Source organism: Rattus norvegicus, chromosome 3 (genome assembly GCF_036323735.1).
Source record: "Rattus norvegicus strain BN/NHsdMcwi chromosome 3, GRCr8, whole genome shotgun sequence".
Classification (NCBI taxonomy): domain Eukaryota; kingdom Metazoa; phylum Chordata; class Mammalia; order Rodentia; family Muridae; genus Rattus; species Rattus norvegicus.
The window spans coordinates 85,717,734-85,777,973 of record NC_086021.1 but is presented as its reverse complement, the minus strand read 5'-3'; the positions used below and the strand labels follow the sequence as shown (position 1 = coordinate 85,777,973).

General features: G+C 42.6%; 1 protein-coding gene across 2 annotated transcripts; it reads left to right on the top strand.

Moving 5' to 3' along the window:
* Window positions 1-5,805: 5,805 nt before the first annotated feature.
* Window positions 5,806-38,812, top strand: Frzb (frizzled-related protein). Of its 2 annotated transcripts, NM_001100527.1 has the most exons (7): window positions 5,878-5,996; window positions 6,606-7,346; window positions 15,035-15,082; window positions 28,267-28,332; window positions 33,093-33,297; window positions 33,686-33,749; window positions 37,316-38,812. In NM_001100527.1, the coding sequence occupies exons 2-7, from the start codon at window positions 6,869-6,871 to the stop codon at window positions 37,424-37,426; spliced, it is 972 nt and encodes a 323-aa protein (NP_001093997.1). In that variant the 5' UTR covers window positions 5,878-5,996; window positions 6,606-6,868; the 3' UTR covers window positions 37,427-38,812. The 2 variants fall into 2 exon arrangements, with proteins under 2 accessions (XP_063139351.1, NP_001093997.1); XM_063283281.1 differs by having other exon boundaries at window positions 5,806-7,346.
* The last annotated feature ends 21,428 nt before the right edge of the window (window positions 38,813-60,240 follow it).

Below are 60,240 nucleotides of genomic sequence, written 5' to 3'. Positions count from 1 at the left end.
ACCAGGAACTCAAGTCTTAGGAACCTGGAGGTGGGAGCTGATGCAGAGTCAGTGGAGGAGTGCTTCTCATTGGCTTGCTCCCCATGACTTACTCAGTCTACTTTCTTATAGCACCCAGGACCACCAACCCAGGGGTGGACAGCATTACACACAGGGAGCTGGGTCCTTTCACATCAATCTTCAATCAAACAAATGTTCCACAGGTTTGCCCACAGGCAACTCAATTGAGTTTCTCTCTTTCAAAATGAGTATGGCTGGGACAAGCTGACATGAAACTAGTCCTCACAATGCTTTCACCTCACTTTCCATTTGAACACTCTTGACTGGGTTACCCCAGCTCTAATGAAATCTCGCTGTAACATAAAGAATAGCTTAGTTAATCTTCCCTCAGCAAAGCTACAGGGTTGGCTGTTATCAGCTTGTCTATGTTGTAGAGAAAACCTATTAGAATTTAGGCTTTATGATGATCTGGACCCTGATTTGCTTTTTGAATTATTGATCACAACCTGACAGAGCCTAGTACTTAGAAAGTTGGTACTGAGGACTCAGTGGGGAAGAAATGAATAGATTCTTTTTCTTGGGGCAACAACATTTTTTTTCTTTTTTTAGGAGCAGGGGACCGAACCCAGGGCCTTGTGCTTGCTAGACAAGCGCTCTACCGCTGAGCTAAATCCCCAACCCCAACAAAATTATTTTCATACCTTCTTTGGAGAGTTTATTTTACCTTGTCTCTTAAAGAACTTTTATTGTTTACTCCATGTCTTGTCAACTTTGACCGTATTAGAGACAGCATGGCAGATCTGAATAGCTATGTGCTTCTCTGTGTTGATTATCATCATCATCCCACAGACACTATGATAAATGATCTCTAATGGATGCTCCCCTCCAAGGCCTTCTCAGGAGCCAATACATATTTTTTATTTAAAGCATATTACATTTTCATATGCAAATTCAGAGTTTTTACTTTTAAAGGTGGGAACAATGGGAAATCCAACAAGAGGAATGATACTCTTGCCGAATATTTAATTAATACTATAATATTAAATTGGTAGTTATTAGTGAAATGTTTTGACGCGTGAAGCTTTGTCAGGTGAAATAAAGACCTTATAGAAATGTTAGGCTGTTGAGAAGGCTCAGCGGGCAAGGATACCAACTGCTAAGCCTGACAATCAGAGTTCAAGCCCCAGGACCACCTGATAGAAAGAGAGAACCCGTTCCCACAAATTGTCCTCTGACTTCCTCACACCCATGAGGATACACACACACAGTAAATAAATATAATTTTAAAACATTAAAAAAATTTTTATGTATCTGAGTACACTGTAGCTGTCTTCAGACACACCAGAAGAGGGCATCAGATCCCATTACAGATGGTTGTGAGCCACCATGTGGTTATTGGGAACTGAACTCAGGACCTCTGGAAAAGCAGCCAGTGCTCTTAACCACTGAGCCATCTCTCCAGCCCCTAGAATCCCTTGTCAGCTGGAGTGCCTGGAACTGTGGCATGAGCTCCTCTGGAGTCATGGGATTTAGGAACTTATTTTGTGGCATAATTTCCTTGTTCACACCCAGATGGTAATTGCGGTGCTGCATAATAGGATTCCGGCCTTTGACAGGGCCTGGCGTAAAGCAGAGTAAGCCACACAGAAATAGTTGGTTACGTGTTATTTTGTAGGTAAGCAAATTCAAAACATATCTTTCTGGTGTTGACTGAAGTCCAACTCCGAATCAGTAAATCAGTGAGTAACCAACCACACAAGGAAAGGAGGAATAATTTTAATATGGAGAAGTGGGTATGTAACAGACATGTTAGCATGGAGGTGTTAACGCCTTTCTGTCCTGAGTTGTAAGATTGGCGGTTTCTTGTGACGGAAGGGTGGAAGGGATGTCTGAAGGAGTGCTATCCAGAGCCAGAGTCACGGTCATGATGGGAAGAGTAGTGGCACTGACGACCACCTTAAGGATCGGGGGCTCAACGAAAGGATTGCTGGGGGAAAGGACACAGATTGGGGAGATGACAGATGGGTGGGGCTTAGCAGGGACCGCCCATCAGGATTCCCAGAAGGTGGAGCTATCTGGCCAGAGAGACCAAGATGCTGAGGCACTAAACCTGCTCCCAGGAAAGGTTCTGTTTGCATAGGGAGGATCCTTATTAAGACGTGGGCCATTGGTGGCATTGGCTAATCTACCTTGAGGTTTCTCACTTTGACCTCAGAAACCATTCGTTAGCCATTTCGGACACTATGTTTAGCGTTTCCTCTTCAAAACTGAGGGCTTGTATATTTTTTCTAGGGATTTATAAATATTTCTTTTCTAGATTAAAAATATTCTGTTGGGCTTAGTATTGAGGTTAAGCACCGAAAAGGCACATTCGTGCTCTCGTGTCCACAGATATGGTTCACTTTCAGGGTCATAAACACAATGGGGCTGAGGGCCAGCTGGGTCATTTCTCCTTAGTGATGGCGTTGTGGATTTCCAGGTAGATAGAGATGGTTTTATGGCTGTGTTCTAATTTGACTGTAGTCACAGTTTAATTGTTTACAGTATAACTCAGCCCCAGAGCCCAGCTAGAATGAGCTGTAGGCTACTGACTTTCTCCTCTGTCACTGTAAGATGTGTTAAAAAAATATAATAAATCTCTTAAAGAGATAGTGGGAAGGAAGAGGTAGCAAAGTGTGTGGGTCTCTGTAGAACAGGCCAGATATTGTCTGTGATCTTATTTTGTCAAAGGGTTGCAGATTATTACAGTGCATACCCATAATTCCAGCTCTCAAGCTGAGGCCCAGGGATCAGGTGTTCAAGTGTAACCTCAGCTACACGGTGGGTTCTGGCTTATCCTGGGCTACATCATACACACACACACACACACACACACACACACTCTCTCTCTCTCTCTCTCTCTCTCTCTCTCTCTCTCTCTTTCTCTTACACACACACAGACACACACACACAGAGACTCTCACATACACACACACACTGTCACATATACACACACAGAGAGACTTTCACACATACATGTACACACAGAGAGACTCTCACACACACACATACACAACACAGACTCTCTCTCTCACACACACACACAGACTCTCACACATACGTATACAGACTTTCACACTCACAGACTCACACACACAGAGTCTCTCTCTTACACACACACACACACACACACACACACTAGCAGCAGCCAAAAAATCAAAGGAAGGAAGGAAGGAAAGAATAAGAGAAATGATAGAGGATGGTTCAGGTCCCAGCTGACACTGGGCAGAGGGAGACAGCATTGTGTCTTGGGTGTGTCCTTTGGAAGGGTTTGGAAGTTTGGATAATGTTAAGACATTTTACAGTGTTGCTTTATTTGATTTCAGATACATTTAATGGTCCTCGGTGCAAAGCTGGGAGACCTGAGTTGGATCCCCAGGTTCCATATGTGACTAGCGACTTCTGTTAGTCCTCTGACCCCCACTTGCATGTTATGGCATGGTTGAGCACACATACAAAATTAAAAAATAAAAATATTTCACAAGTTGGGAGGAAATGTCCATAGCAAGCATCTGTCTTGTTTGAGTCCTGATACAGTTTTAAATTTAAATGTGTGTGTGTGTGTGTGTGTGTGTGTGTATGCAGGGTCCTCAGAGTTCAGAAGAATAACCAGATCCCTTGGAGTTAAAAGCTCTTGAGATGGGTTCTATGAATCAAACTCTGGCCCTTTGGAAGAGCAGCAAGTGATCTTAATTGCTGAGCTGTGGGTGGATGAGAGTTATAGAAATATTACTGTCAGTTAAACAACATTTAAATAACACTATAAAAAATAGAATGCAAGCAAAACAGATTAAGTACACCCTGATTTGTCTGAAATACCAACCAGGTTTCAGTTGTCTTGAATTTTTCCAAATTTGGGATTTGTTGAAGGAATTTATTTTGTGTATTACAGCTCACCTGTTAGTAGAAAATGTACATTTTTGAACTTGTGTTTTCTTTGTCATCACAGTCTCCTTTCTTTTTCAGAATCAACTCTCTTCTTGTTTATCTCTATAAAGTATTTGCACTTCCATATTCCACGTGCCGTTCTCCCCACTGCTACTTCAAAAGGAGCAGAAGACACATTGTCTTCTTTTGAAAGTTGTATAAGCCATTTAGGAAAGCAGAAAGAACAAAAATATAAAGAAATATATTGCCAGAGGCCGAAGAATGGTTTGCACAGGTGACAGATGTTTATGAGAAGGTACAGAAACAGACAAGTGAACGCAGCCTCTTCTGGGAGGCAAGGGAATTCATCGCTGGTTTTAGTGGAGACAAATTTGGACTAAAAGAAAGTTGCAAGTCCCAGTTGTGATGGCGCACACATTAGATCCTAGCACTCAGGAGGCAGAAGCAGGCAGATTCCTGTCAGTTTCAGGTTACCTTGGTCTGTATATTGAATTCCAGGACAGCCATGGCTTCATAGTGAGATGCTGTCTCACTATGAAGTACAAAACAAAAACAAACAAAACAACACAGAGAGATAGGGAGGGATGGGAAGGGGGGAGGAGAGAGAGAGAGAGAGAGAGAGAGAGAGAGAGAGAGAGAGAGAGGAGAGATTGTGAAAGGATTTGGTGGGTGAATAGGTCGTCATCTCTGAAGCAAATGAGCTCATTCACACCTTTTGTCCGTGTGACCATCAAACACTCTGCTCCTTTCTTCCTAAAAAAAAAAAAATGTGAGATGAACACAAAATATATTTAACAACCTCTCCTGTTCGTCGTTCACTTTCAAATTGATCACAAATCCCTCTTATTTCTTTTACCTAATAAAGCTTCCAAATATTCTTCTATTGACTGTTTATAAATTTCCCCTTCAATATTTATGTGTGCTTCGCCATCTTTCACTGAATTAATTTATATAACTTTTGGCTTTGTTGTCTTATCTGACACCAAATAATTGTAAATCAGGCATAGTTTATTTATTAATTAAATGGCTCCCTAGCCGCCATCTGTTGTTGATTTCCTATGAAGTAGACACACTTCCTTCCGAAAACATTGAAGTCACAAACCGCTGGTAATGATCATTTTAGAGATAAAAATTCCATAAACTCAAGTCAGCCACTGACATTCCCTAAGTGCCATTGAGCCCGGGCAGAGGATTAAAGCCGTATCCTACTGTGTGCTCTCGGAAGTAGAGACTGACTTTATCTGCCTTATATTGACAGCAGGGGGGTGGGGAGGGCTGGGGAAGGCTGGGTAAATCAGGACCGGTCTAGTGACGTCCGGCTTTGTTGTAGGGTTTGCCTGTGTGCCCCCGCTGTCTTCTGACACTGCAATCCGTCTGCTCAATGATTTTCCTCAGAAGGGGCACAGTGGTTGGGCCTCCGCAGGACTTCCCACGTACAATGCTCTGAAAGCCAGGGGGCGGCCAGGGGTGGAAACAGGAGACTTCTGGAAGGCGTAGCCTGGGAGGGATCTGTTTTCTATTTTCTCCTCTGTATTGAACTCATCTGGATGAGAACCATTTCCTGTTTACTATTATCATTACCTGTGTGGGGTATTTTGCTTGCGCGTTTATTTCCCCTGTTAGATGCAACCGCCCGTGGGAAGAGTTAGATAATAAATGCAAGTTTCGGTGAGAAAACTCTGGGGGTGGGTCGGAATCCAAGTGCTTTAAAGTAGGCTCCACTGTTCGGCTTCAGAAAAAGAAAAACTCAAAAGTTCTAATTCTACAGGGCAGAGAAAAACTCGGAAGGAAGCAGGGAGGGAGGGAGGGAGGGAAGAAGGGAGGGCAGGAAAGAAGGAAAAAAAAAACTCCTTTTCATGTTCCTGTGGGGCTATTTTTTTTCGTGCATTGTTTTTTTCCCCTTTGTGAAGGTCAGTTTCTCCACAGTTATTCCAATTACAGACCCCTGGAGTCATTAACTCTCGCTGGATAGGGCCCTGCCATTGCTCTCAAGAGGCTGTGGTGTCTGCGACGTAGACATTTAAAGTGACTTTGCTCCAGCCTCCCAGCCCGACTTTCTGCAGGCGGAGGTGCGCTCCGGTTTCCTGGGAGGAAATAGCTGCGGGGAGCGAGGGACAGCGTGGGCTCGCAGGGCGGGATCGAGGGGTGTGCATCTCTGTGGTGCGTTGAGATCGCTTCTCCCGTGGGGACCAAGGGTTCGTCTACGGAGCTGGAGCCAGGAGCGGCGTGGGAAAAGTGCGCGACTCCTGTCGGGAGCTGCCTGGGGCTACAGCATCACAGCTAGACAGGGTCTCACACTCGAGTCCTCTGAAAACTCAGCCTTCTCGGAAGGAGGAGCCGGAGGGCAGGGGACCGCGGGGCGGAACTCTTGTCAGCCGAGGTGGGAAGGCGCAGCTGCTAGCCAAGGCTCTGACCTCCTCTGAGCTCCTCCGGTCGCTCGCAGGATCTTCCCGACCCTGCAGGACTTGGCAAACTCCAACCTCCGCTCCCATTAGTTCCCCCACCCCCATCAAATCTCCTCCCTCAGGGTCCCCCATCCATCTCACTCTGCAGAATTTATCGCTGCTTCCAACACCTTTTTGTAACACCCCAGTTAAGTTCCCTTAGCTGAATTTGACTTTTGTTTTTATTTCTCCCTGGCTTCCTCTTCTGCCCCCTCATCTGATTGATGTGCGAAGGCTGATGTCTCTGCCAGAGCGAGAGGAATAAATAGATGCTGCCTCGTCTAGAGGCTTAGACTCTCGGGAAGAGCAGCCAGCGGAGCAAGGCACCGAGCTCCGCCAGGCTCCTGGACCGGACCTGGGAGGACTTGGATCCAAGAGTACTGTGGTTGTCCCGGGGAACGGCTGTTCACCCCTCCGGACCGCAGGAGGAGAATCCAGAACGCGCCTCTCCGGTCCATCGCCCGGCTGCGCCCTGCCCCATCCATCCTGCTGGGACCATGGTCTGCCGCGGCCCGGGACGGATGCTGCTAGGATGGGCCGGGCTGTTGGTCCTGGCTGCTCTCTGCCTGCTCCAGGTACCCGGAGCCCAGGCAGCAGCCTGCGAGCCTGTCCGCATCCCCCTGTGCAAGTCCCTACCCTGGAACATGACCAAGATGCCCAACCACCTGCACCACAGTACCCAGGCTAACGCCATCCTGGCCATCGAACAATTCGAAGGGCTGCTGGGCACCCACTGCAGCCCGGATCTTCTCTTCTTCCTCTGTGCCATGTACGCACCCATTTGCACCATCGACTTCCAGCACGAGCCCATCAAGCCCTGCAAGTCCGTGTGTGAGCGCGCCCGACAGGGCTGCGAGCCCATCCTCATCAAGTACCGCCACTCGTGGCCGGAAAGCTTGGCCTGCGAAGAGCTGCCGGTGTACGACCGCGGCGTGTGCATCTCTCCGGAGGCCATCGTCACCGCGGACGGAGCCGGTGAGTCCCGGACTTTACCCGACCTCTGAGGAGAAGTTAGTCGTTTGCCTTTATCCTCTCGCTCGCTCTTTGCTCTTCTGAGCACGTAACTTTCCTCCTCTGTTGACTTTTATCATTCTTCCAGGCAAACTTAGTGTCTTCCAACAGGTGATCTCATCCACCCATTTGTTCCCTGCTCTTCACGCCAAACCTCCAAAGAGGCTCTCCTTCCCTTCCCACTCTTTGCATGTGGGAATTAGCTGCAGTACACTTAACAACATCTAACTTTCTGCTCTGTTTTTTGGTGGATTCTTTTACAATCTGGACCATAGGGTTGCTATATCTTTAGTTGTTTTCACGGCTTACAATTGTATGGAGGGAGACATTAGGAAAATAAAAACCCTCATTTTCTTCCAGTCACAAAGTGCTAAGATACTTTCAGTAAACATCTGACACAGAGATCTGTTAGTGACCTGTGTTTGCTCAGAGCCCAATCTCGTCAGTTACCATCACCTTTCAACAAAGCCCCCCCTTCCACAAAATAGGTGGTAATTCCAGTCCAGTCAGAAACAGCTATGAAATATTATTTCTATGCCCTGCTAATTAACTTCTGCTGCTCACGTCAGTCAAATAGACAGGGAACTGAAATAGCAGGCCCTTTTCACATGCCCACGTGCCTTCCCGTAATTCTGTATACGGCATATGGGTGAGCGGAGTTATATTTGGCCATGTCATCCTCATAGCCTTATATAAACTTTGCTTTTAATCTCAATCCCACCTATGCTCTCTGTGCATACACGACCCACACATTCCCACTTTTCCCACTGTAAACCTGTATTATAGCTCTATGTTTAATGGGTTTAATCACAATTCATTTTCTCACAGATGTTTGGTCTAATTGTGACATTCATAACTTCCAGAATCCCCCTTCTCCCTACATACACACAACTCAGTCCAGTTCAGTGTGGCATATTTTCAGTACACTCAACATTTCCTGACTAGGTAACCCAAGATTCAGATTGTATCCTTCATGCTCTTAAAGAGAAAGCTTGAACAAACAAAGTAGTGACCCTCCCTCAGTACCTCCCAGGATCAACTGTTCTTAGTGTGTTTCACTTGGTTCTCCCGTCTCTGTTCCTTTCCTTCGGTTTCTCAGCTTGCTCAAGCCAGGCTCGTGTCCTCAGTCCACAGTTAACGAATCAACAGGGCTGACTCATTAACTGAAAAATGACATTCATTAACTAAGAGAGGGTCAAGGGAAAGGCAGGGATAGTTGAAAACCAAGACACACAGACAGATCTCACATCTTTCTCAAGGTCAATAAACTTAGAGTATTACCACGAATATAGGTACTGTCTTCTTAATATCAACAACGAATCAAAAGCTCGTTTATAAGGCAACCTGGAAGAAATGCATTCTGTTTACTGTCTGAGCCCTTGTACTGACTGACTGACATCCCAGTCCCTGCAGACACTGCTGTTTGTTACAGCTCAATGCTGTTGCTGTCCTGGCTTGACAGACACTGTTAAAGTCATCTCTGGCCAAGCATTAGGGGCAATGCACTCCACACTGAAATGCATGCTTCCCTTAGAAGACAAACTCCTAAGCCCAAGCCTAGAGGAGGACCTGGAAGGGGTGAGTTTTGGCAAGGCTAAGAGCTCTTGAAGGCCATAGTGAATTTGGATGGAAAGCAGCTCATTATGAGCCCCTGAGTTACCTGTCCCCTCGGGCCAAAAATGACACAATTGGTCTCCCTGAAGCACTCAAATAGACATGCGTAGAGACAAGTCTCCACTCCCAGGGATATGATTGTTGAGAGTCTCTGCAGTTCTGGAGGATTTGTTTTTCTGACAGCAGCGCTGGAAGCAAAGGGCCTTGGGCAGGAGGTAGTCAGCGTGCTGCCACCTCTTGGTTACCACAGGAAACAGAAACCATGAGCTAAGGATGAGGCTGGTTTAAGAGGTCCCCTGGCTTCCAGTCTGTTGAAAATTACACATTTCCTCTGTTCGGTGAAACTGCCAGACACTGGAATTACTTAATATGGTGACATGGGGCTGGAGAGATGGTTCAGTGGTTAAGAGCATCGACTGCTCTTCTTGGTTTGATTCCTAGTACACACAGGGGAGATTAATAACATCTATGACTCTCTTTCTGGGAGATTTAATGCCCTCTTCTGGCCGCCATGAGTACTGCACACATGTGGTACACAGATACACCCAAAGCAGAACCAGATGCTGTATATCCACTCAAACTCCATGGGCACTGCATACATGTGGTGCACAGACATATAAGCAGGCCAAACACCCATGTTCATACAGGTATCACCATTTTAATTAATTTATCCTTTGGTTTATTTGGATATGATAGTTTACAAAACAGAGTTTGTCTGTTTCCCCTTCAGGTATAAGCAGAATTCCTGTGTCTTAGGACAAGATCCTATCTAACCAGATATGAAAGTGAGATCTCTCTTTAAAGAGTGGTACAACCATTGGGTCCCCAATGGAGGACTTAGAGAATGGACTGAAGGAGCTGAAGGGATTTGCAACCCTATAGGAAGAACAACAATATCAACCAACCAGACCCCCCAGAGCTCCCAGGACTAAACCACCAACCAAGGAGTACACATGGAGGGACCCATGGCTCCAGCTGCATGTGTAGTAGAGGATGGGTCTTGTTGGGCACCAACGAGAGGAGAGACCCTTGGTCCTGCCAAGGCTGGAACCCCAGTGTAGGGGAATGTCAGGATGGGGAGGTGGGAAGGAGTGGGTGGGTGGGTGGGAAAACACCTTCATAGAAGCAGGGGGAGGGAGGATGGGATAGGGGATTTTCGGAGGGGAAACCAGGAAAGGGGATAACATTTGAAATGTAAATAAAGAAAATGTTCAATAAAAGGAAAGAAAAGAAAAAAGAGAATAAAATATTACCATTATTAAAAGAAAATAAACAGGCATACAACATTCAGAGTGAAAAATTGACATCAAACATGTAAGTCAAACACTTCAGTTATTTATATTTTTTTTTTTTAAAAAGAGTGATACAGGAGAAGCCGTGGCAGGACAATGTGGCGGGTGACGTTAAGATTCCATGCTGCACCTTTACAGGTTGTGACGAATGTTCTTAAGGGATGGATGGTACTGGGCTTTGTATGTTTAGGTGGGCAATTATATCTTACCAATTGGGTCAAAGGAAAAAATAAAGAGTGGTACAACCATTCACATTCCTGTAACAAGAGGATTTTAGTTCATTCACACCATTCATGGTTATCTGTTTGCACCTGAGATACTGTGACTCAGCAAATAAGCTTAGCGCATTTAACAGAGCCAAGTCTCAGTGAAACACACTGACACTCCAAACCATTTTTTACTTCCAAAACACTAAAAATGGACATATTCTTGAGAATATGTGGCACGTAGACGATCACTAGTAATTTCATATTGTTTATTTGTGTCTTTTGTGTTTACTGTACAGTGTGGCTTTGAGCACTGCTGTTTGGGAAGAGTTCAGTTTGGCCACTTTGCCAGTTCGTGGAGACTCTTGGGCAGGTCTGTGGTATGAACCAGGTGCTGAGTCTCTACACAAGCCCACGCCGACTCTCGCTACAGAGGAATGGCATAGCCTCTTCAACCCTTACCTGTTAGTAAAGGCACAAGTGTTTGCGTCTTAGGGACACGGTGAAGACGAGACGCTATGTGAGCCGACTGGCTGAGTCGGACCTGAACAAATCCCTGATATAGTTTTTCCTATTTTTATTGCCGCTTTCTCAACTTGACCAACGTTTCCTTTTCGTTTGTGTTTTTGAACTTGCTAAACGCAGCAGACACAGCCTCTTACTCTTACTGCATTATCCCTGGAGAGCAAGATTTACACGTGGATCTAACTGGGGAAGCAAGTTTTACTTTTCAGGAACACAGAAAATTAGTATTCCATTTCATATAAATCAAGCTAGAACTCAGGTTAAGGAGCTTACTCCTATGGGACTAATAGAAAGAAAAGAGTGAGTTCGATGTCTGTTAACTAGAAATAGTTTGTTAGGGGAAGAGACCCGCAAGCCTCTGCCCCTCCCCAAGGACTTATAAGCAGCCAATGGTGGGTGGGCAAAGGTAGGGGTGGAGGGTGGAGGCGGATCTGGAGGTTCCACTCCTTCTTTGTTATCACAGGTTGTGGTTTCAGGCAGGGGAGACACATTTTCTCCAGTAGTGGGGATGCCCCACAGTGCTATAAGTAATCCTAATTAACGTCACTGGTTCATCAAAAAGAAAAAAGAATCAGTATTTTTAAAAAATTTAAAGATATATCGAATGTGTGAGAGAAATGGTAGGGTGTTTCACAGCGGTTTCTAGGACTCCTACAGCTTGCTAGGCCAAGGGCTCCATAATCACCCTGCTATTGCTGGCTTCCCGTTAGGACTAATATCCCCGCCCCCACCAAGTTCTTGTGCAACATATTCTTCGGGCTCTGGTCTGGCAGAGTCCTGCTACCTTTCACATGCAGAAATGGCTGCTTAATCAACTCTCCCTCTCCAAGGACCAGGCTGCCTTTGCTCTAGTGTTAGCCCTGGTTTACAAATATTTGAGGGGTCAAACACTGAGAAGGAAGGATCCGAATGAGAACGTCACATGGAAAGAAGTGAAAATTTGAAGTTAAGACCGAAGAGAAAAACACAGTTCTAAGGATCTTTCATCGTGTCCATACCAAAAAGCAGTCTGCCTGGCTTGGAGAGAGAATCTGTATTATTAATTTTATTTAGAGATAACCCAGCTGTCAGTGCTAGTGAAATCTTAGACTGCCCCTAAACTATTTTTTTAAAGAATTATTTATTTTACGTTTATGAGTAGTGCACCATAGCTGTCTTCAGACACAGCTGCAGAGGGCACCAGATCCCATTACAGATAGTTGTGAGCCACCATGTGGTTGCTGGGAATCGAACTCAGGACCTCTGGAAGAGCAGGCAGTGCTCTTAACCACTAAGCCATCTCTCCAGCCCTAAACTATTATTTGAGTCAGTCACTTTTTGTCTTCTTTTTACCGAACTTTGAAATAATTATTTGAAGAGCAACTTTGACCATGCTCTTTCTGGTCTTTGTCTTTCTGCTGGGTGTTTAAAAGGGCACAAGAGCCTCTGTGTAGACAAGTATTGAATGATGGGGCACTAGCTTCGGCATACAAACTTAAGGACCATCACAGTTTTGGAGCTGCAAGCCCTTAGTCGGTTTTGCCCTTCATTTTGTATGACATTGACATTGGCCAGCATTGGTGTACACCAAGGGGAATGAATGATTGGTACTTGGTAAAAGACGTGCTCAACAGCGACCACACCAGGGAGAGAGGACCTGCAGTCTTAGGACTTTAGTGTTGACAGAATAAAAGCTCAGCACATACCATGCTCTAGGTGTTGCCGCAAAGATGTACACATGCATTCTCATCACAGCTACAAGCTAAGTGTTTTTACTCTCAGCTACAAGAGAGAATGGACAAGCACACAGAGAAGTGACTCGTCAAGTTGACTCAGTGCGTGAGAAGACAAGGGTTCAGACCAGAGTCTGTTCTACACTACCCATCTTCCTTTGCTAAGGAAAGGGATGTTGATCTTTTTGGAGAATCTGTGTCTTTTGTTCGTGAGGTTAAAGTTAAAGGAGTGAAGTATTTGCCTTGTGTTGGCACTTGGCTTAAAAGAATAAAAGGACATCCAGGACAATGGGTCCCAAGTGATAAGGAATGGCTGTTTGGTTGCACTGCTGAGATAGGAGAGAATGTCCATTCCAGATTCATCTAACGAAGGTCCCTCAGCCTCAGTGCGTCCCAGAGCTTCCTATTCTTCGCCTTGTGCTTTTAGCTGTTGCAAGGCTTCAGTCTCACAGTTATCTAGGTTTAGGAGCTGCCTTGATTCTGTCTCTTTTCTCATCCCTGGTGCTCAAGTGCTACTACTCTATTCAGAATCAGATTTCCGTCCTTCTCTGTCTGTCATTCTCTTCTGGTTCACTGCACCCCATGAGGATTACAACAGTGCAGCCATGGCCGGCTCCTTGTCTGCAGTATTCCTCTTTCCTCTTCTGGCCCCACGGTTGTTTAGAAACAGTTGTGTATCTATTGCCAACTTCAGACCCAGTCTCCTCCCCCTCTCTCTGTAGACTCACTCTTTGCTTGTCCCATCTCAATTCCAGTCATGCTGGGGGACATGCGGGCCCCTTTGCAGCGACGTTCTCACACAGGCTCTCCCTGAAGTCTGCTCTGTCACTACAAACTCTCTCGATATGGAGTCTAGCAATCACACAGTGCCTACCATTTGGATCCAGGACAGTTTTGATGGCAGAATTTCAGACTTTGACTGTGTAAAAAAATGATTGGAAACATTTGCATTTCTCTCATGCAATTTTAACAATTGAATCCTTAGTGTTAAAAAAGGTATAGAAACATCCGTGGCGATAAGAGGTTGAAATAAGGAAAACCTTCTCCTTGGCTACCCTGTTTCAAAGGAGTTCTTTTTCCCCCAAGAAGCTTTATTTTTTTCATTTCATATAAACCTTAAATGCCTCATGTTTTAAATGTGGACTAATATAATTTATTAGTCTTGAGGGAGATTATTTAATACAAACCGTGTGCATTTTTTTCTCATCGTTCTTCATGAATGGAAACATTGCATTTTGCTTTAAAACTTGGACACTTTTATTATGAATAAGACTGAATAAGATAAACGTCATCAAGTTAATGGTTCATGTTTTGGTTGAATCACGTGCTGGTAAACTAGTATTTGTTATCTTTCATCTATCTGGAGACCTCGATTTTTTTTATGCTGCTTTTTCGCATGTTAGCTGACGGCCACATATGTAGCTCACAGGTAGAGCCTTGTTTAGCATGTAGGAATCCCTGGGTTCAATCCAGGACACCTCAAACCCTTCCTCATTTATGTTTTATTGGAAGAATGAGGACAGAGAAAGAATGCTGGTTTTGTTAGGTTAAGTAGAGGCATTGGGCTCACTTAGCATTAAGTGTTAATACTTTCATATAAGACCCTTATTTGAAAGTGTGAGTTGAGTATCAGCGAGAATCCGTGGTTAGTAACCATGTCTCTCAGCAGGGGTACGCAGCGCAATTCATTAGAGGCTGCTCTCCTAATTAGAACACAGAAGGCCATTATCATTACCACTTTCTGAGATTACAGCATCGTGAGAGGAACCAATGGTGAATCCCAATTATTGCCACATCTATTAATTGTACTGGCTTGAGAGATCTACAGGCGCTAGGCTTCCTTTGTGCTGAAGTATTTAGTCCTCATTTAACAAAGGGCCTGGAGTTCTTTCTGGATTTCCCATAGACACTGTGCCAGGAGAGTATGACACAAACCATCCATTGACAAGGTATGCTTGGTTCTATCTGTCACAAAGCACACACATTGGGTCGGCGCCTAATGTTTATATGGGTTACAACATTCACTTACAGCATTTATGAAATTCAAGAACACATTATTAAGTGCTAAAGTTTTGCTCACGGGTGAGGACGACTCATGACCAGTAGCTGTCAATCACGGCTGAGAAAGGACCTCCTCCTTATTCAACCCCCAATAGAAGGACTGCCTCACAGCCCTAATAAGGGACCATTTCCTGGAGACAACAGATTCTTGACCAAGTCAGGCTGTTACAGAATTACACCTTATAGGTGACATCCTGAAGTGATCACTGTTCTCATTCTTTCTTTTTTCTGCCGCTTTCCAGATTTTCCTATGGATTCGAGCACTGGACACTGCAGAGGGACAAGCAGTGGTGAGTACATTGTCTGTTCCTGGCTTTAGTTTGTGGTGCAGTCAATTTTTGATACGGTCTTAATACTCAAGTTTTATTTGCAGATACTTGTGTCCTGCTTTAAAAATAAACATAAAAATGAATTCAGTATCTATGCTGACTTAATTTTTTGTGTTAGCATATTAAAGTCGACCTCTTGGTTTATAGTTTGGTTTACAAAAATGCTGATGAACATATAGATTGACATAAACATGTTTTTTCAGGATACAGAATAATTCTGCCGTCTCTTCCATACTTCTTCATGTATAATCTTTTACAATTACAAGTTTCGCCTGCTTTTAAGCACTAGCCGTTCTCTGGCACTATCATGTCCTTTGGGGATTGTCACCTAGATAGAATCCAGGGATGTAGCCTCAGTGGTAAGGTATATAATCTTTTGATCTGCCAATCTGTTTCCATACAACCTGCAACCTGGGGTTTCCAGCTACTCCTGTTTCTTGCAACCCAAACCTTAAGTCATCCTAAAGCAATGCTATAGGAATGGCTATGTCAAGTGAGCCTAAAACTCTGATGAAGGAGACCTCTCCTCTCTGATTAGGGAGCCAGTGGTGCTAAGAGACCAGGGAGATCCTGTTGTTTGGTTCATAACCACCTTCTTCTTGGCACCAGATGCAGTCGTCATCTCTAGAAATGAACTGCAGAGAGGGAGAAATAATGTCCTAGCTTTCTAACAAGGATCAAAGTGGGGTGCTCCAAGGAACTGAATAGTACCCCTGGCTATGTGTTAATTTGATTAAATAGTGTTCCACAGACTGAAGAATTAACTATCGGTTATACATCACCTTGCATGCCTGGATTGGATCTAAACACTGTTGAGAGTACAGAAAAGCCTACAGTTGTGTGTTGGTAGTACAAAACTGAAAAGTCACATATGTGGTTTTGTTTTGCCCTGAGACAAGGTCTCCTTTCCTAGTCCTGCTGTTGTTTATGTTTGAGCATTCCTGAGTAACTGCTTCACGCCTTCTGCTCAGGCTTTGTTCAGTGAGAGAGAAAGAACGGGCCTAATTATCCCATCTACTACACAGTAAACCTTTTAATAAAGTGCAAAAAAGAACAAAACCCATAAACGGGTGCATTTGTTTTTTTTTTTAGCATTGCCTCATAAAGACCACACAGCAGGATTTTTGATGTTAGAGAGTTCTAGAAGCCTCTGCATCACTGCCACTTTTACATTTCTTCACCACATAGCTTCTAGGCAGGGCTCTGCCAATCACAGATTAGTTTGGCCTGGTCTTGAAGTTTGCATGGATGAATCTTCACCTCCTCCCCACCCCCCGTATGCATGGTGGCTTCTTTGCTCTTCTTGATAGACGTGACAGCTTTAGTTCTCATTGATAACGCTGTCCATCATTGCTCAATTCTTCCCGCTCTCACTGGATATTAGGATTGTTTCCTATTCCAGTTACTGTGTCTAAATGCTGCCCAGTTTCTACATAGTTGGTTTTTTTCCTGGTAATTTTCACTGATTTTTGTCACTATGCCTGCCAGGTACTCATAAGAGAAAGGGAAACATATTTATCAATGCATGACTAAGTTAGGAATAAAGATTTTTACTGAACTGACCACATCCATTGAGTATTATAATTAAGTTGGAAAGTGTCTGACCTTAGGTGCTGTCCATCAAAGGCAGCCCATTTACCTTATGTAAAAGTAACTGATTTTAAATTGTTTAGAATTTTTGAGGATTAAAGCTTTATTTAGTATCTAAATGCAAATTATATATAACGCAGTGTGGAGCCAGCAGTCATTGTTCTGATTAGCATTGTATGCTCATTTCAATGGCCATGGCTGACACAAAGGTGCCACCACAACCAACCACATCATGATTTCCCAATGTCTCATATCATCTCACAACCCCTCGCCCTGATCCCAAGACGGGAAAAGATACTGAAGAGTCGCCCACCCAAACCCACACCGGACTCCATGACAAAGCTGGTTCTCATCTTGCTAAAGCAGCTGGGTTGCAGATGCCCCAGAAGGACCCGTGGCCACCCACATCTTGCTTTCCAGAGGGTGCTTATCCCCATGCTTATTTAGAAGACCTTGAATTCTGGTGATACAGTGAGGAATATTTTCTGTCACACAAAAGTAGCCAGACATTCTTGGTGTCTGTGCTACTCTGAGAACCACTCATTCTGTTGTACTTGTGGGAAACAAACTAAAAAGCCCACTTGTTGAGTAATGCAATTGGTCAGTCAGAATTTCTTGTCAGGTGTGTGTGTGTGTGTGTGTGTGTGTGTGTGTGTGTGTGTGTGTGTGTGTTGTCAATTTATCTGAAAGTTATGGTTAGAGTTTCAGTGTGTCAATGAGTAAAGACATCAATAACACAAACAATATACAAAGATGGGTCCATTTGGAGCAGGGTATGGTGATGCACACCTTTAATTTCAGCTGTCTAGAGGCAGAAACAGTGCTCCTGAGGCAGAGCCAAATGAAATCTCTGAGTTCCAGGCCAGCCTGTCTGCAGAGTGGGTTCTAGGAGAGTCAGGACTACACAGAGAAACCCTGTCTCAAAAACAAAAACAAGGGGTTGGGGATTTAACTCAGCGGTAGAGCACTTGCCTAGCAAGCACAAGACCCCAGCTCCGAAAAAAAGAAAAAAGAAAAAGAAAAAAAAAACAAAAAACAAAAACCAAACACTCCCAAACAACAACAACAACAACAACAACAACAACACAAAACTAGCTCCACTTGGGAAACCTCAGAGCGAGTGGAGTGTTCTTGGAATCAGAGTTTTCTGTTCCTTTTCCCAAAAATGTTTTCCTGTTGGCTGGTATAATGGGGACAAGGAAGATAAGAAAATAAGAGAGTTCATGCTGATGGGGGAGGGGGGGCGCACACATTGACACAGTCACATGTTTCAAAAGTAGATGCAGTTTGCTCACACTCAGAATTTTATCCTTTGGAGAAAGGTCGCAGCTGAAAAGGCTCACAATAAAGCAGGAAATGAGGAAGGCCCAAAACCATTATAACCGCCATCCTGACCCCCTTCCAAAATGTCAAGCTGTTTCTGTCTGGAATTTGGGGAAGACATTCTTTCCCTCCAATTAGTTTATTTGTTGCCGTAACACTTAACTTTTCCCCCCTCTTCTGTTTCGGAGATAATGACTCTGAACAGTTTCCAATTTGTGAGTGTGTTTTACTGTGGTAAGTCCGCTATCATAAAAGAAAGAGATGTTCTGTATTTCACAGCATGGGATGTGAGTCCCATCCATCAGGATAGAAAATTAAGAGGGATGTTTAAGGGGCTGGGGATTTAGCTCAGTGGTAGAGCGCTTACCTAGGAAGCGCAAGGCCCTGGGTTCGGTCCCCAGCTCCGAAAAAAAAGAACAAAAAAAAAAAAAAAAAAGAGGGATGTTTAATTCCTTCAAGGAAAGGGTATGGCCTTTGTTCATTTGTTTTTTTAGTTTAATTTTGTTTTTTGAGGTAGGGTCTGTGTGACCCAGGCTGGCCTCGAACTCCCTATGCTTCCGAAGATGAGCATGAGCTTCTGCTCCTGCTGCCTTCGCCTCCCGAGCTCCGGGATGGCAGCTGGCACCTCCACACTTGGGTTTAAGCATTGCTGGAGAGGAAGCCAGGGCTCTGTGTGTGCTCACAAGCACTTTAACAACTACGCTACAGTTCCAGGCCAGTGTGCTGGTCTTTGGAAATAAACCAAAAATAATCCTCTTTTTCCATGTATGATGACAACCAATTTATGAGCATTTACACTAAAAAAACACACATTCCCCCCTACCCCCAGGGAGGCAATAGCTGACAAATTCTGATGTACTGTGTGGACACGACCAAACTTCACTGGTCTTTTTTTTTCCCCAATATGAATATCAGCTTGCACTGGCCTCTGTTCTCCTTTCTACAAACACTTGCTGACTTCAGAGGCTGAACTAACCAGTCACAACTAGGGGAAATTAGCAAGGCTAAATAGTACTTTTTGTGGCTGTACCGTAGTTTATAATCTCAGGCCTTTCCCCCAACCTCCCTGTCACACATGGGAGCTGTCACTTGGAACCAGCTCTTTCTCTCACATTCTCTTCCTTGAACTGTTAGCAAAACTGTCTTAGTGATTCTGGCCCCCAGGCACAGGCACTTCCGAAGGATCTCATGCTTGGGCCCTCTTCTCTCTCTCTCTTCATGACAGTTTCTTCCTGGTGGAATTCATCTGTCTACAGAGGTTCTTAGTCACATCTCTGACTGTGGTTCTGTTCACTATCCCAGGAAGAATGGCATATTTCCGTTTCCTACCCACCTATCATATTTGTGTTTCAAACATAATTGATTCGACAACAACGACCTTTTAATAAAAAACTTCCACCTTGAAGGATGTGGCTTCATCTCCTTCCTAGGCTCCCTGCAGGAGAGTGTCACTGTTGGATTAGTCTATCCATCCCTCCATTCTTCAAAAATGTAATGGAAACTCGTTTCTCCCAGACCCACTGCATATCAGGGGCGTGAGATAAAGTGGCCAGCGGACGGCCATTTCCCTGTTCTTCTCCCTCGAGGCTGGACTTGGCACTGAGCAGACATGACCCTGTCACAGCAGTGGGGCCCATTGTGCCTTTTCGCTCTTTAACTTTAAGGACATTATAAAACAGTTGCATCGACTCATGTTTTAGAGAATCTGAATGATTCTTAGAGCCAAAAAAGCCTTGTGAAGAGCCATTTATTTAAATATTTCCCAAACTCTAGTCTTGAAGAAATAAATGGAATTTCCTCTTACTAGTGACGCAATGTTAGTCCTTGCAGTCTTAAGCAATTTCCTTTTAAGAGCACAAATCATTATGAACTGAGTCCTTTATTGCAAATTCCAGGTTTGTTTTTATAGCTGAGTTTGACCCCGTGCTACTTTTGTTTTTCCAAACTTTTTTGTTACCTAAGTTCAGCAGTCAACTTCGTCATGTTTTCCCTCAGTCAAAATAAAACTTTATGTGTGTGTACGTGTGAGTATGTGTGAGTGTGTGTGTGTGTGTGTGTGAGTGTGTGTGTGTATGACGTTGACTTCATATATATATCCATTTGACTGATGCATATATTTAGGAAATTGATATCATTTTAAATATCCAGTGTCCAATGAGTTGTAGCTAAGGTACTTTATTTTGCGGAAAAATGAAGGGGTTGCCTTTGAATTTTAGGTTAATGGTATTTTCAAAGGTTTAGTTTACTTAGAGTAAAATGAACCGATATCTAGTGTGTGCTGCCTTGAGTTTTGACAATGTCTACACCCATGCAGTCCTCACTGAGCCTGGGACAAAGAACACTATTGTCGTCTTTAGAGACTTCCCATTCTAGACTAGTAGGGTTCTAAGTTTCATTACTATAGGTTAGAGCCATTACATCTTCGGCTCCCTGCACACGGATCAACAGTGCAGCTGTGTCAGATGCCCTTGGCAGCTTTTGCTTACTGTAGTGTTTGTGACATTTGTCAACTCAGTTTCATGCTTTCAGTGTACAGTGCACCTACAAACGGTATGACACCAGCAAAATTAGAAGCTTCTAGCCATTCCACTATTGTGCCCAGCTTAATGGACTTATCGGTTTCTGATTCTTCCGGAACTGTCATTACAACACCCCTCACACTCCCTCCCCCACTTCCTGTTTTACTGAGACCAGACAACTAGGATTCTGATGGCTGCTCTTTAATGTCCTAGGAGCAATAAGACTCCAGAGATTTTTTTTTTTTCCAATCAAGCATCCTTTTGATGAGTAGTAATGTCAGCGTGAGGGAGTATGGTTGCCTGTGAGGGTAGGCTTTCTGCATGTCTTCCTGTCTCCTTGTTTCTAGAAGGTAGTGGGATGAACCTTCTGAAGTGCAAATTATTTCTAGGCCATTCTCTTTAGGAAAGCTGCCCAAACAAATCTGACATCTGCCCCGTCCTTGTGTTCTGTTTGGATGGTTTGTGACTGAGCTGAAGAGCCAACATCTTAACTTCTACCCACGTCCTTAGGGTCCTGTCCCACCGCCACCATTCTCTCTCACAGGCAGGCTAGATTCTGCCACGTAGCCATGGTTCTGACTTGGTAAACTTAATCTCAAGTGTCCCACTCTTTAGCAACTTCCGCTCTTCCTTCTAGACGATGCGTTCTGAAACTGTAGCTGTTGGTTTTTCTTCACCCTTTGTTACTGGCTGCCCATCAATTGCACGTTTTGTCTGTCCAGCCTCTGACTTCTTCATTTAAGTGAGAGTTTGCTGTTTATGAGAGTATTTTCTTGAAAATATCTTCAATTCCTTCTCTCTCTCTCTCTCTCTTTTTGGTGGCAAATTCTTAACACGATTCAAATTTGTGACCCACTTCAGGAAAGAAACTTTATTGAAGAAGCAATTTGTGAGCCCGTTTTATCCTCTACACAGCCTGTCCTTCATTTAAAACATCAGTTCTGTGCCTTTTCCTTGTACCCCACAGCTGTGTCCCTTCTCCTCATGCCCCACAGCTGACAACATCATTCCATCCTTCAAGGAGGGAGTAAAAGCTGTTGAACGGATGGCTCTTCCCCCCCACTCCACCCCCACACACATCCATCATCCAGCGACTGTCAATACCTTCTGTCCTTACCTCTTGTGTGGTGGACAAGTGTCTGGCTTTCAAAGCCCTGTTCTCCATCTTTTTTCCCAGGACCCTGTCATCTCCTTGCCAATTAAATTCAATGGACCTTTTTATTTCTTAACTCACTTCAGCTTTGAGGGTCATTTGACATAAAGATCACCCTCTTTCCCCCTTAGGATTTCCTGTTTTTCCAGCCTTTGTGACTCCATCCCCTCCTGTGTTTCCTCCATCTCTTGATGATGCTTCTCCTCCGTCTCCTATTTCTTTCTCTCTTTTTTCCCTCTTTCTCTCTGTCTCTGTCTCTTCCTTTCCTTCCCCTTCGTTCTTTCTTTCTTCCCTCCCTCCCTCCCTCCAAATTAGCAAGAAGTATTTCGTGACTGGTTGACCGTAACTCACCTTTCTAGATTCATATTTGAAGGCCACTTCCGCAGAGGACTGTAAGAGCCAAAGCCGCTTAGGCCGTATGATGCGATTCTTTTTCATGACACGTGCACAGAGTTGCAGATTGTCTTATGTGTTGTTATTTTGTACCTTCCTCCCTGGCCATGTTGCCCATCAGGTGTCCTATAGTCCAGGGACAGAGCCTAGAATGTGGCGTGCCAAGTAAATATTAGCACCGCAAATTAATGAACACATCGTTGGCTGAAAGGCTTCTAGGTTCCGTTTCTTTTTTCCACTTCATATCTAGGGGGCGTGGCTGTCACAGACAATAGAGGACACTGTCTTTTCTACAGCAGGAAGACACAGGCATGGGCTGGTAGACATTTCCAGATGTCTAGAACTATGTAAGACACTGCCACGAACCCTACTTCGAGGCAGTCGGAAGTATATGAAGGCCTGAATTGAAGGTGTAGGTCTTCAGATTGTATGAATTTATTTTGTGAATCTTTAAAAGTTTGCTGTGGCCTTCTAAGTGTCTTAGAGTATAGGGGAGGGGACACGTGTATTTTGGGTCAGATGCAAGGATATGTACTTCTGGCACAAACTGAAACACACCCTGATCTCATCAAAGTGGTCAGTTATGAGAGGGCAATAGAAATGTAACACACAGAATCAGATTTCCTCCCTTTTCCTTTGGTCATAAGTCCAAAGTATAGACTGGAGAGACTTTCTGAGTAAGATCAGATAAATATCTACTCAAAGATAGAGTCTTCCAAAGTCATAATTGGTTTATGGGCTGTTGACATCCAGTGAAGTTAATTATAGTCTTGCAGCTGTGTGTGAGATCAAAATGAGTTCGAACAAAGGTCAGGACGCATTAGAAAGTTGTATCATACTTAAGCTTGGTCTCAGACAAGGTTGTATTAAACAACAAAAACCCAGTCAGTGACAAATTTTATAATTGTCTCAGTTCTTTGGAACTGTTTAGAGCTCTTTAACCCATATAAAAATAACATTCTGCGTGTTTCCAATAAGTGTGGCTACTGTCGTGATCAAAGTGGCTTATGCTTACCAGAGCCTCACTGTAGAGACAGTAGGCAGTGCAGTAGCTCAAATACTGCCTAGTAACTTGAGGCATCGCTGTGCTGGGGATGGAATTCAGGGCCTTACCTATGCTAGCTCTGTCTGTGAGTTGACTTATCCAGGTCTGTTTCTGAAGGGTGTTGGGCACGTTTGGTTTTCTCGTTTGTATAAGGGTGACACAGTCGTGTTCACACTAGCATAATCAATATTTCTCGCAACTCAGCAGATGAATGAACAACTGAGAGAACACGAAGAGTGGCCTTGGCAGAGCCCTAGTCATGGCCACTCATGAATGAGTGCTGCTCCCCATCTCACACTCTGGGGTATTGTGTTTAATTTTAGACTGTGAAGGGAACAAACTTCTAACATCAAAACTGTCCACATTTGAAGACTGTCTTAAGTTGGGTTCTATGGCTGTGGAGAGACACCATGGCCAAGGCAACTCTTATAAAAGCAAACATTCAATTGGGGCTGGCCTACAGTCTCAGAGGTTTAGTCCTTTATCATCACAGCGGGAAGCATGGCAGCCTGCAGGCTGAGGTGGTGCTGAAGGAGCCAGGAGGAGATTCTGATTCCACATTTCGCTGAGTTTGAGCGTGGGAAACCTCAAAGCTCTGCCTCTACACCGACACACTTCCTCCTACAAGGTCACACCTATTCCAGTAAGGCCACACCTTCTGACAGTGCCACTTCCTATGACCAAGCATTCAAACACATGAGTCTAAGGGGGCAAAACTAATTCAAAGTGCACAAAGACTTTCTCTTCACTTCAGTCTTAAAAATAAAAATCAGCTCCTTTAATGAAAATGTTCCTTAAACTAAACCACCAAGGCAGCCTATAATTCTTTTATAAGATTTTATCCTCAATATATAATGTCTTGATGCAAAGTCCTGGATTATATTTCATCTTGCTATAATACTATATTAGTTTGTCATCTTAGAACCCAAGACTTTGAGTTCTTGTCTCACCAGGAAGCTGGGAGGGGAAGAACACTAACAGTTGCACTAGTAGCAGTGGTTATCCTATGGGCTCGGTAAAAAGTCCAAATATAAAGAAATCAAACTGTTGATAGAAAAAAACCAAAAACAAATGGTCACAGTTTTATTTATGGTGGTGGACACCGAAAGTAGCAATGGATGGTGCATGCAGCTTCTCTTTCTTTGGGTTTTTGTTTTTTTTCCTAGTTCTTAGGCTTTGTGGACATAAGGGTGAATTTGCACAAATGTGTGCATGTGTATGCGTGTGTGTGTGTGTGTGTGTGACCTAGAAGATAGATAATACCTTGAGTTTATTAATGCAAAGTATGAATATGTTTGGATTAAATGATCACATGTAAGTGAAAGGAAATAAGGAAATTATACATTTGTGCTTGGTGGATGTAAAATTCAACTTATACAATATGTTGAACTATTAGATAATCAAATTATATAGGAATTTACTTATAGCAAAAGCTAAGAATTAGGGGAGAAAGGTCTATATTTTTATGCGGTGTGACAAATTCCCATGGTGACGGACCCCTAAGAGTAATGAGTGTGCTGCGGAGGAGAAACTTCTGGCCCCAAGGATGATGAGGCCCAGCTCATTAGATTTTAGGGAATAATCTACATAGAGGCGGTTGTACACATCACTATGTAAATGTCCTCGTGAAATATTCCTAAATTATTTCAAAATGCAATGAAAAAGTATCTCTACCTCTTAAGTGTGATGTAATGTATTTGTTTATGTTTCAGGCAAAGTTACATGGAGAACAATATCACATTAGCTTCAATTCAGTGACATTCGCTATATAGCTTTTGACTAAACTTTTAAAAATTAAAACACAAACAATTTCCAAAGATTAGAGATATATAGCTAATTTATGAACATATTATTATTTTTACTTTATTTTTGAATGCTGGGGACCAAATCCAAGACCGTTGATAGCTTGTTAAGCATTCTAGTACTCAGCTAAAATCTTAGTCTTTGCAGGCATTATGGTGACACATGTGTGCTTCTAAGTAGAGAAACAACAAATGTATATCTTTATGGTGATAATTTGTAAATTCAAGCTGTAGCATTTTTTCTTCAGAAATATTCTAATGTTTATGAAAACTTTATAAAATATTAAAGATTGCAGCATATCAGAAAAAAATCAACAAGCTAACAAGGCAAGAAGTCCTAGGTTATGTTTTCTTTTCTTTAAAAGGGAACACAAACATTTTAGTAATAGGAGCTTTATTTTGAAGTAGTTGTCTTTATAAAATCCGATTGGTCTCTCTGTCTCTGTCTCTCTCTCTCTGTCTCTCTCTCTCTGTCTCTCTCTCTCTGTCTCTCTCTCTGTCTCTGTCTCTGTCTCTCTCTCTCTCTCTTCCTCCCTCTCTTCCTTCCTCCCCCATCTCTCCCTCTCTCTGTGTGTCTATTTCTCTTTCTCTCTGTGTATGTTTCTCTGTGTATGTGTTTGTGTATTTCTCTTTCTCTCTGTTTCTGTATGTATGTTTCTGTGTGTGTGTGTGTGTGTGCGTGTGTGTGTGTGTGTGTGTGATGTGTGTGAGTGAGGTCAGAAGGCAACCCTGGGGGTTGATTTTTTCCTTCCACCTTTTTGTGGGTTCCGGGCATTGAACTCAGCCCCTTTGCTTGCCGAGTCATCTTGTCTACCATGGAGTGGTCCTCTTCAAAGTGTCCACAGCCCCTGGTACTAGCCATTGTTTACTGGACTGAGCTCCTCCAGAAATCTGCTGAAAATCACTTGCAGAACAAAGGAAGGACAAAGCCACATGCAGTGTTGAAACATTGCCATGACCACCACAACAATCACTACTGTGACTGGTGCTAGGAGAGACGCTTACCTCTGTGAAATCTGGCAGGCAGGGTACATCTAGCCTTTGGACTGCTGGTGCTCCTGCATAGGTTTAATTGACGTAAAGTTAATTTTGATTAGAAAATACAAGAGGCAGGCAAGATGGCTTATCAGGCAAAGGCTCCAGCTGCCGGGCCTTTTGCCTTGAGTGTGATCCCAGACCCTACCTGGTAGAAAGAGACTCCTGCAAGTTTTCCTTTGACCTACACTCACAAGCTGTGGTGTGTGTGCACTCCCACAGTATACATAGACACACATACATGCACACAGAACAAAAAACTGTAATTAAAAATTTTTTAAAAATGAAACTGGAGAGATGGTGGCTCCACACTAAGAGCGCTGGCTGTTTCTCCAGAGGTCCCAGGTTTGATCGCCTGCATCTCCACAGCAGCTCACAACCATTAATTTCAGCTCCAGAGGATCCAGTGCCTCCAAAAGCAGACATGGAGGCAAAATACCCATGCATATAAAATAATAAATATGATGGCAAATGGCCAGCACAGAAGTCTGCTCTTTATTGGTCCCCAAACTAACATAACAGTTTTTAAACAGAATGACAAGACATTAGCTTGCTTTCTCCAATTCATGTGCTCTGTGTCGCCATGTGGGAAACCCTTATTATTTAATGTGGGGGAGAGTTCTCAGGGGTATTAACTTGAAGAAACCTTTACTAATCAGATGTCTTTTAAGGAAATTGTGTTATTTCTTTTTATATAGGCTTTGCTGACAATTCGTATGCTTACAATATGTGAGTGCATGTGTGTGGTTGCTTGGTTACGTGTGTGTGTGTGCGTGTGTCTTATTTTCAGAAGTTTGGTTCATTATGGTCATCCAGGAAGCATGGCAGCATACAGGGAGGCATGGTGTTGGAGAAAGAATTGAGAGTTCTACATCTCAATCTGAAAGCAGCCAAGAGGAAACTGAACCACTCTGGGCATAGCTTGAGCATACAAGATCTCAAACTTCGGGCTGGGGATTTAGCTCAGTGGTAGAGCGCTTACCTAGGAAGCGCAAGGCCCTGGGTTCGGTCCCCAGCTCCGAAAAAAAGAACCAAAAAAAAAAAAAAAGATCTCAAACTTCTCCTCCACAGTCTCCACAGTGACGTGCTCCTCTAGCAAGGCCACACCTACTCCAATATGGTCGCACTTACTAATGGTGTTACTCCCTATGACCAAGAATCCAAGGACATGAGTCTTTGGCAGCCATTGCTATTCAAACTACGAGATAAGCATATACATTATAACTGAGGTACATCCCCAACTCCAGCTTCTCAACTAAGTAATTTTGGAAGAATGTCATTTCCATAGAAGGCTTAAAAATATACTCTTGAAGATGTGAACTTATCTACAAATGTAAGATTTTGAGATAATCAGAGATTCTATGACATTCATCTCTACTAGGTAAAAATGTGTTCAGGTCACCACTCACAAATATCTTTTACAATTTAGTTTTACTATTAATATTTAAATTTTAAATTAGCATATAATTACATCGCTTCACCTGTTCCCTCTTCTCCCTCCAACCCCTCTCATATACTTGTATAATCCCCTTATTTCTCAAATTCATGGCCTCTTTTTCTTTAATTGTTGTCATATATATATATATATATATATATATATATATATATATATGTCATCACACACACATGCATGTATTCCTAGATATAGAACTACAACCTGCTCAGTCTGTGTAATATTTCTTATACGCAAATTATTTCAGTGCTTATGACTATTGTAGATATTTTTAATATATGGGATTTACATTTACAAAAGATGTAGTTTGTCTCCAACAAGCACAGAAGCACCATTTCATGTGATGGCAGGTTTTTTACCAGTGGAAGGGGCTCACTGGCTTATGGCACTTCCAGTTTATCTCCTTGAGTGGCTTTCTGATCCAGGAACTAATGTGTGAAGAAATGCCAAAGAATTTATAAAAAGTGGACAGGTCTTCCACAGGGCCACACTAGCTACCGAATTGTCTTGCAGTGAGCCAACATTTTACTTCTGAAAGCACTAAGTACATCTCGTTCAGAAGTCTGGGGTCCTGGTTAGCTCAAGCATGACGATGAGCAGGTAGTGTTCCCTCAGGATTTGGATGGGAGAGACTGGGGACTCTCCTCAGAGTCTACTGGTGTGGAGGAACAGGCTGTGTAGATAGAAGGAACAGCAAGATAGTTCTAGGAGGAAAAGATCAGACACAGAGACACCTCTCACCACCAAGTTCATATGGAGTCTTCCTTAAAGCACATAGGTGAATGAGAGACTGCTAATGTAGAAAAGTCACTTACCATTTCATCTCTTTCAGAACGTTGCAAATGTAAGCCTGTCAGAGCTACACAGAAGACCTATTTCCGGAACAATTACAACTATGGTAAGGATACTGTTACCGTCCACTCATGGGTGTATATTACATGCACACCCTTGCATGCGCAGAAATGGGTAGTTAAAAAGGGAGGCTTAAAAACAAAGGACACTTGCAAGTGTTGTTTCCAGTTTCAGCTAATTAAAATGCATCATGGGGCTGGAGAGATGGCTCAGCCGTTAAAGGCTAGGCTCACAACCAAATATATAAATGCATCATGGTGGCAAAGTTCTTCTCAAATGTGTGATTGTGAGAGCATCGGTTTGTTTGCTTGTTTATTTGTTTGTTTAAACCATAGCATTGAGCACCCAGAGATCAGTTTCAAGGTAGAAGTTCTTGTCTCTGGCTTGGTATCTGGATTCCAGCTGTGCTCCACAAGAATGACCCAAAGGACTGGGAAACAGTACTTAATAGTTGTTGCTGTTCATCTAAGGGAATGCTTTGCTCTTTAACGGGATCCAATGTAACATTTTGACAAGTTAACTGCTAACTGAAGAGCCTCCTCTACAAATAGAGCTGACTGATTTAATGGGAGGGTGCTGTCTTTCCCAGGGACTGTTTCAGAAACTTTCCACGTACTGTCTCATTTCGTTTTCTCAACTGCTCACAACCACTCTTCTCACCCAGGCTTTATGAGTGATGATTATTGAACAAAGCTGTCCCTTCTTTCATTCTGTATAATGTACTCTTGGGTACTGTTATACTTCAGTGAATGTCAATCATTGTTAGGCACATGAGAAGCAGTCACTGGCGTTCCTCTGCTGGTAAGATAGGTCTGCTCAGTGCTTCTGTTTTCCACAGATTTTTTTTTCAAAAAAAATATAATTGTTTTTCAAGTAGAGGCTGAATAGTCCTTATCCAAAATGCTAGGGACCAGAAGTATTTAGGATTAGTAGACTACCATTTTGTATTTTGGAATATTTGTGGATGTGTGGGAATATTCTTGGAAATATTCTTGGGAATGGGACTCAAGTTCAAGCACGAAATTTGTGTATCACTGACAGTTCCTGAAGGTAATTATTGGGGCATCTTTAGTTGAACTGTGACCTGCCAGGTGGAGTCAGGGTGGAATTTTCCGTTTGTAGCACTGTGTTGGATTTGGTAGTAGGAACACTCAGCCTGTGAGTGAGACTGACAAGGTCATGCCATACTCTGATCCTGAGTTAATGACTAAATATGGATTAGAGACTTCTAAAGTTAACTACGCTGTGAAAATGAGAATTTTGTTTTTATGTGCCTTATTTTTAGAAGCTGGAGGGTGTATAACGATTCAACTCAACTTCTAGAGCAGTGGTTCTCAGCCTATGGGTCACCACCCCCTGGGGGTCAAATGATGTTTTCACAGGGGTTGCTTAAGACCACAGGAAAACACAGCTATTTACATTACAATTCATAACAGTAGCAAAATTAGTTATGAAGGAGCAATGAAGATAATTTATATTACAGAGGTCATCACAGCATGAAGAGCTGAATTCAAGGATCCCAATATTAAGAAGGTTGAGAATTACTGTTCTAGAATTTGGGGTCTTAGAAGGAGAGAAGTAACCATGACAGTAATGCTTGCAAACGCAACTTATTAAAGAGCATAAAAGAAGAGTAGGCGAGTCTGAATGCAATTTCTTTCCCAAATTTTTCTTCAGTGGAATACATTTTTATATTTTGCTTATAATTTATTTGTTTTTAGACAGGGACTCTGCACTTGAAAGGCTAGCCTAGAATGGGCTCTATAGCCCAAGTTGCCTCTGAACTTGTAACCTCAGCCTCTCCAGCACCAGAGTTGTGGGCATGAGCTTACCAGATCACCTGACTGCCTATCTTAAGCAGGATCTTAGCCACTCTTGGCAAGTGGGGCACAGACAGACATTTCAAGGAGGGACAGATGTCCCCCAGCTGAAGAGTTTAGTTTATCTAAGAATCAAATGCCTAGCTACTTATCTACTTCCTTATGCAAACTGCCACAACTGCAGGGGGAAGGAGGTCTTTGGTTTCAGTAGGCTAGCCTTTTAAGATTTATAAAGGCTATGGGAACTTTTATATATAGCTATGATAAAAGGTAAAAACATGATTTCATACTGGGGCTTGGCAGTGTTGGTGGACGACTTGCCCGGCATTCACAGAACGCTGGGTTAGATCGTCAGCATCACGAAATATCGTTCTTGTAGTTCAATGTTATCCCTTGCTATGCAGCAAGTTGGAGGACGGCCTAGGATACATGAGAGCCTGTCTTCAAACAAACAGCAGCAAACACACACACACACACACACACACACACACACACACACACACACACACATGCATGCACTGGTGCACACACACTAAAAACACTAGCAATAAAAAATTATTTCAAAGAGATAGAGTTGTGTTCATTTCTCTTTACTTAGTACTTTTAACTTTGCCCAGCTTCCTTGTTAACAAAGTAGCCTGTGGTACTCTTACCATTTAAGGTTAAACTAGTAATCATCACAACATTAAGAAGAACCTTTAGAGAAGGTAGCTGAGTGAGCATTACAACAATCGAGAAAAAGGAGAGCTTTGTCTAGTACTCCATCTGTAGTCCCTCCCAGCACTTGGGAATAAGGCCGAGAGGATCAAGAGTTCAAGGCCAGCTAAGACTGCATTGCAAGTTCAAGGTCCGCCTAGATTTCCCTAATCACTATTGGAAAAAAAAATGAAAAGAAAGAGTAAAAAAAGGAGGTGAGCATCGCTTCTCGGCCTTTTGGCTAAGATCAAGTGTAAAAAGGAGGTGAGGACAAAATATTCTCTTTGTCATAGCCAGACACTACGGCTACCCATGATTTAAAGACTGGTTTTTGGTTCGGACTTACAGATTTTTAGGAGAAAATAGGCCCTCCAATGCTTAACTAGAAGGCAAACTAACGAAAGGAATATTTTTGTTTCAAAATATATTGATTTTCACTGTATGTATTTGCATGTATCTATAAGAAAATGAGGTATAGGCAGGAACAACTGCTAATTCATATGAAACCTCTGCCTCATTCTTGACCAATTCAGTAAAAAAAATGTGAGTTTTAGCAAAATTACTTGAATAATAAAGTAGGTGTTGTGGAGAGGTATTTTTTTTGGAGGAGGTTCATGTGCTAAAAATTCCTAATGAAAATAGTGGATGCACCGGGTAAATAAATCACTCGCTGAGAACATTTGCACAGCTCCCTAATCGCTAATGGCTGATGGATACTGGGAAGCACATTCATTTAAGCCAGGACTCACATAAATATGTCTGCAGACTGGCCTTCGGAACTGGCCAGTCTGGAGGGAAAATGTTATCTCTTGTCAAAATACAGGGCCGTGGGAACAGGGAAGGACAGGGACGCCACTGGCTAGTCAAGCCAGGCAGGGCCACCTGGGCAGTTAGACTTTGCCTGAAATAAACTCTCACGCTTGTGTTGCAACAAGTTCTCTGAAGACTGAAATACTCCTTAATAAAATTGAGGCTTTATCCTAAATTTTACAAATTTTGGTAACAGAATCTCTGTCCTGTAGATTGCTGTGCCCGTAGACCATTAGGTTATGACGATAAAGTTAGGACGATGGTGGAGAATGGATTATCAGCTGGTTTTACGTTTTGGTGGAGGGATTTTATAATCCTGTATAATCCTGAACACCTAAAATACCTGGGGGGGATCTGCAAGTGGGAGTTTGTCCATTCCTGTCTTCAGAGCTTTCCCAAAGTGGACTCTCTTACATACGTTGTGTTTCCTCTGTGGACATTGAATTAATGTGACAGAGCTTCCTGAGCAATTGTTGGCTTTTTATTAACTAACATGTTCTTATCTTTCTTTCTTTAAAAAGTAAAAATTTCCTGTAAAAATGTTTACTTAACAGAAGTAGATATCCACACAATGTGACTCTTCAAAAAGAGGCGCAGGAGAACAGAAGAAATGCACCTTCTAGGTTCTGAGTGCGTTTGTTTGACTTTGCAACGGAGGACAATTTGCCTTTGTGTTGAAAAGTGAAGCTGATGCCCGTAGGGAGAGCTGGGGTCTACTTGCATTGGGAGTGGGAGAGGGGGACTGATGCAGTTGGCATGCTAGAACATTGTCCATGACATAGCAGGGGCACCGGCTAGCAGAGTAGCTGAGCGTAAGGCAGATGGAGGAGACAAGGTCTAATGGACAGCTTTTCTTCAAGAAGAAATCTCAGTATACCGAAAGGAGATACGACCGTAGCACTGGTGTGAAGGAGGGAGGGTGAGATGGGGAGAGGGAGGTGAATGACGGAGTAGATGGTTTGGAAACAAGACTGAGCCGTAGCAGGGAAGAGAGCCCGCCTTGAGAAAACTGATCAGTTGAATAATCAAAAAACAAAGCATCAAGGTGAGTAGGCCTTTCCATGGGGAAGATTGGTTTGAGCTAACACCTACTGGCAGCACTCGGTGCACATGCATAGCCGCACATCCAAAGTGAAGCCTTGTAGGGGAATTATAACAGATTACCCAATCAACCCTGATTACCTAAATGGGTTCGTGGAAATCACACATGTATACACACGTGTGTGTATAATCACCAATGTATGCATACACAGATACATACACAAATTAGCAGGGAATCAGGGCTGAGCATGAAGGCCAGTATAGTGTTTAGTTTCTCTAAAAGAAAATGTCTACCTGGCATTCCCTTTCTAACCATTGAGCATGAAATTGAGAGGAACTGGCTAGGAAAAAAGCCTACTGGCTTTTTGTTTTGTTCTGTTTTGAATGGTGTGCCTACTGTGTGTCATCGTATAAACCAAATTTACTTTCTTTTATCCAGTCATCCGGGCTAAAGTTAAAGAGGTAAAGATGAAATGTCATGACGTGACCGCCATTGTGGAGGTGAAGGAAATTCTAAAGGCATCACTGGTAAACATTCCAAGGGATACCGTCAACCTGTACAGCACCTCTGGCTGCCTCTGCCCTCCCCTCAGTGTTAATGAGGAGTATGTCATCATGGGGTATGAAGATGAAGAGCGCTCCAGGTAACTTTCCCCTGAAGGGGCCTGGGAGTTTGTTTCCCTTCCTAGCTAGTACATTTCTTTTTACACATCTTGCTGGGCTTTTCTTGTCTTAGGCTCTTTCTACTTTCTTGGGAACTATGGCTATATATTTTACTTTTATACGTTGGATAGAAAAAGGATATGAATGCTCATAGACTTATGGGTATAGATTTTTCTAGAAAGAAGGATCATAGATTTATTTATTTCTAAAGGGGTTCATGATTCCTAAATGGTTAAGACTGTTCTCAACCCTCTGGCTTTCCTAGTCTACAATAAACATATTTAGTTTCTCTTGCCACCAATTCTTCGAATTTTTTTCAATTATATTCTCTGTTTTTTCAAAAGCTGTCATTTGATTTTTAAAATGCAGGTTACTCTTGGTAGAAGGCTCTATCGCTGAGAAGTGGAAGGATCGGCTTGGTAAGAAAGTCAAGGTAGGCTTGGATTTTATGTTCAAAGTAGAACTGGGGCTGGGACTGAGCAACCGTGCTGTACGTTCAGAAGAAAAATTCTGTCTGGCCATATAAACCATACAAAACCTTCTCTTACACAAATTAGTTGCCCTTAACTACATGAGAATATCAAGACCTGATATGCATATATATACATATATATACATAAACACACATATATACATGTACATGAATATTCTGAGAACTGAGATTATCTTTATTGTCTATTCATTTATGGAATGAATTTCCTCTACGTGTATCAGAGCTCTAACTACGGTTGCCTTAACTTCTTGGGAAACCTCGTGTAGCTGGCCAACCATGACAGGCCGGCTTCATGCAAGCGTTCGGGTGCCAGCCTCTGACAGCTAATTGCTCTGCCATGGAGGCTATCGCTTCCATCTTCTTGTTCAGTAGAAGTCACCCAGGGCTGCTCTGTCACCAACGTCATAGGCCATTCCAGGCAGAAAGAAGCGAGGCGGTCAACATAGGTTTTCAAGAACTCTGTGAGGAAACTTTATCATGGAACTCTTGATCAGAACAGGGGCACTTCTATCTCCACTTGGGAAACCAGGAAATAGGGGTTTTTACTGCTTCTAAACAAATTGCTCTTCTCTGAGAAGGGGGGAAAAAAACCTAGTGCTGAATAGAAAAATACCTCGGTGTCCAATGTGTAGACACGGACTTCTATGAACGAGATGCTGCCATAGTCATAAGTGCAGAAGAGATCTCACCAAACTGGGTGCTTAAAACAGTGATGTGGGTTTAATATTTTACATTATAATCCTAGACCATATGCATGCATGCATGTATGTATGCATGCATGTATGTATGTATGTATGTATGTATGTATGTATTTGAAGTAGTACATTACTCAGTAGAAAAGGTTTTGCATTTCTTATTATTACACTAGCACATCTTCCTCAAAGAGAAGAATGACTGGGGAAATACAAAGGAGGCAGAAAAATTTCCAAGGGTGTGAACTGGGGATGGGGGTTGGGAGGGAGAACTGTACCAAACATAATACATCCTCTTCTGAGAGCTGAAGGCTCAGGCAGCATTTCCAGGGTAAATTAAACACCCTTAGGCAGTTGATCTTGTTACGTCTGGTACTCAGCGTGGCAGACACATGTGAGTCGAAGTGACCCACAGAAATGTGGAGGGCATGACTTCATAGATAAAAAAACGATCACTCCTGACTTCCTTTGTCTCCAGGGTTTTTAGTCAGGAGTGAGGTGCAGTTCAAATGCTGACTGTGAGTGTTTTTTGTTCACATCTCTGGGCAATTAACCTGGTGTTTAATTATTAGTGGGGAAGTGGATCTTCTTCAGAATAACTGGGACGTCTTTCCAAACTTTCGAGTCTGTTTTCCGCTTCTGAGTGCAGAACAGGGATTTGTCCTAAAGTCCTGTACCAGTCACTGGAAGAGTTTCAGCACCTCTGCTGCTGTGCATAGCAAGCCTCCCTGGTTATGTTTCCACTGGGCTGCACGGCTTGTCCTGTTTTGTAGCATGGTGAATTTACTTCCTTCAGAGAAGTCATAGTTTTTATGAGATCACTGATGTTCTCAGATTGAATTTAAACTCACTAATGAAAAACAATGAACCAATGACTTGAATAATTGTCTCTGTTGTTTTGAGACACTGTCTTGCTATGTAGCTCTGGCTGGACTGATACTTTTTCAATTTAGCACAGGCTGGACTGGTACCTATGATGTAGCATAGGCTGGCCTCAAACTCTCTGTGGTCCTCCTGTACTGGTGTTCTTATTACAGTAATATATCACTGCTCCCAGTTCTCTTCTGAGGTGTCTCTTTTTAAAAAGATTCTTAGATTTTTATTTCCTATGTATGAGTGTTGTCTGTTTGTATGTCTGTGTGTAAGTGCTCGTGCCCAAGAAGCCCAGAAGAGGGTGTGGGATCCCTAGGAACTGGAGTTATAAATATTTGTGAGCTGTCATTTGGGTGCTGGGAGCGTCTATGTTTCACATCAGCCCATTGTGCAAGGTATTTGAATTACATTGGAGAGAGTTAAGAATCAGATTTTTTTAAAAAATAAAAGCAATATTATTGTGCAATAAAGTCAGCTAATACGATGATTAATATGATGATATACTTTAATAGAAAAGCTACTAATAACCACAAACGTGCTGCTCACTTTGTAATCCTTCCATCTCAGAATAATCCCATGATCAGTTATTAATCTCAATACAGAAACAATAAAAACACTGATTACGTTCACAACCTTTGTATGGTTAAGTTGGGGGATAGAATCAGAACGTGAGCCACTTGGCATTAGCTTCTTGCTACTTAAAGTGAGGTCATTGACTCAGCAGCCCCTGGGTCATCTGAGAGCTCCTGAGCTGTGGAAATCATGGACCCCATTCAGAGCTGATTAACAGGAAGCTGTTCTCAGCATGGTCCTCTGATGATTTCTATGTTCACTGAAGTTCGTTGAGTACAGATGCACTTATCACTCCGTACACTTTCACCGTGTAACCTCCATTCAATTGTATTACAAGTATTGACATGCATATGAAATACAAGTTAAATGTGACTTTTCTTACTTTTTTTAAATGCATGCAACAACAACAATCAAAAACCCACAATTGCATGCATTATAAAACCCGTGGCTAGGCAGTATCTCATGGTTTTGGTGTAATTGGCAAATACTAGGAAAATATTTTAGAGACACCATTTTTCCTTTCTGTTTTCACTATTTAAAACAGCTAACTTTGTGTGTGTGTGTGTGTGTGTGTGTGTGTGTGTGTGTGTGTGCGTACATGTTCACACATATGCGCTTGTGCATACTGGCGGATGTGAACGTGGTGGCTAGAAGTCACTGGTAGGTGTTGTGTCTGTGTGTGTGTATGTGTTCACACACATGCACTTGTGCATGCTGGTGGATGTGCATATGGAAGTCACTGTTAAGGGTCTTGCTCAATTGCTCTCTACCTCACCTTTGGAGACAAGGTCTTTCCCTCAAACGGATGCTAGACTCTCTGACTACGGAACTCCAGGGACCAGCCTGTCTTTGCACCCTGGCTTGCTGTCCCCTCGGCACTGACTCTATAGATGGATACCACTCCACTCGGCTTTTACCCAGATGCTGGGTACCAAACACACGTACCAACTCCCAGACCACTCAACTACTTTTTAAAAGGTCATGTTGCTTTAGTCTTAAGAAAATGATGAGAAATAGCCCTTCCCTCAAACTGTCAACATAAATCTTCCACTTGAATATAAATTCAGAAAGTACAGATCCTGTTGACTTTTGTATCATTTACAGACATGGAATTTTAGTTCTACATTTCGGTACGATGGCATCCTTGAATATCTTATAGATGAGACGGTCTCCTTTGTGGTTTTTTAAATCAGAGCGTTGTGTTTACGCAGCATCGCTGTTATCCTTGGATAGAGGTTTTGTACTTTTGGAAAAGTAGCCAAACACTTTAGAGGTCTGACTCTGGACTCTCCCTCCGTTGATAGCATCATAGAAATTAAGCCCCAAATGCTGTGTCCATGTGACTGTTCTCTCTTTTACATTTCACAGCGCTGGGATATGAAACTCCGTCATCTTGGACTGGGTAAAACTGATGCCAGCGATTCCACTCAGAATCAGAAGTCTGGCAGGAACGCTAATCCCCGGCCAGCGCGCAGCTGAATCCTGAAATGTAAAAGGCCACACCCACGGACTCCCTCCTAAGACTGGCGCTGCTGGACTAGCAAAGGAACACCGCACGGTTGCACTCGCGACCTCCTGTTTACCACAGACACCGCGTGCCAACTGATGTTACTTCTGGTTCCTTTTCTCCTGCTTCTTAATAGCCTGGGGTTAGATTCTTCTATATGTTCTATATCCTGTTTCACCAACCATGTGGGAACTGTTCTTTTGCAACCAGAATAATAAATTAAATATGTTGATGCTAAGGTCTCTGTCCTGGAGTCCCGGGTTTTAATTTGGTGTTCTGTACCCCGATTGAGATGCAGTATTTGATGTAAAGAGAGAATTCTGGTAATATCTCAAGAACTAGATATTGCTGTAAAGCAGACTCTGCGGCTATCCTTGAAGCCTTGTGTTTGTATGCCTTTGGGCATTTCCCTCATGCTGTGAAAGTTCTAAATGTTTATAAAGGTAGAATGGCAGATTGAAATCAGACACTGCACAAGCGGAGCGGGGCAACACCGGGAAGCATTTATGAGGAAATGCCACACAGCATGAATTATTTTCAAGATTGGCAGGCAGCAAAATAAATAGTGTTAGGAGCCAAGAAAAGAATATTTTGCCTGGTTAAGGGGCACACTGGAGTCAGTAGCCCTTGAGCCACTGACAACAGTGCTCTTCTGGCAAAGTCTTTTGATTTGTTCATAAATGTATTAACGGACATTAGAGAAAAGCTTATAGCTAGACTTCTGTTGTTATCACTGTAGCTCTGCTTCCTTCTAAATAAAGCTCATTGTTGGACGCCCCACCTCCATTCAGAAATAAATTTGGCTCGCTGTATTGACCAGGAAAAGAAAGCACTGAAGTATGCATGTGTGCACCAGGGTGTTATTTTAAAGAGATGTGTAACTCTATAAAAGACTATAGTTTACAGGACAGTGAAATGTGCACATTTGTTTTCTTTTTTATTCTTCTTTTTGCTTTGGGCTTGTGATTTTGGTTTTTGGTGTGTCTGTATTTTTGGGGGTGGGTGGTTTAAGCCATTGCACATCCAAGTCGAACTAGATGAGTAGACTAGGCTCATGGCCTAGACCTTATGAATTGAATTTGTGCTGTTTAATGCTCCGTCAAAATGTCTAATAAAAGGAATTATGGTTGTCGGGAGAGACAACAACAACAAAAATGTTTTTCTTACTCAAGCTGCAGTGAAACCCCCGATGGCCCATGGGGAACTCATGGTGCCTTTTCTTCCTTCCTGCAGTGGGGATCTTTAGAGCATGTGCCAATCACCTAAAAGTCTCATTCCTTGCAGCTTACGCATGTGGTAGTAGTGGATCCAAATTCCTAAGCTATGGTGTGCTGAAAATAAAGCATGTATGAAGCAAACGATGCTGTGTGTCCTTCTGTAAGAACAACCAGGCAAGGATGAAATTCATTCCTGAGCAGACCTTTCCAGTGTTGGTAATTAATACCTCATCTAACTTCTTTTCTTTTAGAAGCAAAAAACCATCCTTGCTTTCCAGTGAGCCCTAAACACCAATATTTTCCCCCAACCTTAGAACCAGACTCCCATGTTTGCCTGTAGGAGGACAGCACAGGCTTGGATCTGCTGTGGTTGCTTTCAGGTACCTTGTACTGTGTTCTCTGGTGCTGAGACAGGGGTGTCTTTTCCTAGGTGTGTTGTTATCCCTTTAAGGAGAATTTTGTGTGACTTGGTATTGAGGAGTGCTGCTCTAGGGATGCTGAGATACGGAGTTGGGGGAGGGAAGGGCAGCACTGTGGATGGATGTTGGCCTCCAATCTCTCCCCAGGGTATTTGTCTTGGCTGTGGGCTCCCAGGATGAACACAACCATCCTATTCTGTTTCCTCAGGGCTTCCACAGCAACCCTGCAGAAAGGGCAGGACTTGGTAACAGGAGACTTGAAGGAGCTGGCATCTGGACTCCCTAACATGCCATCAGTGTTTCCAGGGCATACTTGAAGCTATTTTAAGTAATGAAAATTTTACTGTTTGTTTGTTTATTTCTTTTTTTTTTTATGTCTTGAAGGTAGAACCAGGCCCTGTGGGTGCTCGACATCTATATATCTCCATTTCTATCTCCATTTCTATCTCCATTGCCATTTGTGTCTGCCTACATCAAGCTACAGCCTCAGCCAGTGATAAAATATCCTTATATAAATGAAAACCTATATGGAGGTGTTCTGTTTAGGTGAATAGATGGGAAAATATATTAGTTTTCAGTGTAGGAATTTCCCATGTAATAGATGTAAATTCATACACAGTTGCATTCACAGATAAAGGGGGTAGTCTCTGAGGTTAAGCAGAGGGTTTTTTTTTTTTTTTTTTGTTGTTGTTGTTTGTTTTTTTTTTAAGAAGCATTTATTTATTTCATGTTTGTGAGTACACTGTGGCTGTCTTCCGACACTCCAGAAGAGGGCATTGGATCCCATTACAGATGGCTGTGAGCCACCATGTGGTTGCTGGGAATTGAACTCAGGATCTCTGGAAGAGCAGTCAGTGCTCTTAACCGCTGAGCCATCTCTCCAGCCCCTAAGCAGAGTTTTTACTACCTTCCGTTTCAATCACCTTGTTTAGTCTTGGTTGTCTGTAGGGGACTTGTCATTTCAACATTTTGAATGGGACAACACCTGTGAACTAGGTACATGGCCATTTTTAAGTTTGGTAGCTTTGACATCTTTACTAACAAACTGTGCAGACATCTTGGAGGGAGGCATGATTTTGTCAGGACAGGCAGGTTTCTATGCAGACTGGAAAACCATTTCCGATTCACCATTGTCATACATGTGTCACTAGTGCCTCTCTGCAGGTCCTTTATGCCCCCCCCAAAGCCATTAAAAGCTGGGAGGCGGTGGTGCACTCCTCTAATCTCAGCACTGGGTAGGCAGAGGCGGGCAGAGCTCTGAGCTTGAGGCTAGCCTGCTCTTCATAATTAGCTCCAAGATAGCCAGGGGCAACATGGGGGAGCTCCATGTTGAAAAACAAGCAAAAAACAAAACAAAAAGCCACTACAAACTCAACATCCATGCTTGTCAGTAAACCCAGAGGCCTTAAATTTTAATTTTCTTGAGAAAATTTTGCTCACCTTCGGGATTTTAGTTTTCTTAACCCAGCCTGCTGAAGGAACCAGAGAAAAACAAGCAGCAAATGTGTGTTCTCTTTTTCATGGATCCCTGAGTGTGTGACTGCGTTGTGTTGTGTGTAATCTGACCCAGTGCCATATGGTATGCTGAGCATTGGGGGTGGGGCGGGACAATCCCGTGTCTTTCCACATCTGGAACCCGTTACGGAGCCACACGAAAGAGTTACGATCGCTGTGAGTAAATAGCTTTGCTTACAGCCTTCTGCAAGAAATTATTTGCTATTACATTTCAACAGTAAAATGACTTCTTAAAAAGCATTTCAAGGCTGGTAATTGTTTAACCCTATGGATTTTTAACATTTTAATACAGGGAAAACAAAAGAAGCACTAAGGAAGAAGGTAAAAACCAAGCCCCAGACTTTCAGGAGAGTGTCACTGAAATGCAGTCTGGAGAATTAAAGTCTATGGCTCCCAGCTGCATCCCAGTCACCAATAACAAAAATAATGCACTCCTCATACCTTTGATGGGACTCTCCTTGGGGTCCTGTCTAACAGTGGGGAGAAGTTACACAAAACACTCACACATGTCCTGTTGGTGCCTTAAAAGTTTATGGCGTGATTCCCACTTCATAGATGAATGGAAGATCCAGCCCTTCAGACATCTGTAAGCGGCAGAGAGGGGCCGGAGAATCTTTTCGTCTTATTTCCCAAGTTGTGCGTTTCCTGCTGTAGTAAAAATGTAAATGTACCTTAATATCGTTTTTCGACAAGCACAGTGCAAAGCAAGTGGAAGATTGCCTGATGCTGTCGGAAAGGCTACACCATGTTGTCCCAACGTTACCCCAAAATACTGTCCTCGTGCCTGTTCAGGTGTGCCCCACACCCCACCCTGAAGTAAAAGTTTTAGTGGAATTCTTCTAGTCCTGGATAATCAGATAAATAAGTCAAGTGATTCCTTTTAACTTTGGTAGCTTAAACACACATGATTTTGAGTTGGAAAGTGGCTATCTTTCTGTTTTCCCTTGAATGTGGAAAAGGTCTGAAGTCCCACGCCTTTGGCAAGGCTTGGAGAAAGGCTGAAGTCAAGGATGATGGTTGCTAAGGTAGAGAACTCAGTGGCTGTTTTCCCTAAGGGTGGGGCTGTCATATCCTAGGCAGATCATTACCTTTAACCCTTGAACAGCCAGGGCCCTCTAAAAGGAAACTGTTCTCCATGGCCTGCTTTCCCAGATTGTCATTCCTGAAGCATTTTTATTATGACAGAGTCAACATGTCATTGTACAACAGTGATGTTGTTCTTGGGACAAAATGCAAACACCAAGTTTCTGCTTGGCAGGCATTGCAAGCTTGAACTGTTGTCCCACAGAGGAAAGCATGGGATATACTTCAGGCCAGTTTGTCTAAAAGGAAAGGAAGTGTGGACTGTCAAGGAGGCTGATGCGGAAAGGAAGGGACATGAGGATAAGAAGTTTGCACTAACCCCAGGGACAGGAGGGTGATATGTCACCCACTACACAGTGGCACTGTAGTCAGGTGTTCGCATAGATGTGGGGTGGATGTTATCACTTAGGTCTGGGCAAGATGGGTGGATAGGAAGCATGGGCTAGCTCAGCAATGTTAGTCTGTGAGATAGGGAATGGAGCAGTCCATCTCACTGAATGGTAGATGGAACTCAGAAATAAAGCCGATTGGATTCATTCTACTGCCTATCTCTACATTGTTTAGGTGTTTCTATGGAAACCATAGCTTCTTGGAGGTTGCAACCCTGTGTATCTGTAACCAGAATTCATGAGGGAACAGTTGAAAAGGAATAATGATTTATTTTAGCTTCTTTTCAGATATTCAGTCTCTGATCTTGGCTTCATTGACTCTGGGTCCATTGTGAGACAGAACCATCATGGTGGGATCGTGTGAGGGGGAAAGGGTGTTCACTTCATAGTAGACAGGAAGTATGGAGAGTATTACTGTCAACGGCCCACCTCTAGTGACTCACCTCTTCCAGCTACCTCCACCTCCTAAAGTTTTCAGAATGTTTCAAAATGCCGTCCTCAGCTAGGGGCATGAGCTACGTGAACTGTAGGACCCGATCAGCCCTACATCCAGGAGGTCCCACTCACGTAGACACGGGGATGGAGATCAGTACAATAAGCAAGAGGTTTAATAATCCAGTATACTGGGGTGACCCTGTACTCGGGACAGAGGCGACCCTGAAGAACAAAGGCCCACACCCTTTATACTTTTTCAGGGAATAGGCTTTAGGTTACAGCATGAGTTGGTTATTTCTCATTGGTGGGGTCTATTACTTTTTTAATTCATTGGAGGCCGCCTGTTGTCCTTTGAATTCATTGGAGGCCCTTGGTGGGGAAATATCTTTGGCATGCAGAGGAGGTGGTGAAGGACCCCTGCTAAGGGTGGTTAGCTCATTTCCTGGAACAGGGTGTTATCCTAAATTCCACCTGGCCTTTGCCTAAGGCAGCCTTTGTCCTTACGTTTGAATCTTACAGAAGGTGTGGGGGACATTTTATATTCAAACAACAGCTAAAAACCAGTATTTGAGGTAAGAAAAATTCCAGAAGAACTCAGCAAAAGAAGAAACGAACCCAAACAAAATCTTAGCTAGAAATCTTTCTCTAGGACTTAGAATTTGAAGGAAACAGCTCAGCCTCAATGAGAATCACAGAGGCCCAAGGACAACATACCAGCCGAGACTACATTGTCTGGTCAGCCACTCATGGCTCCCTGCCAGGCCTCTTCTGCTTGTCTACTTATTACTTGGTTGATAAAGTTAAATAAATGACTACACCAATATGTTAAGAACAGCTGAAAGATCAACTATGAAGCAAATATTAAAAAATCATGTTCTTTAAATTCATTGATTAATAGTCTTCTAGCTCATTTAAGTGCTTTTAGATCCCCAGATCAAGCAGTCTGGATCTGATCTTGTCTACACAATTCCAGAATGAAAGCTGCCAAGCCTCCTCTTTCCTTGGAGAGAACACTTTTGAAAACATGTGATCAAGACTTTTATGGAACAAGTTGAGGAAGCTCAGGAGTCAGGTACCTAGATTTAAGTTTCTAGTTTGCTACTGTCAAGCTACCTCGAGGGCTGGTGAATCAGGAGTGGAGGAGACTGAGCAGGACCTTGTAGATGCTTAGTAAGTACTGAGATTATCGTGTGACTCCCAAATATCTGAGAGGTTCACAGTGCCTGAACAAAGTTCTAGCAAATGCTTACTGCGTCTGAAGAGAATAAAATTCCCCGGGAGATATTACCCAGCTACCCTGAGTTCTCTCCTGCATCTTTAGATTCTTCTCAGTTCACTCTCTAGCTGATTACTGAATGTATATTCCTTTCCTCCCTGCCAGGAAGATGTTCTTAAAAAGCAACAGTAAACCTGGGGATGGTGGTGCATGCTTTAATCCAAGCACATAGGAGGTAGAGGCCGGTGGAGGCTAGTTCTGACTTCAAGGCCAGTCTGGTCTGCGTAGGGAGATCCAGGGCAGCCAGGGCTCCACAGAGAAACTTTGCCTCAAAAAACAAAACAAAAAGCTGCGGGGAGGAAAGTGTGAATACAATGAGGAGCTGGAGGGATGGTCCCATGGGTAGAGGTGCTTACTGCTCTGACAGAGGACCAGGGTTCAGTTCCTAGTACCCACAAGGTAGCACACAATCTCCAGAACTCCAGTTCCTGTGGATCTGACATCCTCCTCTTCTGGCCTTGGGAGGTTCCTGTTTGCACAGGGTGCACAGAAACTCATGGAGACTCACATACATTTGTACACACTTTTTACAAAACCGAAAAAAAGAAAAAAAGAAAAGGAAAAAGAAAAATCTAAAAAAACAAAAACAAACCAAACCAAAAAACAAAACAAGCAAACAAAAAATACCAAGTATGCTGGTTAGCTTTCATTGTCAACACAAATTATGAGGAGAGGGACCCTCAGCTGATAAACTGCCTCTATAAAATGGGTTCTGGGCAACCCTTAATTAGTGATGGAGCAACAAGTCCATCACTTACCAAGGGGAAAGTAGTACCACCTTGGGCAGGTTGTCCTGGGTTCTGTAAGAAAGCAGGCTGAGTAAGCCAATAAGCACTCGGCCTAGCTCCTGCCTCTAGGTTTGAGTTTCTGCCTTCATTTCCCTCAATGGACTATGACTCGATATAAGTCAATTAAATTTTCTTCTCTTCAAGTTGCTTTTGGTCATGGGATTGCACCACAGCAATAGAAACCCTAATAAGACAATCAGCCAATCCACTTTCTCAATGTTACTGTAACAGTTCGGCTTTCCTGGGAGAGTCCCTTTCCATACCCTGGGGCAACCAGCAGAGAGCATTTAGAAAGAAAGATACATGTTTCCCACAAGAGCTGAACTTTTGTTAGAGTTGTTTCTAGATGTTTTTCATCTTCTAGGCAGTTGCAGAAGGACTAAAAGTATATTGAAACAAAGTGTTTATGTTCCAAATGAGTACAGACTGTATTCTGGGCTACACACTTGAAGAAGGCTCTCAAAAGATGGGCAACTCTTACTTCATTGGAAAATAAAACTAACTCATAAAGCACTTGAGCTAGTCTATATTGGAAAAACAGATGACAACTGAACAGTGGACTGAAAAGGGGACAACCTAAGCGGGGGTGGGGGGTGGGGGATGGGGGTTGGAGGGTGGGGCTGGCAAATTTTTCCACAAAGAGTCCCACACAAAACACTGAAGGTTTTTGTAGGTCATCGGGTCTGCTGTTGTAAGAACTCAGTTCTGGCACTGATGTTCAAAATCAGACACACTGGTAACCAAAGTGTGAACAAGCAAGGCTGTGATCCAATAAAACTCATTTTCAAAAATGTCAGGGGCCAGGATTTAGCAGAGTAGTTTTGATTTGTTTCCTTTGTGTGTCTAGTCAAATGCTTTGTGCCTTATTTTATTGTTCTTTGGATTTAACGAAATCAACGATTTGGATGGCATTAAAAAAAAACAAAAACATTGCTACTGAAAAAAGTTAGCTCAGACTTAAGTGAGGGTTTGCTTAAAGTCTTAGCATTATAGATTCAGTTTGGGTTCACTAAAAATTCCTAAACCTGGGGTCTATGGATGTGCCGACTCATTGTTTTGTCTGCATCTATTGTCTTATTAAGGAAGGGGCTGAAAGAATAGAGGTTTCCCTAGAGTATTACGGTTTCTGGAAGAGAAAAAAAAATAAGATTGAAGAAAAGAAAATGGGACATGCTTAGCCCTCCATCTGCTTAAGCAACTATTCCTAAAAACCACTTGTCACCCAATTGTATTTTGTTCCTATGGGGGGGGCATACTTTGTTTTTGTTTGCAGTGATTAGGGATGGGCATCTAGGCTAGCTGCAAAGCTAGGCAAGACCCAGTCATTGAGCCACACCCTAGATAGAAAGCACATGTTTTAGGGATAAAGTTTTATTGCAACAAGACTCATGTCCACAGAGGGTGCCAGAAGCTAAAGTCTCTACAAGAGTCAGGAACAGAGGGCAAAGCTGTTTTTGTAAATCCTTAAAGGTCTTGCTTTCCTTTCATTCATGTCCTCCCTCTCATGTGCTCTAGTTTGATTGGGATCTGGCACCCAGGGCCTTATGCTGATGTCTTGGTGTTTGTATATGAATGCGTGTGTGTATACAGAAGCCAGAGGGGGACTTTAGGTGACTTGCATTGTCTCACTGTCTGCTTTATTCCCTTAAGACAGGGTCTGTACCTCAGCCCAAAGCTAGGCTGTTGGTCTACAAGCTCTTGTCTCTTCCTTCCAGGGCAGTAGTGTTGCAATCTCCTGTGTGGCCATAGGATCTGAGCTTGGTCCTCCTACACTTATCCACAGACCCATCTGTCTAGCCTCCACCACTCATTTTTAAAGTTGGCATGTCAGGGATAGTGAAAAATGATAATAATTATGTCAATATTTCCATTATTTTGTTTTGTTTTGTTAGGGATCAAACCCAGGTCCTTATGGAGGCTGGGAGTTGTCAGCTTTTAAAACCTCTTTCACTCTCTGCCCTTCTTTAAGTTGCTGAAGTTTAAAAGAGAATTTAGGAAGTCCCTGGAGCACTACACCCCTCTGTGCATTTAACCCATTCACAGTGAGCTTGATTTACAACTGCCTTCCTTGCCTGATGGATCCCACATGCCCTGTAATTTACTCTCGCTGGAGTGCCCTTTTATTTGGATGTAAATTGATCCTGAAACAGCTTCCAATCAGAAGTTTGTGTTTGATATACTGTAGCTCAGAGTTAAATATGGTCGTTCTGAGCTTCATTCTGTCAGGGGCAGGACTGAGGGTCAATTGCTGCTCTAATTCATCTAGCTCAGGTTAACTTGACCATAAAATATACACTGTGGCGGAATGTTTAACTTGTCACAAGTAAATAAATGGTAGAAATCCTGAACCACTCTATAATGAAATGTGTTCCGTGCAGACAGATACAAAAGAACCTGAGTTTATAATTGTTTTTGTTAAGGATTTTAACAATCGGTGGGAAACAAACAAGAATTTTGTAGCACACTCAGCCTGAAACACTAAGTCTTCTCTTTCAAGTTAACCAAACACAAAGAATATAGACCAGAGTTTACCTGTCCCACTGGCAAAGGATATGCTAGACACAATGATGGGCACTTGTAGCTAATTCTAGAATTTAGTAATAATCCCTGCTGTGAGCAATGCACACTGAGGGTTTTAGCACAAGAAAAATGTGAAATTACGTGAAAAAAATTGCTGAAGTTATAAAAGTTAAATTGTTGCTGTTGTTGTTGTTGCTGTTGTTGTTGTTGCTGCTGTTGTTGTTGCTGCTGTTGTTGTTGTTGCTGCTGCTGTTGTTGTTGCTTTTGTTGCTTTTGAGACAGATTCTCACTGTGTAGCTCAGGCTGTCCTCAAACTTGTAATCCCCTTGTTTCAACTTCCTAAGTGCTAGGAGAAAAAAAAATTATTGTTCTTGTTTGGGTTTCCTTTTTTCTGTCTGTTCCCCCCCCCCCCCTTTTTTTTTGAGATAGGATCTCACGCAGCCTGGGCTGGCCTCAAATTTGAGATCGACATTGAACTTCCACTATTCTTGAACAGAGAGAATTCCTACACGGACAGGCATGTTTCGAAACAGTTCCTCAGTCCTGATAGGACAGCTAGAATGAGCTAAGAAAGAAGTTAATGTAGCAAGGACCTCAGAACTGAAATGGGCCTTTAATGGCTTTGCTGCATACTGTGGTGGGGCACGGAGGTGTATTATTGCATGAGCTACAGGGAGGTGTTGGAAGTTGAGATTACTGTGAGGACTGCCTTGGAACCTGTCAGAACCAAGAAACCAATTTGAACAGTGGGAATGTAGGGGAGAGCACAGCCCCACACTCTGCCATCCCTGAAGTGCACTGAGCAGTGTGAGCTGGGTTCACCAAGCCAGTCAGGAGTGGGAAAATAGAGACCCCACTGCAACACCCTATGACAAAGAAGCAGGGTGACTCGTGGGGACGACTATGGATTACAAATGGCTGGGTAAGGTGGTACGTCGTGCTGATGCCACTGTACCCAGCATTGCTTTGATGATGGTATAACTGGAACAAGTGGTGAGAACTTTACATCACCCTAGCTGCCACACTACTGACATGCCTGGCAAGACGTGCCTGATGACAGAATAGCGGCTTAATTGTTATGAGTGTGATCGTTTGTTTTCTGATTGACTTCAAGACTTGTTTCACAGGAGGAAATTGTTATGTTTGGTGCTGTGAGTCAGGGCAGAGACTTATGACTGGGACCATCTCAGGCCCTAATGTAGAAGCTATTATTTTCATTTTGCTAAACAGAAGAGATGTTTATACCATAACATGTCACATGCTTACATTGAAGCACGTTACAATGTAACAAATTGCCCTCTAAACACCCATAGATGTTGTGGTCTTAGAGGAAAACTTCTTGCCTTGTGGCCAGTTACTAAGGAGATTTAAATCATCCAAACAGCTGAGAGTGACTCTTGCTGTGGCCCAAGGATCAACCATAAATGGAAAACAATCAGATATTTATATTACTCCTTCCAATGCTCAGAAAATGGGAGAGAGGACAGAGAAAATGCCAGAACTAGAGGAAGGGATGGGATGCTATATTAAACTGTTTCCTCTTGATTGAAATACTTCTTTGTGGGAGTAGGGAGGCTCATAAGACTTAGGGAGCTCTGAAACTTATGGCCCAACTTGAGAACATTTCTAGGACGAGGATACTCCTGGGTAAAACTGTACTGCAAGTTGTTCAGAGGATGCCCCTTCAGGAGTTGCCCTGTATGCAGGCTCGGGCTTTGAGGATGCAGCTGCATTTGAGCTATGCAGGCTCCACAGGAATCTCCTACTGTATCAGTTACTTTTTAAATCTTGTGACAGATACTTGACAAGATACAATTTAAGGAAGAAGATTTCCCTTGTTTCACAGGTTTAAGAGGCTGCAGTACCTCATGCAGGGAAGGCAGGAGGTGAGAATGTGAGGTGACTGCTTACAGTGTAGCTCATTCAGGAGACAGAGGAGATGAATTTTGGGTTCTGTTCTGTTCCTCCTCTTCCCTCTTTTTATTCCATTGTCATAAGCCATAATCAATGGGTGGTACCAGGATAAGTGTATTCTGCCTCTAATTTCTTTCACAGCTTTCAGAAAATTCTAATTTGATTGTGATAAATGTGAGAGGTTTAGTGGGCAGGGAGAAACGGTGGGTTAGATTAGCCTAGTAGCAGTTTGTGTGAAAGGGGGTAGAGATGTCAAGGTAGACTTTTCCTCCTCAGTTATACCTTTCTGAAAATACCCTCGAAGACATGATAAAAGGTATGTCTCCATGAGGACTCTAAACCCAGTAAAGACAACCATGAGGATAATCCTCAGATCCATGGCCATGTTAGTAATTCCAATATCTCAGTGGTTCACCAAACTTGACTTAAGTGAAACAGTTTCTATGGTCTGTCACAGGTGTCCTGTCTGGGTTGAAAAGACATTTATTTATTCTTGTCTCCTCAAGAAATGTCAGGCTATAGCTAGCTACTTGGAAGAGCTATAGAGTGGATGGGACTGGGAGAGAGAAAGAGAGAGCGAGAGCGAGAGCAAGAGAGAGAGAGAGAGAGAGAGAGGGAGAGAGAGAGAGAGAGAGAGAGAGAGAGAGAGAGAGAGAGAGAGGCATAAAGGGCCACACTAGCTGTGTTAGGGAGTTGCTTTTTATGTCAAAATAGGGCACAGTGATCTCAGCCGCAGTAAGATGTGATCAGGTTTATGTTTTTACAAGCTTATCTAGACTTTTACAGGGGGCCTCACTGTGGGGTGAAGACATGGTTAGATAAAGGAGATGGTGGTGGTATTTCAAGGGAGCAGTGGTGGTGGCTGGCTTGGCTAGCAGCAGTGGGGTGGAAGGAGATGGACAAATGTGAGTCAGTGTGGGATAGGAGAACTAGCTGATGAGTTGTGTACCATGTTGGGAAGTGAAAAGAGTTAAAGATGATTCGAGTCACCAAATGTGAGGCATTGGGTTGACTGCAGTGTTACCTCTATTCGGTTGACAGTCGTGAGAAAGACCTAGAGAAAGAAAAAAAAATTGAGCTCTGAAGGGGGAGGGGAAACTTCTGCCTTCCTATTTCCCTTCAAGTTTAACTGAAAAATTCTGATGTGGTTGTGATAGCTTTGAAAGATGTAGTTATTCTGTTATAGGTGCAGGCATCAGAGAGACAAATCTTCAGAAACCTAGAAGTCAGCATTTGTAAAACACATATAGTTTTTACTTATCTTACTATCAGAGTCTTACCTGACAGTCTGAGTCAGAACAGTGCCTGCAAAGTGGAGAAATCAGACTGAACTGGAAAGGTCTTTCAGTGGAACTGTGGAATTTTTGAAAGATAGGGGTTGGGCATAAGCAGGGGTTGGGCCAATCACACAGGATGAAACTGATCTGGGAACATCTAGGAGGGCATTCGCTAATATCATATTGATGTGGATTTATATGCAAATATATCAGTGACATCTCTTTGAAAGTGATACACAACAGGATTAAGGGTTTAGACATGACGCTGAATCATTTAATCCCACTTGAGTGTGCAGGAATGAGTGAAGTATGTGAAATGTGGGTGCACAGCTCTCTTAACACAGCAGACGTCACCTTTATGATCTGAGTGCCCTGAAGAAACAACTATGTAGTTAACACTAAATCGTTCCAGTCAACAAAGGGATTGGTTTGTCAAGCACACACCAACCTGTGTGTCCAGGTTAACGCTTTGACTTTCCAACGTTCCAGCTGGGAAACGTTTCTCTGGAGTTAAAGTCTTATTATTGTTAGTTCTGAGAAACAAGTAAGAGACACACTGACTAATCTCAAAGTCTAATTTCTTTCAAGTCGGACTGAAAGTTAAGTATCACGTGTAATCAAGCAGCCTGGGGGGGGGGGGGTAGAGAACTCTGACACATGCTCAGGATAGTGAATAAAGTGTTAGTGATGGTTCCACTGTGCAGGAAAATGAAAATATTATATACAGGGAAAGAGATGTTTATTATGCCATACTCCAGAATCTAAAAACAAAAGCCTTGTGTAGGTTTCCCCGGGGAACAGAGATCAATGTACGCAGTCTCTATTTGCAAATGCAATAAAAAAGTGTATATTTGAAAACAATGTCTATGATGGACTTTTATTGAAGAACTAGGATAGGGATGGAAATCTTGAGGCTGCAAGTGTTCAAGGATCTGGGGATTCGACCTGTAACTGCAACAAGTTCTGGGTTCAGCTTGGCATTCGACACTACAAAATTTCTCTCCGTGGATTGTGCTTTCCTCTGATTCTTTTCTATTCTTTGATGAATTAGTCATCTATGAGTTCCAAAAAAAAGTTATTGTGTGTGTAAGATATGTGATATGAGGTGTGTGTGTGTGTGTGTGTGTGTATGTGTGTGTGTGTGTGTGTGTGTGTGTGTGGGCGCCATGGCACAGTTGTAGCGGTCTGAGGACAGCATCTGTGTTGGCTCCCTCTTCCCCTTCCCATGGGTTCTGAGGACTGAACTTGAGTCACCAGTCTACGCAGCAAACTCCTCCCACTAAGCCATCTCTCCAGCTCCTACGGGTTTTTGTGTCTTATCTTTGTACAATGACCCACCTGCCACAACTTCTGAAATGTTTATTTTGAAATCTAGCAGTATTTGACTTGATGTCTAGTCCAAGAACAAAAAAAAAAAAAAAAAAAACAAATGAGAAATGTAAAAAAATAATAAAAAAAGATAAAGCACCCAAGCAGAGCAGGGAAATGACGTCAGCTCCAGAAGCAAACACACATTAACATTGTTTAATATTTAATAGTAGAACTACATGCTTAGGGAAAGAGAGTACACGCTAATGGTGTGAAAAAAATTTAGGGAAAGACAGGGAAGTGTATCACTGTGATAACATTAAAACAAAGTGGTTCAGGAGACATTAACAGCATTGGAAAGAAAAGCAATGAAGCTTTTAAGTTGGGGCTGGACTTAGATGTCTTAGAATTAGACTTAAATTTAGAATCTCAGATGTGTGAGCTAAACAGGGCAAGCAGATAGATGGCCACTTCTCTGTCAACTACTCTGGAGGTTACGTCCTGTACTGTCTCTGCCTCCAACCTGTATGCATCTTCTATGCTGTCCAAATTCTAAGTCAATTAAAAGTAAATATTTGTACCTTGGAAATCAATTATGCTAAGGACTCCAACTTGGAATCAGGTTTTCTCTTTCTATCACGTGGCTGGCTACCAGGGATCCAGCTCAAACTTCCCAGGCTTGGAGGTACGTTTCTCTACTCACTGAGCCATCTAGCCAGCCTAAGGTCTTTATTTCATTGTTACCGTTTTTAGCTACTGTTAAAGTTAGAAGACCGAGAAAATTAACAAATTTTCACTACCTACACATGAAAAAAAATGGCTTAAGTTTGTGACTTGCCCCAAGATGAAATGAAATTTGGGAAAATGACTCAGATTTCTCTGTCTTTTGTGCTCTTTAGTAAGTGTGTAAGATAAATGCATCCCGGCTAATTTTGCTTCTCTGTTAATAAAATTAATTGCATGTGAAGTCTTGTTGACCTGCCCGGTAGTGCATATTTGCTTTGGTCTGCTAATTGAACTGTCAACAGTAAACACAGGAAAGGAGGCACTTAAAGCTACCTTTTGGGGCCCCAAAACTTTCCCTTCAAGGCCGCCTGCTGTTTCTCCCAACTAAGCATGAAAAGCAATTAGAGAGGTCTTGTAGAAAGGCGGTCTGCTAAATCAATGGTAAGCTGTATGTTGGAACTCACAAAAGACACACAAAAGGCTTGCAGATCTTCTCAGGACCAAACCCTGTGCAGTGGCGCTTATTAAGAATGTGTGACCCAGCTAATAGAAAAGCACTTAGCCAAAAGTTAAATGGCCCTGCTGCCTTTTGCTCTATAAACTGGTGTCTAGCCATAAGCTTGAGAACTCTGGCTGCGGGCTTATTTACCGAGGCAGAAACACAATGAACCAGATAGGAACAGGCCTAATGACTCCTCCAGTCCTGGGCCAACTGTTAATGAAGAACTCTACTGAATGAATACATAGGTCTTTGTTCTAATTGTGGTGGCAGAAAGGTTACTAAGTTCCCACATGTGAGGGCACAAAAGATACTTTGCTAATGTTACTGCTCCGGTGGGACACCAGAGGATGGGAAAGGGCTACCAGATTGCCTACATTTAAACTAGGGTAAAAAAATGAAATAAAACCTACACTGGCTCACAGTCGCGTGTGCTGACATTACATAAACTTAAGTTACTGGTTCTGAAAATGAAGCTATCCCGTCATTACCAATAGCTTGTAATTTTGACCTATACTTTATTACTTTACAAAATTATAGACTGTCTAGGCTCTGAAGGACACCTTGCTTTTAAGTGTTACTGAAATAATTCAGGGGATAACTTACCTATGAGATTTCTTACACTCCTAACATTGATCACTGGTGGTTGAATGCGTGCAACAGAGTCTGGGTTAACTCAGGGCAGATCATGAAAAATTGCCTACAAAAAGAAAGGAAGAAAGAAAGAAAGAAAGAGAGAGAGAGAGAAAGAAAGAGAGAAAGAAAGAAAGGTTTATTTAAAGTTGCCAGTCAACATTTTCTTGAAAATAAGATACAGAAAATATTGAAAGCAAAAACTCGAAGGCTGCTTAAAAATAGAAGTTACTTTAAAATTATTCCTCACAAAAATAGACAGTGTAAACAATTTACTACGATTTTTATTGTGTCGTATGGAAAACTGTAAACTGAACAGAGTTTTAAAAATAATATTTTATAGAAGCTAGAATTTGTGTGGAGTGTACATGCATGCACTTGTATATACATTATTTCTTAGAAAGTGAAAATATTTTTATTCACTTGACTTCAGTTCAGTTCTCTTTAAGACCGTGGAGTGACGTGGTATAGTTCTCTAACTTTTGAAGGATTACTTGTGCTCCTTCAGTGCCTATGCTGCAGACAGCACCATTCTTTGTTCTGCCAAGTAAAAAGCAGCTCTAATGAGAGCTTCCGTGTCTGTTTTAGGTAAATCATGAATATGCCTGGCCACTTGTTTTCTTCTTCTTACAGAAAACTAATTATTTTTTAGCCTAATTAAGGTCCATATCATACAGCATGTTGATTTCAGTTGGGGGACTGTGCCAACAAAAATGGATTGGAGTTTCCTTTCCAGTGCCAAATGATTGCAACCACGTCTTCTTATTCCCACAGAACCGATAAACATGGTAACCAAACTGCACCGCGACTTGCACTCCTCGGAGCACTTCTGCATTTAATCATTCGATCCCAGTAAAACACAGTGACTCAGTAGGAGATTATAAGCTTAACTAGAAAAAAAAAATTTCTAGTTCTCTTTTACACAAATCATTTCGATTTCATCCTTCCTTATAAAAACATGATGGCGAGATCACATGGCATTCAAAACTCGTCCTTTGATGTTACTGTCCCCGCTTCATGATTTGGAGTAGCCATAAAAGCTGAGAGATCAAATTCATTTCAAAGCCTTCCTGACTCCGAAAATGCCCCTGTTCTATCGTGCATGGTCAAAGGTTTGCTTTTCATGTCAGAACAAAGCTGGTTGCTTTCCTGGGTCCCCTTAGACCTCAGTGAAGGCCATGTAATATTTGTAAGTACTTCTGAAAATATTCAGAGACAAAATGAAGTTAGCAGAGGAGAGAAGCTCGGACAGCTCAAGGCATTGCCTCTGGGTGTTTGTCTTCAATTAGAGCCCTGTTAAAGGTTAGGCTGAAATTCCCCAGCAGTGGTGTTCCATGTAAAATAAAATATTGCCAGCTGCGGTCAATTATTTGATTTCCCTGTGAAACTTAAGACTCATGTAATCACCGTTAATATGGTAAAAATTGATGAAGTGTGACATACTATATAATTTACTGATTGCAATAGCCCTTAGGTACCAGCTCAGAGTACATCTACTGATTAGTTTACAGACCAGGAAGGCAGGATTGACCCACATATTTAAATTTTTGCTTTATACTACATCACAGATGCTTGTTGAAAAGACCTGTGATTTAGCCACTTGACAGAAAGGTATCAACTCTTAAATTTTTATAAAAATATTTGTGTGAAGAGTTCTTAATAGAATAAGAAAAGTTTCGATAGAACAGAAATGAATAAAACAGGGCTCAAAGCTGTATGTACAACGATTTCAACTTTAAAAATCTTATAGAACATACACACACACACACACACACACACACACTTCTGCGAATCCACACGTTGGTTCAAGAATTGCATTTAGCCATCTGAATATGATATGGGAAAGTCATACAGAGGAAGTGTATTAAAACTAGAAATAAAAGCTAAATCAAGTGCCCACAAAATGAGGGGCCTGAGATCTCAGATGTTATTTTCACAACTTGTGCCAAGAAAGTAATTCCCTTGGGGTATGTCTGAAAAGCATTCTTGGGGATGTAAACACCCGTGTTATCTGTGGTGAGGGCAATTAAGACAAGACTGTATAATCACTGCGTGGTCTGGAGGCTAAACTCAGGAGCACGCCATAAATCTGCTGCTTTCAGCCTTCTTATCTACAAAGTAGGAGGAATGACCTTTTGAGAGGGACTGTTCTACAAGCAAGCAAGGTAATGCTTAGAAAGCACAGAACACCCCATTTGGCCATGACCGGAAACTCAATAGGTGTCACCCGTTTCTATCTTCCAAAATGTCTACACTTTGTGTTTAAATTTTTTATTATTGCTGTTGTTATTATTATCAGTATTACATAATGTATGATTACACATTGTGTAATATTATACATATTATGTAGTTATGTGTGCATGCCGTGATACATATATGCACAGGTCAGAGAAAACTTGTGGGTATTCTCTTTTTCAACTATGTGGGTCCCGGATACTGAACTCAAGTCATCAAACTTGTCAGCTTTTACACAGTGCACCATCACTCTTTGTGTTTTTCTAATGTTTCCTGTAACCTGTAAATTTTAATTTTTGAATACAATAGGTAATGAATATTTTAAAAGTGATTTTGTGAGCACAAACTATCATTGGCATGAATCAAAGTTTGGAACATATCTCTGGGGTCTTCTGTTACTGGAATTGGACCAGGGCCACACGGGTAACGATGCACACAGAGTTAAGTGAGGATGGGAATGAGTCTGAGAGTTGGGGAAGGTTGAAAGCTAGATGGCCTGGCCTGGAGCCATGAGAATCATGGCCCTTTAAGCATTGTTTCACAGTACCTGGCTTCCTCTTTCTGTGGAGATCATGGGCTCTCCTTGTGTAATTGCTCTCCCTTACACACAGCCACTGTGTGGGTGTTTCTAGTCTTTTTCTGTTTTTGGTTTCCTTCATGAGGTGATGTTGACATCTTTCTGCCTTATTCTCCTGCCATAACTGTGCCCAGTGAGTGAAAGGATAATAATCAGTCTTCTGTGTTCCATGCTGACAAAGTATAGACCTGGCCTAAAAGAGACCACAAAACTCTCTCCTATGTTGGCCATAAGTTGAAGAGGAGACTTTGGATTCCCTGTATTAGTAATTGGCTGGAATCCCTGGATCATAAAGAGTTTAGATTGGAATAGTCAGATATTCTAGAAGATACAAATTCTACATATTCAACATATAAGGGCTAAATGAGATTAGCATGACTTTGAAAACCAATGGATCAGAGAGGCCAAGATACAGGAGATTCAGGGCCATGCTTTTCCCAGCAGAACCATCTTATGTGAAGCTGCTCCTGGGGCTTTGACCCCTTGGATAGTGAAAAACAAAGAAACAAACAAACAAGCCAGCAACCACAAAACAAAATCCCAAAGCAAACTGATGGTTATATATTAAGAATGTGACAAAACACAGAAACAGTTTTAGGTAGGAGTCAAATAATAGAGCAGTCACTCCTTCTTTAAAAGGGGAACAAGAATACCCTTGGCAGGGAAGAGAGAGGCAAAGATTAAAACAGAGACTAAAGGAACACCCATTCAGAGTCTGCCCCACATGTGGCCCATACATATATAGCCACCCAATTAGACAAGATGGATGAAGCAAAGAAGTGCAGACCGACAGGAGCCGGATGTAGATCGCTCCTAAGAGACACAGCCAGAATATAGCAAATACAGAGGCGAATGCCAGCAGCAAACCACTGAACTGAGAATAGGACCCCCGTTGAAGGAATCAGAGAAAGAACTGGAAGAGCTTGAAGGGGCTCGAGACTCCATATGTACAACAATGCCAAGCAACCAGAGCTTCCAGGGACTAAGCCACTACCTAAAGACTATACATGGACTGACCCTGGACTCTGACCTCATAGGTAGCAATGAATATCCTAGTAAGAGCACCAGTGGAAGGGGAAGCCCTGGGTCCTGCTAAGACTGAACCCCCAGTGAACTAGACTGGTGGGGGGAGGGCGGCAATGGGGGAAGGGTTGGGAGGGGAACACCCATAAGGAAGGGGAGGAGGGAGGGGGATGTTTGCCCGGATACCGGGAAAGGGAATAACACTTGAAATGTATATAAGAAATACTCAAGTTAATAAAAAATATATATATATATATATAAAATAATAGAGCAGATTAAAAAACAATGCGAGGTTATAATCATTGAGTACCAACCTAGAGCAAAGTTACAACTAGATTTAAGATAGGGCTTATCCTTGTATTAAAGGTGATAGCTACCTTTTTCTTGTTTGAAGAGAAGTTTTAAGGATTTATTTTGTTGTTTGTTTTTACTTTTGCCCATTAGCAGTTTTTAAGGTATAAATGGCATATTTGCAATGCTCTTTTAAAATATCACCTTATTTCTGTGAGGATTTTACGTCTATGTATGTGCACCACGTGCATGCCTGCTTCCCTCAGAGGCTAGAAGACGGCGTCAGATCCCCTGGGACTGGAGATAGAAATTATTCTGAGCCGTCATGTGGGTGGGTGCTGGGCACGAACCTGGAACCTCTGAAGAGCAACGATTGCTCTTAACTTTGGAGCCAGTTCTCCAGCCCATAAAGGTATTTCCAAGGCTTTGAAAGCTCAGAAGGTCAAGGTCTATTTTAGAGACTCACTTTAGGGTCATCCTGAGAAGGAACAGCAAACAAAATAGCTATGCCCTTCAAACAACTCATTGACCAGCCTTACTTTAGCTGAACAATACCTGTCCTAGACATTTACATGATGCCTCTTTTAGCTGGAGAATATAGTTCAGGATTGTCCTCAACTGTTGGGCAAATACTGCCACACTCCCACGTTACTAGGGCAACTCCCAAAACTGAGGCTGACCGTAATTCCTTTGGCTTCCGGGATTCCCATCAGCACTGATTACAATACAAGTCCACTTAGTAAGGGTTCTGAGTTATTAAGGCAGAGAACAAAACCCTGTTATTGGGAATGCAATTAGCACCTTTATCTGTGTATCAAGAGTCACGGTAGGGGGCTGGAGAGATGGCTCAGTGGTTAAGAGCACTGGCTGCTCTTCCAGAGGTCCTGAGTTCAATTCCCAACAACCACATGGTGGCTCACAACCATCTGTAATGGAATCTGATGCCCTCTTCTGGTGTTACAGTATACCCATATAAAATCAATCAATCAATCAATCAATCTTAAAGGGGGGTGGGTGCTGGAGAGATGGCTCAGCGGTTAAGACAACTGACCGCTCTTCCAGAGGTCCTGAGTTTAATTCCCAGCAACCACATGGTGTCTGATGCCCTCTTCTGGTGTGTCTGAAGACAGAGACAGTGCCCTCACATACATAAAATAAAATAAAATTAAATTAAATTTAAAAAAAAAAACCCAAAAGAGTCACCATAGGTTCTGTGCTGACTATCTGAGGTCTCTTGAGAGGGATTTAGCAAGGGAACACTAGAGGGTACCAGTCTTTAAGGTAAGTCATCATTGGAGCTGAAAGCCCATCCTCTGTTAGGAGCATAGGGAGTCATCCATTACCTTGATCTTCCTCTGCAGAGAGGGCAGTGTCTGTTTTCCTAGCGCTCACAGAGGGAGCTGTCTCATGCTCCCTATGTGCTGTTTTGTCTGGCTGGGTTTCTTGTTTGTTCTGTCTTTTGGTCAACTTGACAAACCTAAATAGAGAAAATGGCCCCTGTAGGCAAGTTTGCAGGGTATTTTCTTAATTAGTGATTGATTAGTGAGGGCCCAGTTCTCTGTGGGCAGTGGTCCCCTTGGGCAGGTGGTCCTGAGTTTGATAAGAAAGTAGACTGAGCAAGTCAGCAATCAGTCTTCCTCCATTGTCTCTGCTTCAGTTCCTGTTTGAGTTCCTGCCCTGAGTTCCCTCAGTGCTGCAGCGTGATCTGAGAATTATAAGATAAAATAACCCCAGGTAACTTTTGGTCATGGTGTTTTACTACAGCCACAGAAACCCTAACTACAGCACATGCCATTACTGCATTTTATATCCCATGTCTTGCTGGCACTCGCTTGGACTTTCTGTGATGTGCTCAGCCTCTCTGGTTTTGTTCTCACTTCTCTCTTTTTTTGTCCTTAAATTTTAAAAAGTATCCAAGCAGAGTTGAGGTTCTCTGTGAGTTCAGAGCCAGACTGGTTTACATAGAAAGACCCTGTATCAAAGGAGCACAAAGAAGCCAGTTAATTAATTAAAAATTGCTTGTTTTCTGTATATGGCTGTTTTGTCTGCAGATATGTCTGGGCATGGCTTGCATGCTTGGTGACTGTAGAGGTAAGAAGAGGACACAAGATCCCTGGGACTGGAGTTACAGGCAGTTGTGGGTGAGCCAATATGAGTACTGGGAATTGAACCACGTCCTTCCAGAAGAGCAGCCAGTATTCTCAGCCGCTGACCCATCTCTCCAGCCCCCTAAACCATTTCTACTTCCCTTTTAGAACAACCTTTTAGGACAATACTACCACCAAAATTCTTCCTCATCAGAAGACTTTACCTTAAAAAAAAAAAGCCTTATCAAAGATATATTTTGTATCTGCAATTTTTTTATATCTTCTTTTCTTAACTGATGGTTTCTTTATACATTTTTCTTTTAAAACATTGGAAAACATTTACAAATTCAAATGAGGACCTAAGAAATATTTCAGAAACAGACAAAACATAGACATTGTATTTTAAACATCTAACAACTATAAATGCAGGGGAAAAAAAACCTATTACCAGAAAAGATTTTTGTTTTCTCTTCCCAACAAATTTGAGAAGAATTGAGTTTGTTAAGAATTTGAGTTCTACTGTAAGAGGCACTTGGAAACTGTCTTAAAGTTGTAAAGGATTTATCTCTCCCTT

Excerpts from the sequence above, each read along its gene's own strand:
- Frzb (XM_063283281.1), top strand. The coding sequence starts at position 6,869 with ATGGTCTGCCGCGGCCCGGGACGGATGCTGCTAGGATGGGCCGGGCTG. Across the intron at positions 7,347-15,034 it reads CGTCACCGCGGACGGAGCCG|ATTTTCCTATGGATTCGAGC; the intron begins GTGAGTCCCGGA and ends GCCGCTTTCCAG. Across the intron at positions 33,750-37,315 it reads GGCTTGGTAAGAAAGTCAAG|CGCTGGGATATGAAACTCCG; the intron begins GTAGGCTTGGAT and ends TACATTTCACAG.